Raw genomic sequence first — 72,089 nt, 5'->3', positions numbered from 1 at the left:
CCTGGTGAGAGCTTATGGCTAAATCAGTCTTTCAAATCCACGCACTATCACGTACACGTGTATCTTGTAGTCCGTTTTCTCATCTGTAAAATGGGAGTATCATCAATCTCTGCCGGCTGCTCTTCTTGAGGATGAAATTCATTACGGTGTGAAAACCCTTTGGCCCAGTGCCTGAAAACACTGCTGATACTCTGCAGTATAGTCTACACCATAAACGACCTTGCGGCTCGTTTCTTTTTCTTCGGATCTGCGGTGGTGACACGGAAGGACACTAAAGGATGGGAGGTAGCGAGCGGGACAACTTTTCAAATATTAAAAGCAATTCCTATTTTTTGAGAATTTATAAAGTGCCCCCAGAATGTGTTAATGGCTTAACGTATACTTTTTCCATCTGAACCTTACGATATAACCTACGAAATTGGTATAATAATTAATCCATTTCACTGGTGAGGGAACACGTTTAGGAATTTGCCCAAAGGCAAACGACCTGTAAGCAGCAAAATCTCTTGTCAGACTTTGCTAGAAGTAGTCGGGCTCCATAGTTCTTGAACTTAACCGACGAAGTAGAAAAATTAGCCTGTGGTTGGGAAGCCTATACACAGCCACAGAGGCCCAGAATGTCAGAGATGGAGGTCACCTGAGACCGCCCAACGGAGCAGCGCCCCCGCACAGGTAAGGACACCGAAGCCCGGGGAGGTACAGAAGCCTGCCCAAGGTCGACCCATCCAGGCAGGCAACCCCATCCACAAACAGGGCTCCGCTCCATCATCCGGCAGACCCCCCGCCCTTCTCGGCTGCTCCCTGGGTCCAGGGCCGGAGGGAGCAAGAAAAGAGGGACCCCTCAACCCCCGGTCGTTCCCCTCAGCCCGGCTCACCATTGAGGCCCACGGAAGCGACCAAAGGCCGGGCCGCGGCCTGACCACTCAGCGACTCCCGGCACAGAAAGGACCGCTTCACATCCAGTACTGGCGACTCCGAAGTGGCGGGCACCGCGGCCTGCACCAGGGGCCGCAGCGCGCCCGCCACGCCGCGGGACGTGGCCGACAGGACGGGCGCAAACGGGCCCGAGCGAACGGCAACCGAAAACATGGCGACGGCAGCTCCAAAAGCTAGGCCGGTCACAGGGACGACCAACCTCCCGCGGCGCAGGCGCGAAAGGCGCGGGACCCGTGACGTCAGCGCGCAGGCAGAAGAGGAGCCCCGCCCCCACACAGGGCGGGGCGAGCCTGGAGCGCCGCAGAGTCAGAGGCGATGCGAGACCGGCAGGTAGGAGGCCGTGCGGCCACCTGTGTTAGCCCCGGGTGTCTAGCGGCCTCAGTTCAGGGATCTGCCCCAAGAAAGGGGGCAATGGAGGTCCCCAGGAATGTCCCATGGATCGATTTTGCGTCCGTTAGGGCAAAAGTCTCATTTATGGGAACCTAGGGATAAAAATAATTTATCATAATAGTTTAAATAGGGATAATAATAATTCTTAACATGTCTGCAAATGTTTATATATATACCCAACCATATGTGTAAAATATGGTTGGGTATACATAGAAAACCCAGAGCAGAACTTAATATGTAGTAATTACTCTGTGTTTACTATAATGATTATTATCGTTATCTAACTAAAACCTTAAAAGCATTTTTAAAAGTCCAGAGACTTATGTGCAAAGCTTAATAATGATGATGATGATGGTGGCTTATGTTTATTAAGAGTTTACTATGTATAAGATTTTGTGCTTTACCTTCATTCTTTCATTTATAATCAAGATCCCTATAGCTACTATTTTACCAGTGAGGAAACAGAGGTTTAGAGGAATTATGTGCCCAGGACAGGATAACCCAGTAAGCTCTGAAGTGGGGAAATCTGTCTTCTTAGTCTGTGCTCTTACCTATTGTCACAGTTTCCCTAAGTGAGATTTCAGGGAATGCAGAGACACGTCCCTAAATCAGTTTCTATCACATGGTGAGAATGTTATTCCCTTTTTACTTCTCTTTAAATTCTTGTGATTACACCAATGAGAAAGTCCCAGTTTGGTGTTAGTATATCTTTAATTCTTCTCAAGACTTACTAAATCTCTCCTTTAACAGAATAGGTCTTAAATTCAAAGCCGTTAGGTAGTTGAATCTAGAGAGGATTTAATAGTTTATTTTCGTGGTATACATTTTCTAACCATACTGATTTTCCAAAGACTGTAGTGAGATAAAGTTTTTTTTACATTTATTTAGTCAAAAGTGAGTTAATTTGGGCTTCCCTGGTGGCGCAGTGGTTGAGAGTCTGCCTCCCAATGCAGGGGACGCAGGTTCGTGCCCCGGTCTGGGAAGATCCCACATGCCGCGCGCCTGGGCTCGTGAGCCATGGCCTCTGAGCCTGCACGTCCGGAGCCTGTGCTTCACAACTGGAGAGGCCACAACAGCGAGAGGCCCGCGTACCGCAAAAAAAAAAAAAAAAAAAGTGAGTTAATTTAAATATTAAGTAAATATTAATACAAGCAGTGCACAGATTTGGCACAGTTGTGATGGTGGTGGGTGTATGAACCAATGAAGTTTCTCTGTGTGCTTGCATGGGCTCCGTGACCTAGGCAAGTTTCCTAACCCCTCTATGCCTCAGTTTCCTCACCTAAAATGGAGATGGTGATGATACCGTCTGTGAGGAATAAATGTATTAACATGTATAAAGCACCCAAGGGGCCTTGCACATACTAAGCTCTGGGTGAGGGTTTGCTGGTATTGTTTTTATCTGACATATCATCTACCTACTCTGAGAAGCCTTCATTTGATTCCTGATGACTCAATGATATTCCTCTCTAGGTCCACAGCACACTGGCCACTTCTGCCTGGACCCTCCTCAGGGCCTAGGTCTTGGCCTTGCTTATTGCCCCAGGGACTGTGTTGTACTCTCAAGATTGGAACTGGCCTCCTCAGGGGCCACCCTGGCTCGGCTAGCCACAGGGCGGGCACTGGGTTCACCCCAGCAACAACCCGAATGATAAAAGCAGACCCTTCCAGAGAAGCTAGTACACACCATGCACAGTTGGAGTGCTTTACATAAAATAACACACTTAATATCACAATATCCCTCTGAGGTGTGTAAGAGTAAGTGAAGGATGAATGGTGAAAAAAGGAAGGAGCTTCATAAGGTGAGCAGAGTAGGAATTGTTATCACTAGACTCTCAGGGTTCAATCCCAGTTCTGCTATTCACAAGCTATATCCTAAGATGATTTATATATAACCTCTGTGTATGCCTCAGTTCTTCTATAAAATGAGAATAATAATAGTATCTACCCCCCAAAGGGTTATTTTAAGGATTAGATGGATTAATATATATAAAGTGAGTAGAAACCGTGCCTGGCAAGTGCTATGTAAATGTCCATAATAATAATAAAAATAACTCTTTAAATTTTCTAGATGAAGAAACTGAGATTCAGAGAAGACAAATGACTTACCCAAAGACACATCATATTTTTTTTAGTTTTATTGAGATATGATTGACATATAACATGTGTAAGTTTAAGGAGTACAACTTGATTTGATACACTTATATGTTGCAACATGACTACCACCACTATAGTGAGCTAATATCTAAGTCACCTCACATAATTATTACCATATCTTTTGTGGTAAGAACACTTAAGATCTACTCTCTTAGCAATGTTCAGGTATATAATATGCTATTATTAACTATATCATCATGCTGTACATTAGATCCCCAGAACTGGTTCATCCTATAACTAGAAGTCTGTACTCTTTGACCAACATCTCCCCATTTCCATAAATCCCCAGCCCCTGGTAGCCACCACTCTACTCTGTTTCTATGAGTTCTGTTTTTTTAGATTCCACATAAAGTGAGATCATACAATGTTTGTCTTTCTCTATCTGAATTATTTCACTGAGCATCACACCTTCAAGGCTTATCCAGGTTGTCCCAAATTGTAGGAGTTCCTTTTTTCTCATGGCTGAATAATATTCTATTGTGTATTTGTACCACATCATCTTTATCCATTCACCCATTGACAGAAACTTAGGTTGTTTCCATATTTTGACTAGTGTGAATAACACTGGATGAACATGATACAGTTCATGATCATTCCAGTGTTATACAGAAACTCAAGATACAGTTTTCATTTCTTTTCGATATATACCCGGAAGTGGGATTGCTGGATGATATGGTAGTTCTATTTTTTATTTATTGCCAAATCTCCATACATGTTTTCCATAGTTGCTGCACAAATTTACATTCCCATCAAGAGTGAACAGGTTTCCCTTTTCTCCACATCTTCACCAACACTTACGCCTTATCTTTTTGATGACAGCCATTTTAACTGTGACATCTCATTGTAGCATTGATATGCATTTCCCTATTAGTGATGTCAAACATGTTTTCATGTCCTTGTTGACCATTTGTGTGTCTTCTTTGAAAAAAATGTCTATTCAGAACCTCTGCCCATTTTTAATTGGGTTGTTTATTTTATTACTCTTTAGTTGTATGAGTTCTACATATATTTTGAATATTAATCCCCTATCAGATATATGATTTGCAAATGTCTTCTCCCATTCTGATGGTTGCCTTTTCATTTTGTTGATGGTGTTTTTGCTATGCAAAACCTTTTTAGTTTGGCATAGTCTCACTTGTTAATTTTGCTTTTGTTGCTTTCAGTGTCATAGCTGAAAAATTGTTGCCAAGACCAACGTCAAGGAACTTTTTCCCTATGTTTTCTCCTAGGACTTTTATGGGTTTTGTTTCTATGTTTAAGTCTTTAGCCCATTTTGAGTTAATTTTTGTGAGTGGTCTAAGATAGGAGTCCAATTTCATTTTACTCCCTGTGGTTATCCAGTTTTCCCAACACCATATATTGAAGACACTATCCTTTCCCTCATTTAGTATTCTCAACTCCCTTGTCAAATATTAGTTGACTGTATAGGCAAGGGTTTATTTCTTGGCTCTCAATTCTGTTTCAGTCGTCTTAAATTTCCTAAGACTTGTTTAGTGACCTTTTATATGATCTAAGCTGAAGAATGTTCCATGTGCATTTGAGAAGAATATATATTCTCCTGCTGTTGGATGGAATGTTCTATATATGTCTGTTAGGTTCTTTTGGTCTAAAGTTTTGTTCAAGTCCAACATCTCCTTGTTGTTTTTCTGTCTGTTTTTCAATCTATCCATTGTTGAAAAAGAAGTATTGAATTCCCCTACTATTATTGTATTATTGTCTATCTCTCCCTTTAGATCTGTTAGTTTTGCTTAATATATTTCATTGCTCTGATGCTGACTGCATATATATTTATGATTGTTATATCTTCTTGATGAATTGACCCCTTTATTATTATATAATGACCTTTTTGTCTCTTGTTACCATTTTTGGCTTAAAGTCTATTTTGTCGGTACCTTCTCTCTTTAGGTTCCCATTTTCATGGAATATCTTTTTCCATCCCTTCACCTGAGCCTATGTGTGCCTTTTAGCTGAAGTGAGCCTCTAGTGGGCAGCATATATTTGGACCTTGTTTTTGTTGTTGTTGTTAATCCAGCCAGCCACTCTATGTCTTTTGATTGAGGAATTCAATCCATTTACATTTTGAGTAATTATTGATAGGTAAGAACTTACTAACATCATTTTATTAATTGTTTTCTATCTGTTTCATAGTTGCCTTATTCCTTTCTTCTGTCTTGCTGCCTTCCTTTTTGAACTGATGATTTTCTGTAGTGTTATGTTTTGATTACCTTCTCTTTATCTTGTGTGAATTTGCTGTGGTTTTTGCTTTGTGGTTACCATGGGGCATGCATATATATATATATTTTTTTTTTTAATTTTAATTTTTATTTTTTTGTGGTACGTGGGCCTCTCACCATTGTGGCCTCTCCCATTGCAGAGCACAGGCTCTGGACGTGCAGGATCAGTGGCCATGGCTCACGGGCCTAGCCGCTCTGCGGCATGTGGGATCTTCCCGGACTGGGGCACGAACCCGTGTCCCCTGCATCAGCAGGAGGACTCTCAACCACTGCGCCACCAGGGAAGCCCTATTTATTTATAAAATACAGTCAATTTTATGCTTGTAACAATTTAACTTCAATCGTATACAAAAGCTCTACCCTTTTACTCTTCCCTTTTATGTTTTTGATGCCACAATTTGCATCTTTTTATATTGTGTATCCATTAACAAATTATTGTAGCTATAGCTGGGCTTTTTTTATACTTTTGTTTTTTAACTTTTGTAGAAAGTGGTTAACAAACCACCATATTACAGTTTAGAGTGTTCTTTATTGGGGGGGTTATGTTATTTTTTTTAATTAATTAATTAATTAATTAATTAATTTATTCTTGGCTCTTATGGGTCTTCCTTGCTGCACACAGGCTTTCTCTAGTTGTGGCGAGTGGGGGCTACTATTTGTTGTGGTGCGTGGGCTTCTCATTGTAGTCGCTTCTCTTGTTGCAGAGCACAGGCTCTAGGTGCGCGGGCTTCAGTTGTTGTGGTTCACAGGCTCTAGAGTGCAGGCTCAGTAGTTGTGGTGCATGGGCTTAGTTGCTCTGCAGCATGTGGCATCTTCCCGGACCAGGGATCAAACCCATGTCCCCTACATTGGCAGGCAGGTTCTTAACCGCTGTGCCACTGGGGAAGTCCCAGTTTAGAGTATTCTGAATCTGACTATATTCTGACTATATACTTACCTTTACCAATGTGTTGTATGTTTTCACATTACAAGTTAGCATCCTTTTATTTCAGCTTGAAGAACTCCTTTCAGCATTTCTTGTAGGGCAGGTCTAGTGGGAATAAATTTCTTCATCTTTTGTTTATCAGGGAAAGCCTTTATCTCACCTTCATTTCTGAAGGACAACTTTGCTGAATATATTATTCTTGGTTGGCAGTTTCTTTCAGCACTTTAAATATATCATCCCATTCTCTCCTGGCTGAAAGGTTTCTGCTGAGAAATCCACTAATAGCTTTATGGGAGTTCCCAGGTATGGATAATTTTTTTTCTCTTGCTGCTTTTGGAATTCTGTCTTTGTCTTTGATCTTAAACAATTTTATTATGTGTTTTGGAGAAGATCATTTTGGATTGATTTTGGGGCTGACCTATTAGCTTCATGAATTTGGAAGTCTAAAGCTCTCCCCAGATTTGGGAAGTTCTCAGCCATTATTTCTTTAAGTAAACTTTCTACCCCTTTCTCCCTCTCATCTCCTTTTGGGACTCTAGTGACTCATACATTGTTCCTTTTTATGGTGTCCCATAGTTCTATAGGCTTTCTTCATTCCTTCACCCTTTTTAATTTTTTCTCCTCTGATTGGATAATTTCAGTTGATCTGTCTTCTAGCTCATTGACTCTTCTTTTTGGTCAAGTCTGCTGTTGAAGCTCTCTGTTCAATTCTTCAGTCATTTTATTCTTTAGCGACACAGTTTTTGTTTGGTTCCTTTTTATGTTTTCTATCTCTTTGTTGAACTTCTCATTTTATTCTGGTATTGTTTTCCTGATATCACTAAATTGTTTGTTTATGTTCTCTTGTAGCTCTCTGGGCATCTGTAAGACAATTATATTGAATACTTTGTTGGGCAATTCCTGGATCTCCATTTCTTTGGGGCCAGTTACTGGAGGTTTACTATATTCCTTTGTGGAGTTGTTTCCCTGACTCTTGATCCCTGTTGCCTTGCATAGGTGTCTGCGCATTTGTAGAAGCAGTCCCCTCTTCCAGACTTTATAGTTTGACTTCAGTAAAGGAAGTCTTTTTTATCTGTGGGTGAGGCACACTGGGTCATGCTGTGACCCTGGGTCTAGTGGTGCAGGGCATCAACTGTGGGGGCATGTGATAGCACTGGGTCTGGAGGTGTGTGTTGTCTCTTTGACTCAGGGGTCCAAAAGCATCAACAACTGTGTGGTCCTTGGTGAACACTGTGGGGGGTCACAGTGGCTGCAAAGGCTGTTGGGGTCCTCCTCAGTCTAGTAGCTAGACCTGGATCCTCCAGGTCTAGTAGCTAGGCACCTTGGCAGGCAGTGGTGATGCCCAGAGCCAGTGGTGTGCACACACTGGTCTGCAGTGGCCAGCTTTAGGTGCCTCCATAGTGGCAGGGGTCAGTTGCAGATACACACATAGTGATGGGGCCCAAGTCAGGCAGAAAGGCCAGAGCCAAGTATGGGCTCATTGACAGCTACCAGGGCCCTGGCTGTTAGCACACTCTTCTGTGGCTGCATAGTCTCCCCCTACACATGCACACTGCAGAGAGGCTGATGATGGGCATCAGGCCACTGGTGTGCAGTGCACAGCTGGAGGGGCTTGCCCCAAGCACATGCACAGTGGTAGAGGTCAGCCACTGGGCTGGCATCTTGCACTTGTGAAGCCTCAGAGACCTGAGCTGGCTGCCTGTGCAGTTCCTGGGCTCCAGTGGGGGAGAGGAGACTCAGGCAGCTGGCATCATCAAATGTGAATAGATGTGAGGCAAAAGCTGGTGAAATCTGGTGAAATCTGCAGGGCGTCCATGGCAGCTGTGCTGGCCATTTGTTCCTTCAGTGGTGAAATCTGCTGGGGTTGTCTGCACAGCAGGTCACTATGAACGATGATCACTTCTGCTGCATGGCTGATACTGGTACCCCCTACTTTTCTTCCCTGTTCCTAACCATCTTTGATTTTTCCACTTTGCCAGTCTGAGTGTGGTAAAACTGAAGCAGGACCTTTTTGCAGTGCTCCCAAAAGACTGAGGAAGCTAGTGGTTCACCCTGCCCTTCCTTTCCTAGAAAGAAGAATTCTTTCTAGGTGGGATGTCCCCTCTTGGCACTGAGCAGTGTTGGCTTGAGGGATGGGTTGATGTAGGTAAAATGAAGCTTTCTTTCTTCTTTTCTTGTGAGGTTCTTCTCAGATTTTTGTTCCACTGTCTTGCTAAAGTTTCTCACATGGACTCTGGAGCTCTCCCAGAGCTGTATTAGTTTGCAGATCATGATCTAATTGCTGATCTTTGGTAGGGGGATAGAGACTGAGTCTCCTATGTTGCCATTTTGATGACATCACTTTTCCAAAGGCATTTCAGTGATAAGTAAAAGCCATTTATTTGTTCTGGGTTCCAGTCCAGTGTTGCAGCAGGGTGAAGGGTAACTCTGTGGTTGAATATCTGTCCTCTCCTAGAAGATGGAAGCTAGAATCCAGGAGTGGCAGGCAGGAAGTTGAATCTATGTAGACCAATCTGAATTCTACTTTGGAGTTGTTTTTTCTTTGTTTGTTTGTTTGTTTTTTAACTGAAGAGGCTATTATCTTTCATGCTTCACCTCTCTTTCCTTGAACACTACATCTTGATAGGCTCTGGGGGCACTCAACCTGGTTTACATACCAGCTCTGCCCCCTATTGCTGTGTGACTTTAGGCAACACTAAGCTTTGAATTCCTCAGCTACAGGGATTTCCCTGGTGGTCCAGTGTAAAGAATCCGCCTTGCAATGCAGGGGATGCGGGATTAATCCCTGGCCGAGGAACTAAGATCCCACTTGCCACGGGGCAACTAAGCCCACGCGCCGCAACTACTGAGCCTGTGCGCCTCAACTGGAGAGCCTGCGTGCCGCAAACTACAGAGCCCATGTGTCCTGGAGCATGCGCACCACAACTAGAGAGAAAAAACCTGCACACCACAACTAGAGAGAAGCCCACATGCCACAACTAAGACCCAACACAGCCAAGAATAAAATAAATAAATAAATAAATAAATTTTTAAAAGTTCTTCAGGTATAAAATGGGGATAAAAATGAGATTGCTGTGAGGATTAAAAGAAAATGCACTAAAGTACTTACTATTTGGTACACAGAAGGAACATAATAAATGTTGTTATTTTTGTAAACTGAGAGGGGCAGAGGTGTTATTTTTGTAAACTGAGAGGGGCAGAGGAATAGCCATGGGCTTGGGAACATAAATGTTTGGGAAGCTTCTCAATTCCCAGGAACTCTGAAAAGCAAAGTGTATATAAGAATAAGGCAGGGCTGGAGGAACCAAGATGGCGGAGTAGAAGGACGTGCTCTCACTCCCTCTTGTGAGAACACCAGAATCACAACTAGCTGCTGGACAATCATCGACAGGAAGACACTGGAACTCACCAGAAAAGATACCCCACATCCAAAGACAAAGGAGAAGCCACAATGAGATGGTAGGAGGGGTGCAATCACAGTAAAATCAAATCCCATAACTGCTGGGTGGATGACTCACAGACTGGAGAACACTTATACCACAGAAGTCCACCCACTGGAGTGAAGGTTCTGAGCTCCATGTCAGGCTTCCCAACCTGGGGGTCCGGCAACAGGAGGAGGAATTCCTAGAGAATCAGACTTTTAAGACAAGTGGGAATTGATTGCAGGACTTTGACAAGACTGGGGGAAACAGAGACTCCACTCTTGGAGGGCACACACAAAGTAGTGTGCGCATCGGGACCCAGGGAAAGGAGCAGTTACCCCAGGGGAGACTGAATCAGACCTACCTGCTACTGTTGGAGGGTCTCTTGCAGAGGTGGGGGAGTGGGGCTGTGGCTCACTGTGGGGACAAGGACACTGGCAGCAGAAGTTCTGGGAAGTAATTCTTGGCATGAGCCCTCCCAGAGTCTGTCATTAGCCCCACCAAAGGGCCCAGGTAGGCTCCAGTGTTGGGTTGCCTCAGGCCAAACAACCAACAGGGAGGGAACCCAGCCCCACCTATCAACAGTCAAGTGGATTAAAGTTTTACTGAGCTCTGCCCACCAGAGCAACAGTCAGCTCTACCCACCACCAGTCCCTCCCATCAACCCTCTTAGATAGCCTTATCCACCAGTGGGCAGAGAGCAGAAGCAAGAAGAACTACAATCCTACAGCCTGTGGAACAAAAACCACATTCACAGAAAGATAGACAAGATGAAAAGGCAGAGGGCTATGTACCAGTTGAAGGAACAAGATAGAACCCCAGAAAAACAACTAAATGAAATGGAGATAGGCAACCTTCCAGAAAAAGGATTCAGAATAACGATAGTGAAGATGATCCAGGACCTTGGAAAAACAATGGAGGCAAAGATTGAGAAGATGCAAGAATGTTTAACAAAGACCTAGAAGAATTAAAGAACAAACAAACAGAGATGAACAATACAATAACTGAAATGCAAACTACACTAGAAGGAATCAATAGCCGAATAACTGAGGCAGAAGAATGGATAAGTGACCTGGAAGACAGAATGGTGGAATTCACTGCTGCAGAACAGAATAAAGAAAAAAGAATGAAAAGAAATGAAGACAGCCTAAGAGACCTCTGGGACAACATTAAAAATGCAACAACATTTGCATTATAGGGGTCCCAGAAAGAGAAGAGAGACAGAAAGGACCACAGAAAATATTTGAAGAGATTATAGTCAAAAAATTCCCTAACAGGGGAAAGGAAATAGCCACCCAAGTCCAGGAAGTGCAGCGAGTCCCATACAGGATAAACCCAAGGAGAAACATGCCGAGATACATAGTAACCAAATTGGCAAAATTAAAGACAAAGAAAGATTATTGAAAGCAGCAAGGGAAAAATGACAAATAACATACAAGGGAACTCCCATAAGGTTAACAGCTGATTTCTCAGCAGAAACTCTACAAGCCAGAAGGGAGTGGCATGATATACTTAAAGTGATGAAAGGGAAGAACCTGCAACCAAGATTACTCTACCCGGTAAGAATCTCATTCAGATTTGATGGAGAAATCAGAAGCTTTACAGACAAGCAAAAGCTAAGAGAATTCAGCACCACCAAACCAGCTCTACAAAAAATTCTCAAAGAACTTCTCTAAGTGGGAAACACAAGAGAAGAAAAGGATCTACAAAAACAAACCCAAAACAATTAAGAAAATGGTCATAGGAACATACATATCGATAATTACCTTAAACATGAACGGATTAAATGCTCCAATCAAAAGACACAGGCTTGCTGAATGGACACAAAAACAAGACCCATATATATGCTGTCTACAAGAGACCCCCTTCAGACCTAGGGACACATACAGACTGAAAGTGAAGCGATGGAAAAAGATATTCCATGCAAATGGAAATCAAAAGAAAGCTGGAGTAGCTATACTCATGTCAGATAAAATAGACTTTAAAGAATGTTACAAGAGACAAGGAAGGACACTACATAATGATCAAGGGATCAATCCAAGAAGAAGATATAACAATTGTAAATATTTATGCACCCAACATAGGAGCACCTCAATACATAAGGCAACTGCTAATAGCTATAAAAGAGGAAATTGACAGTAACACAATAATAGTGGGGGACTTTAACACCTCACTTATGCCAATGGACAGATTTATCCAAAATGAAAATAAATAAGGAAACAGAAGCTTTAAATGACACAACAGACCAGATAGATTTAATTGATATTTATAGGACATTCCATCCAAAAACAGCAGATTACACTTTCTTCTCAAGTGCACATGGAACATTCTCCAGGATAGATCACATCTTGGGTCACAAATCAAGCCTCAGTAAATTTAAGAAAATTGAAATCATATCAAGCATCTTTTCTGACCACAACACTATGAGATTAGAAATGAATTACAGGGAAAAAAAACGTAAAAAACACAAACACATGCAGGCTAAACAATATGTTACTAAATAACCAAGAGATCACTGAAGAAATCAAAGAGGAAATCAAAAAATGCCTAGAGACAAATGACAATGAAAACACGATGATCCAAAACCTATGGGATGCAGCAAAAGCAGTCCTAACAGGGAAGTTTATAGCTATAGAAGCCTACCTCAAGAAACAAGAAAAATCTCAAGCAAGCAATCTAACCTTACACCTAAAGGAACTAGAGAAAGAAGAACAAACAAACCCCAAAGTTAGCAGAAGGAAAGAAGTCATAAAGATCAGAGCAGAAGTAAATGAAATAGGAGCAAAGAAAACAATAGCAAAGATCAATAAAACTAAAAGCTGGTTCTTTGAGAAGATAAACAAAAGTGATAAACCATTAGCCAAACTCATCAAGAAAAAGAGGAAGAGGACTCAAATCAATAAAATTAGAAATGAAAAAGGAGAAGTTACAACAGACACTGCAGAAATACATAGCATCCTAAGGGACTACTACAAGCAACTCTATGCCAATAAAATGGACAACCTGGAAGAAATGGACAAATTCTTAAAGAGGTATAACCTTCCAAGACTGAACCAGGAAGAAATAGAAAATATGAAGAGACCAATCACAAGTAATGAAATTGAAACTGTGATTAAAAATCTTCCAACAAAGAAAAGTCCAGGACCAGACGGCTTCACAGATGAATTCTATCAAACATTCAGAGAAGAGCTAACACCCATCCTTCTCAAACTCTTCCCAAAAACTGGGGAGGAAGGAACACTCCCAAACTCATTCTATGAGGCCACCATCACCCTGATACCAAAACCAGACAAAGATACTAAAAAAAAAGAAAATTACAGACCAATATCACTGATGAATATAGTTGCAAAAATCCTCAACAAAATACTAGCAAACAGAATCCAACAACACATTAAAAGGATCATACAACATGATCAAGTGGGATTTATTCCAAGGATGCAAGGATTCTTCAATATACTCAAATCAATCAATGTGATACACCATATTAACAAATTGAAGAATAAAATTCATATGAGCATCTCAATAGATGCAGAAAAAGCTTTTGACAAAATTCAACACCCAATTATGGTAAAAACTCTCCAGAAAGTGGGCATAGAGGGAACCTACCTCAACATAATAAAGGCCATATATGACAAACCCACAGCAAACATCATTCTCAATGGTGAAAAACTGAACGCATTTCCTCTAAGATCAGGAATGAGACAAGGATGTCCACTCTCACCACTATTATTCAACATAGTTTTGGAAGCCCCAGCCATGGTAATCAGAGAAGAAAAAGAAATAAAAGGAATACAAATTGGAAAAGAAGAAGTAAAACTGTCACTGTTTGCAGATGACATGATACTATACATAGAGAATCCTAAAAATGCCACCAGAAAACTACTAGAGCTAATCAATGAATTTGGTAAAGTTGCAGGATACAAAATTAATGCACAGAAATCTCTTGCATTCCTATACACTAATGATGAAACATCTGAAAGAGAAATTAAGGAAACACTCCCATTTACCATTCCAACAAAAAGAATAAAATACCTAGGAATAAACCTACCTAGGGAAACAAAAGACCTGTATGCAGAAAACTATAAGACACTGATGAAAGAAATTAAAGATGATACCAACAGATGGAGAGATATACCATGTTCTTGGATTGGAAGAATCAATATTGTGAAAATGACTGTACTACCTAGAGCAATCTACAGATTCAATGCAATCCCTATCAAATTACCAATGGCATTTTTTATGGAACTAGAACAAATCATCTTAAAATTTGTATGGAAGGCTTCCCTGGTGGCGCAGTGGTTGAGAGTCCGCCTGTCGATGCAGGGGACACGGGTCCATGCCCCGGTCTGGGAAGATCCCACATGCCGCGGAGCAGCTGGGCCTGAGCCATGGCCACTGAGCCTGCACGTCCGGAGCCTGTGCTCCGCAACGGGAGAGGCCACAACAGTGAGAGGCCCGCGTACCGCAAAAAAAAAAGTTTGTATGGAGAAACAAAAGACCCCAAATAGCCAAAGCAGTCTTGAGGGAAAAAACGGAGCTGGAGGAATCAGACTCCCTGACTTCAGACTTTACTACAAAGCTACAGTAATCAAGACAATATGGTACTGGCAAAAAACAGAAACATGGATCAATGGAATAAGATAGAAAGCCGAGAGATAAACCCACACACCTATGGTCAACTAATCTATGACAAAGGAGGCAAAGATATACAATGGAGAAAAGACAGTCCTTCAATAAGTTGTGCTGGGAAAATTGGACAGCTACATGTAAAAGAATGAAATTAGAACACTCCCTAACACCATACACAAAAGTAAACTCAAAATGGATTCGAGACCTAAATGTAAAAGCGGGCACTATAAAATTCTTAAAGGAAAACATAGGAAGAACACTCTTTGACATAAATCACAGCAAGATCTTTTTTGATCCACCTCCTAGAGTAATGGAAATAAAAACAAAAATAAGCAAATGGGACCTACTGAAACTTCAAAGCTTTTGCACAGCAAAGGAAGCCATAAGCAAGACGAAAAGACAACCCTCAGAATGGGAGAAAATATTAGCAAACGAATCAACGGACAAAGGATTAATCTCCAAAATATATAAACAGCTCATGTAGCTCAATATTAAAGAAACAAACAACCCAATCCAAAAATGGCAGAATACCTAAATAGACATTTCTCCAAAGAAGACATAGAGATGGGCAAGAAGCACATGAAAAGCTGCTCAACATCACTAATTATTAGAGAAATTCAAATCAAAACGACAATGAGGTATCACCTCACACCAGTTAGAATGGGCATCATCAGAAAATCTACAAATAACAAATGCTGGAGAGGGTGTGGAGAAAAGGGAACCCTCTTACATTCTTGGTGGGAATGTAAATTGATACAGCCACTATGGAGAACAGTACGGAGGTTGCTTGAAAAACTAAAAATAGAATTACCATATGATCCAGCAATCCCACTACTGGGCATATACCCAGAGAAAACCATAATTCAAAAAGACACATGCGCCCCAATGTTCATTGCAGCACCATTTACAAGAGCCAGGTCATGGAAGCAACCTAAATGCCCATCGACAGACAAATGGATAAAGAAGTTGTGGTACATATATACAATGGAATATTAGCCATAAAAAGGAATGAAATTGAGTCATTTGTTGAGTCGTGGATGGATCTAGAGACTGTCATACAGAGTGAAGTAAGTCAGAAAGAGAAAAACAAATACCGTATATTAACGCATGTATGTGGAACCTAGCAAAATGGTACAGATGAACCAGTTTTGCAGGGCAGAAGTTGAGACACAGATGTAGAAAACAAACGTATGAACACCAAGGGGGGAAAATTGCGGTGGGGTGTGGATGGTGGTGTGCTGAATTGGGCGATTGCGATTGACATGTATATACTGATGTGTATAAAATTGATGACTAATAAGAACCTGCAGTATAAACAAACAAACAAACAACAACAAAAAACTAATACTAAACTTTCTTTGGGTTATTTGTATGGAAATATGTTAATATAAATGTTTCAGACATTACGTGAAATTTCTAAAAATCTTATATGTTCTGGTATAATGTTATAAGTCATAATTCTAGTTATTACTTTAAAATGTATATCTCAGAAATAACTAAATTTCCTTGTCAATTGCATTATTATGAACTTTTATCAAATCTTTAACCGTGGTCATTTTTAAGTCTTTTGTCATTTACAGACAGTTCTGGGTATACTTTGATGCTTTCACAAAAATGTTCCTATAAAAGGGTTTCATCTTCAAGGAATTCATGGAAAAGACTCTGACGAGTACAGGTTTCGGTAACTGACCATACTGCTGACTGAATGAATAAGCATTTTCAGAACTCTAATGGAAAGCTGATGAATTCACAAAAGTGCTAAAAAAAGATGAAGATGAAAAAAAATTAATTACATGGGACTGAGTGAACTGATGAGGATGATTATAATTTTTGTGACTTTCTGTTTTAATAATAATAAAAAAAATCCCACAATGACGCAGAGGCAAAAAATATACAAATCAATTTTCACTGCAAAGTAAAGGAGCTGTTACAGCGGAGGATTCCTGGACTGAATGTCACTATTATGACACAGTATGAGTGTGTTTCGTGTTTGGTAATTGCAATCATTGTTGCTTTTGTTTTGGTCATCCATTTACAATGCTTGGCGTCAGTTTATTTATCTCTTGTAAAAATAAAATACAGTGTGTGTGTATGAGTTGTGAAAAAAAAAAGAAAAAAAAAGTGCCCATAGTTAACAATACTGTATTGTATACTTAAAATTTTGCAGAGTGTAGAACTTTTGTCAAGTGTTTTTACAAAAGTAATAATAATAATAATAAAGATGGGGGAGGAAAGTTTTGAAGGTGATGGATATGTTTATGGCATAGATTGTGGTGATGGTTTCACAGGTATAGTCTCATCTCCAAACTCATTATGTAAAACTTTCTGAAAGCTAAAAAAAAAAAAAAAAAAAAAAGAATAAGGCAGGAGGAGGCATGACACAAAGCCTCCCTTTTAACAAATGGATGGTTTGTTTAAATCAGAGTTCAGAGGTCATAGACTGGAGATACACTCTTTCCTGACTCAGTTCTGCCCAGAGAACTATTGGTATGGCATACTCAGTAATATAAACCTCAAAATTATTTGCTAGCATTTACAAATTGTGAATAGTCCCACATACATAGTGTTGTAGACAGAATAATGGCCCCCTAAAGATGCCTGTGTCCTAATCCCTGGAACCCAGGAACATACCTTATTTGGCAAAGGGACTTTGCAGATGTGATTAAGGATCTTGAGATGGGGAAATTACCTGAATTGTCTGCTTGGGCCCAATGTAGTCTCATGGTTCTTACCAGAGAAAAGCAGGAGATAAGAGAGGGCAGAAGATGTATGCCACTGACTTTGAAGATGCAGGAATGGGGCCTGGAGCCAGGGAATGTGGGCAGTCTCTAGAAGCTGGAAAAGGCAAGGAAACAGATTTTCCCCTAAAGTCTCCAGAAGTAACACAGGTCTACAGACCCACTTTAGACTTTTGACTTCCAGAATCGTAAAAAAATAAATTTGTGTTGTTTTAAGCAGCTGAATTTGTGGTAATTTGCTGCAGCAGCAATAGGAAACTAACACGCACACACACACACACACACACATTTGTCTTTTCTCTAAAAACTGAAACATCTAACCACATTAGGCCTGGATCCTCACGTAGAAAAAGTCTGGGTAAGTCCTCAATTGCTGATCTGGGCTCTTTCCCATCCTGCTCACTTGGTTCAGTTACACTGGGCAGCTTTCTGCTGAGGCCTCTGAGTGTGGGACCTCAGGTTCACACAGTTCCATGAACAAACCTGATCTGTTGCCAATAGTAGTAGTTTGCCAATGAGCAGTGCGGTCTCCCAGTCCCAAGTCTGTGAGATTTATTCTGAAAAACTTGTTCCCTACAGTTTTGATCCTTCCATCTAGGCAATGGGTGTGTGTTTGGAGCCAGAGAGGGGAGTGTGTTCTAAGGAGACTGTGCTAGGATCCTCCAAAGATTGTCCTCAGACACATTCGTAACACAGCAATTCCGTATATGAGCCCGGATAATGTGCAAAGCCAGCGAGATGCCTTTGGCCCTGCCTCAGGGGACATGCCTCCTCAGCCACTTTCATCTCACCTTGTGCCTAATTGCAAGGCAATCAGCCTCCCTGCTTCAGTGCCCCCCCGTCTGTCTCCTGTTTCCACACCATTACTCTGGGAAATGCCTGGCTCCCCATTCCAGCTCCAGTCGCTGTGTCAGTTTCAGCCTCTCCTCTCAGCCCACATCTCTCGCTTGAGCAGTGAGACATGAAGACTGACAGCCACTAGAGAACTGCACAGCCTGTCCCCGATTTAAGCCATTTAAAATGCATTTCTGTTCCGTAAAATCTGTTTCCATAATTTTGTGCCCCTACCCCTCTGAAAGATGGTAACCCTAGGGAGGAGAAGAAATTAGCCAGGGAGGAGAAGTTCCGACATGGTAATATTTTAATCGCTCATTCCTTTAACACATTAGTCACGTTCATTAAATATGATTAATTTTCAGGCTTTGTTGAAAACCATATCAGTTTCCCTATCAGGCACACGTCCATCTCTTGCCAAGCAAGCTGCTGCAGTGGCACCAAATACTCCCCGTTTTTTACACCCTGATTGTATTAGTGCCCCCTGAAAAATTTGTTGGGTTAATTGAACTCACTTGTGTAGAATACTAGCAAAGATTCCGGGCTCCTGAGTCAGACTGCCAAGGTTTGGTCCCAATTCCTCCACTTGCTGCCTGAGTCTCTTGGACAAGTTACTGAACCTCTCTGAGCCCCAGTTTCCTCATCTGAGAATGGAAGTAAGAATACCTATTTCAGAGGTTTGTTGTCAAGATGAAATATGGCTTGCAAACTGCTCAGTAACTTACTATTATTGTAATTAAGGACCCTTGGAGTATTATTCATTCATTCATTCAAAAGATTTTATCCAGTGACTTCTATATGCCAGGCAGTGTTGTGTGCCCATTGCTGGCAATACAGCAGTGAACAAAATAAATAAATGTGTCCTTTAGGACCTTACATTCTACTGGGGAAGATAAACAACAAATAAACATATATAATATGCCAGATGGTTCTATGGAGATAAGAAAGCAGGACTAGGGGAAGGGAGTACCGAAATGGTGGGAGAGCGTCAAAGGGATTGCAGAGATCACTCAGTTCAACCATATTAAGGGAAAGATATACGTCCAGAAAAATATGCTTCATGTATCCACCAAATAAATGCTGAGAACCTAACAGGTGCCAGGCCCTGACCTGGAGGGACCCTGTGGCTTGCAGGGGGAGACAACCATGTTGTGTGCCCAGGTGTGTGACACACTATGAGAAAATGCCAGACCAAGGCCGAGTGGTAAAGGAGCAGAGGCTCCACGGTGAAGCACGATGAAGCAGGAAGACTCAGAGAGTGTTTCCCTGAGAGAGGGGGTGTGAGCCTGGCCACGAAGATGCAAGGGGACAGCAGAAGGTAGAAGAGCAGGTGCAGCAGGTGCTTCTGTGGTCCTGCCTGTATGCCCTTCTCGGACCTTCAGGTGCCAGCCCCTGACTGTCTCAGCCCAAAGGCTCTCCCTTGCCCTCCCTGCAAGCCAGAAGTGCAAGAGAAAAACAAGCCCAGCCCACCCCAGCCCTCCAACAATGACTGACAGCCCCTCACTGCCTTCCTTTGGAGTGGTGCCTCTGAGGGTGTGTTCTACACTGCCCCCTAGTGTTCTCCAGCAGGATTTACCCTCCACCCCCTTAGCCCCACCTCCCAGCTCTCATGGTGTGGTAACTGCATGACCACACCCCCCCTCCTGGATGCCTTCCCTCCTCATCTCACTTCCTCCCTCCTCTGTTGGTGTTCTCTCCACCTCCCAGACAAGCGACTTGTTTTCTGCTTGTTGTCTTGGGCTCTGCTTCTGTGGGAAGGGGGAAGGCAGAGGGCATCTCATGTCCAGAGTGAGGGTGGATTCAAGTGGGCAGAATAGAAACTAGGTGGGAAAGGAGAGGCTTTGGGATGTGGAGATTGGGGCCTTTATTTTTCTTCTACTGTGTAACAAATACCACAAACTTAGCCACTCAAATAATGCCCGTTTATTACCTTTCTGTTTCAATGGGGCAGGAGTCTGGGCGGTGCTCACTTGGGCCCTCTGCTTAGTTTCCCACCAGGTGCAATCAAGGTGTCTGGATCTCACCTGAGGTCCAGAGTCCTCTTCCAGGCTCACAGAGTGTTGGCAGAACCCAGAACCCTGTAGTTGTAGGACTGAGGTCATTAGCAACTGGAGGCCACCGCAGTTTCCTGCCGTGCAGCCCTCTCCGCGGCACAGCAGCAGTTCCTTCAATCCCAAGAGGAGAATTTCCCTCCTCGGATCTCTCTGACTTCTTGTCTCTGACCTCTAGACCTTCTTTGACATGGGCTCCACTGATTAGGTCAGGCCCACCCACACCCAAGGGGAGTGCTCTGTACAGGGAATTTAACACCAGGGGTGGAAATCTTGGGAGCCATCTTAGAACTCTGCCTACCCCAGTGCCTCACCGTGAAGAGCCTTGCACACTGCCTTAAGAAGCTTGGGCTTGCTTTCTCCAGGAATGGGAGCCATGAGAGCCAGTAAGCGGGGAAGCAGCAAGGAGATAGTGCCGTCCCATTGCCCATCTGCTTGTTTTGAGCTCTGCAGTGACTCCAGGGGAACACAGTGTGAAAGTGAGCAAACATGTTCCCACATGGGAGCACTTGACACGTGGTCCACTTTGTCTTCCAAACAACCACCATTTTTCCATCATGCTAGGGTTTCCTCTCTACTCCCTGCAGACTGGAGAGAACCTTGGGAGAGGTGGGCCTAGGATAAGCAGTTTTGATGGAGAATTGCACATTTTCTGGAGGGAAGAGAGTATTCAAAGAGGTGGGGTAAGTCGAAGGGGTGCACCTCTGAAAAACTTTGGGCAGTCTGTGGAGGGCAGAGAGGATGCTCCTGTAGAGAATCTTCCTCCTCCCTTGTCCTCCTCCCTCTGCCCCAGTGGTATCACAGCTCTGTACTTCTGGTCATCTTGTTCCCAAGCATGAAGTTCAACCTACTCAGCTTGGACTCAACTCAAAACCTCTGTGAAGCTTTGCGCATTACTCAGGAGAAGCTGCTGCCTGGATCCCATGTTTGCAGAGAGAGACTCAGCAGAGGCCCCTTCATCCTGGGGAGTACTAGGCTCCTTGAGTCTCCAAGACGTCCCTGGGAATCTCTGAGGGCTTGAATATGAAAACAGGAAGGAGGCTCTGGCCCACCCAGGATCCCTGCAGGATCTGCACACACAATTGGTCTTATTTCCCTTTCATATTGATGCTCAGAAAACATTAAGGGAAGTTAAATCCAATGACCAGTTTGTCCAGCATTGCTACAATAATAAACGTATAGGTTAAATTAAAAAATTTATTTGTACTTATTTCAAAATTGATGGACACAGGGAAGCAGATTATAAACTGCTTGGTACTTAATTTGTATTCCAAGGTAATCATGAAGGCAGCACCCATTTGTAATTCCAAAGGTTCTTTTATCCCTGAATCTTAAAAGCACTTTTCCAAGCATACCAGGAATAAAAATAAGTTATAAAACTTCCACGAAAAAAATTAAGCATGCTCCATGATTTTGGAGCTCCACTTGAGTTTGTCCATTCACCTGCTTTGCAAGAACACTCACCTATTTTTGTTACAATTCTTTTTCACAAAAGAAAGAACTTTCTGTGCCATGTAGAGCCACACAACAGAATGAAATGGCAAACCTCCAGCATCTTAAGAAAAGCCCAAGATGAATTAAACCCACCTTCTCCATCTAGGTGATGGTAATTAAATCAGATATCCCATAATAACATGTGCTGATTAATAGGTTATTTGATTACCAAGTATGAGTGTACCTGCATCAATACAATTGCCTAAAAGATCTAAATTAGAAATTGTGCAATAAAATATAACTGAAAGGTAGTAAGAATTGGTAGTTTTAATTGTAAGGGATGATTAATTGATCATTCACATAGTATTGATCTACAATTATGTAATTCTTGGTAATCTGATTTGTCAAATTTGAGTCCAAATAACTGATAATCAGTGCTAGTAATGGTAGAACTGGAAGGGACAGAATGATGAAGGATGAAAGGCTAGAACCATGGACCCAAAGGCCTGAGCTCCTCTAATCCCCCTGCCTGGACCTCTGTGTATGCTCAAGTGGAGGGCCCTTTGTCCTCCCACTCATTCCTCTCCCTGCACAAGCTCCAAGAGCCGAAGCGCTGGGGGCTCAGGCAGACCTGGGGAGGCGTCCAGCCTCCGCCTCCCATTCCATGTTTATGTCCCCTTGCTGCAGTTTTCTCAAGCAAAATGGGGGTTAGAAAAGTGAGTATATCACAGAAAGAAGGGGAGAGCACTCACCCAGTTCAACCTCTGGCAGTGCTGACTGCGTGCCGATGAGTGTTTTACCACCACTTCTCCTACTCTGGGCTCCTGGGGGAGGTACGGTTGATGCCCTCACCAGGTTCCAAGACACCAGCCTTACATTCTCCTCTGCACTGCCTCCACTTAATAAGCTCCTCAGGGTGCAAATAGAGTCTTGCACTTTTATGGTTCCCCCACAGAAGTATTGCTGTGTCCACAGCTGCAGAAGAATGGCCAGATTCCTTCTATTCAATCTATAATGGCACTTTATGGACACAGATGGAGCCCAAGAAATTTGTGCTGGTTGAAAGGAAGTCGCAAGTGCTTATTTTCTTGAGCTCCAGAGACAGAGGAGTGCAGCCAGTGAATACAATGATTGGAGACAGAACCTGACACCTGGGGGAAGAGGGAGCCCCAAGGTGCCCAAGGGTGGGAGCAACAGGGAAGGGAAGGAGGGCAAGAGAGACCACATGGGAACTCTTATGCGAAGATATGGCAGGTGCTGAGGACAGTGCGTCTAATCGCTGACGGGGTGGAGGAAACATGCCTGGCAGCCAAGCACTGGACAGAGGCGTCTGTCCAGGGAACACTGGTTCCCCTCTCAGCTTCTGAAGCAAGAAGTATTCCTGGTTTGTGCTGGAAGAGACAGGTGCTCTCATAGACCTCTTCCCAGGAGTGGGGTGTGAACATCTGAAGGCTCTGGAGATCAGGTCTTATGTTCCCTCCACCCAGGCCCCAGCTGGGGCTCTCTACCGCCTTTCCCTGTAACATGGTGAGGCCAAATACTCTGCCAGACACTAACCTTTTCCCAGCACTTTTGTGAAAAGAAAACCCAGATCCTAAAAGAACCTGGTCTGACTTGCTGGTGACACCAGAAGACATGGCTGTGGAGCTCTGCCCACTTGGGGAGTGAGGGCAGCTCTGTCGCCTCTCTGGGAGGCCTGTCCCTGGACCCTCAGATCCTCCGTAGGTGGGGCTCTGCAATTGCACTCACAACCTGAAGCCTTTGCCCCACCCACTCCTGTTTGCAGGAATGTGACCCTGCATGTGCATGATATGTAATGGTATTGTTGAGGTGTTGTTTATAGCAATGAAAAAGTATCCCTAGACTTAATGCAGAATTGATTAGACTGGGGTACATTTATAAAGTGGCTTTAAAAGTTACATCATTGGGGCTTCCCTGGTGGTGCAGTGGTTAAGAATCTGCCTGCCAATGCAGGGGACACGGGTTCGAGCCCTGGTCTGGGAAGACCCCACATGTCGCGGAGCAACTAAGCCCGTGTGCCACAACTACTGAGCCTGCTCTCTAGAGCCTGCGAGCCACAACTACTGAGTCCGTGAGCCACAACTACTGAGCCCGCGTGCCACAACTACTGAAGCCCGTGTACCTAGAGCCCATGCTCCACAACAAGGGAAGCCACCGCAATGAGAAGCCCGCACACTGCAACGAAGAGTAGCCCCTGCTCACTGCAACTAGAGAAAGCCCGTGTGTAGCAACGAAGACCCAACGCAGCCAAAAGTAAAAGAAAAAATGAAAAAAAAAGTTACACAATTGATCTATGTTCAATGACATGGTAAATTATATTCAGTGTGTTAAGTGAAAAAAGCAGCATATAAATCAGGATGTACGTAGCCAGGTTTTCGTTAAATGTGTGTGGGTGGGTATGTGTCTGTAAATGTCCATTTCTGTGAACCAAAAATGTCTAGCAAGGTGCACATCAAATGTTAGTTATCACCTTTGGATGGGGGAATTTTTTCATATTTTTATATTATATGTAATATATATAATCATATACTTATATATAATATATTGTGTATTTTATATTATACTTATATATTTTAAACTTTCTCTTATTTTTTCTATACTATCTGATTTGTTTACATTGAGTTTTTATTACTATATTATTATTTTTATAAAAATATAAATAAATAAATCTAACTACCATTGGAAAGTGATAAAAGGTAAATTTCACTTGCTGTTTCAACTGCATGAGGACAAGAGGATAGGAAGGAATCCTATGGACAAAGAGGGAAGTGGCTGAGAAGTCTGGCTCAGCTTCTTCCCCTGCACTTCCAGGCCCCGCTCACCGCTCTGACTTACCTCCTCCTGCTCGTCTGCCCCTGTCCTTGGTGCTCCAGCTTTCCTGGGCACCTTGCTGTCCTCTAACATCCAAACTCACTCCAGCTTCAGGGCCTTTGCTCCAGCTGTCCCTCTGCCTGATACACTTCACTCCTCAAGTCATCACACAGCTAGGCCCTTTTTGTCACATTATTCTCAGGTTAAATGCCACCACCACTTGAAGTCTTCCATCAGTACCCAGTTTAAACTGGTCTTCTCACCCTCCACACCCCTTGTCACACTCAGTCACTCCATCCTTTTTATTTCTTGCTTGTACTCATCACCATCTGAAATGACAATGCTTATTTCTTTGCCTTCGCATTTATAATCTATTTTGTTCACCACTGTGGGCAACTAATGGTGTCTGCGATGGCCAGATTAGGACATTTAAAATAACTGGACATTTAAAAATATGGACTCCTGCCTGCCCTCCTTCATGATCCAAAATAAAAACAATACCACAATTTAATATCAGGGATTCCTTCATGATCCAAAATAAAAACAATACCACAATTTAATATCAGGGATTCCAGTGGTTCCTCAATTTTACCATATCTTCTCTGTTCACCATGGTGTTCCCACAACAATACATGGCTTGTCACACTACGTTCAGTGAATACATATTGAATGAATGAACAGGTAAAAATGAGTGCATGTCTCCTGAGCCTTGGAAAGGAAAGGGAAGGCAGAAGAGGGTTACCTCAGAGAGGAAAGGGTCTCAGACTACCGGGCAGGTAAAAATAATAACAGCTTTGTGGCAGTGAGAAGAAACACCCAGCCTCCAACAGAGTGGGAATCACCCCAAGGTGGACCCCTGGAATAGCCAGGTCAGAGAGCAACCATCCCTGGCAATGGCCTGGCACCACCCACCCCAGGCACTAAAAGCCATTTTCTAAACCTGGGGAAATTTTAATTTATCAACATGTTAAGTAAAACTATTTTTAAACATGGAAGAGAAAAAATAATCCTTTACCACTAGTACCATAACACTAGCACAGCACAGAATAATTTATTTTTTATGACTGAGTTACAAATTGTTGAAAATAAAAGTTTCAAATGGACATGTTGACATAATAATTTTACCTATAGCAACATGAATAACCAACCATAACCATTATTATTTTTTTAATTTTTAAAATTTACTTATTTATTTATTTATGGCTGTGTTGGGTCTTTGTTGCTGCATGCGGACTTTCTTTAGTTGCAGTGAGCGGGGGCTACTCTTCCTTGCGGTGCGCAGGTTTCTCATTGCAGTGGCTTCTCTCGTTGCGGAGCACAGGCTCTAGGCACGTGGGCTCAGTAGATGTGGCTCGCGGGCTGTAGGGCACAGGCTCAGTAGTTGTGGCACACAAGCTTAGTTGCTCCGCAGCATGTGGGATCTTCCCGGACAAGGGCTCGAACCCGTGTCCCCTGCATTGGCAGGCAGATTCTTAACCACTGCGCCACCAGGGAAGTCCCACCATTATTATTTTATCTTCTATTAATGTTTGCTTTTTTGAAAGTTCAACTTGCTCAACGTGTTCATCTTTTAATGTGAGTTAAAAGGTAATTTGCATGAACACAAATAACACAGTATGAATTCAGCGTCATTATGAATTAATTAGCTACAACCCACCATAATGACTTGGGAAAATGCAACTGTGCTTTCCATCTCTTTTATTTATAGCTTATTCTTGCTATGTTATACCTTTCTGGATAATAAGTGCTGAACATGCATGCTTCTTAAAAATGTTAATTATCCAAGACAGGTTTGTGGTACCTTATCTAAAGGCCATATATTCTACTTCTTTGGCATCTTGGATTTATGTATTTGCAAATGTTGTAAAGTTAATCAGTCCAGTTTTCTTCCCTTCCACACCCCAGCAGGGCCCTTCTCCTCTTGTTTCTGTTAGTACTTGGTGGGTCTCTGTTTCTGGTTCTGGTGAAGAAACATCTACAGCTTAGGCCATCCAACTCTCTTTGCCTTGCCTGTGAGTGAGCATGGGACAATCAAGGTGAGCCAGGAAGGCCAAATCCAGCCCCAACCCTGCCAAATCTGGGGCAGATCATGGGCTCTGGGTTTCTTTGGCCCAGAAAGTGTTGAAAAATGGAATTGTTGGCAAATATTTTAAAATTTGGAGATTTTACACACACACACAACCAGGTATCGCTATATCTTGATAAACCAGAAAGTTGAGAAGTATTAGCTGCATTCCTAAGTGGCAACCACAAGGAGCTGTGTGGAGGCCCCTCTTTAGACAGGCCTGAACTCTAGGGCTCCCGCATGGTCCCCACCAGTTCCTGTTGGCCTCCGGCAACAAAGGTTAAGTGCTGGTTGTCATTTGTCACCTTATACTGGACCTATTTGAAATGTTTGTGTTACCTGCCTGTCTCTTATAGCTGCAAGGAACATTTCATGAGAGGACGGAACTGCACCTCCATGGACCGGGGGGTGACCCCAGGCACTGTTAAGTCCAGGGAGGCAGGATTCTGGAGAGTAAACCAATCACCCACAGACAATTCACAAAAGGAAGAGCATTTCAGAGCATGGTAGGTGCTATTGAAAAATAAATAGGGAAATGGGAGGGAGAGCTGGTGGGAGTGAGGTCTGCTCACATTGGATGATCAGCAAGGGTTTCTCTGATGATGGCATGTAAGCAGAGACCAGATGAGGTGGTACAGGAAGAACTAGGGCAGGGGTTCAGAGTATGTTCAAAGGGCTTGAGATGGGAATAATGTTGGCATATTATAGGCTCTACAAGAAGGCCAGGGTGGTGGGCTTTAGCAATCAAGCACAAAATGAGAACAGAAAAGTGGTCAGGCAGGGCATCATCAGCCTAAATTCCCCCAAGAGCAGAGCCTAAACAGACATTTGTGTGCAGGTCCTTGAGTTGAGAATAAGATCCCAGGGATCTAGAATGAGGGAGAAGGGAGTGAAATAAGGAAGGAAGAAAGATACAAAGATGCATTGAGTGGGTCCCTATTGTAGGGATAAGGAGCCTTATCAAATGTGCCTCAGAGTTGTCAACATAGAGGATAAAAGAGGAAAGCATTTATTCATTGGCTTGCATTCCCCATAGATCAAGTGTGGCCCCACAGGCAGTAACTTCTCGGAATGTCTGTCGAGCATATTCCTAGGTATCTAACATCTCAAGATTAGAGGAATCCTGGTGCACGAACAAGAGATACAGCTGGGTGAGGCATTGTTAGATTGTTTCCATGCAATGGTGGTCAGAGCCAGCGTGAAACTCTGCTCTTCATCAACGGCTGAAACAAGGGGTGGGGCTGAGAGGAGGTGAAATGGTATCAAAAGAGGCCCACTATAGTAAAAGCATGATGCAAACCCCCTCATCTTCCCTACAACAAATCCACCAACCTCCTTTTATTTGCACTCATACTCTGCTTTCTCTCCTGCTAATAAAGTTGATATATCTCTGTGCAGTCAAAGGGTCCCATTTCCTCTCACTTCCTCTTTCTGCCTCATCAGTTTCTCCCTCTACCTTTGGCCATACTACCCCCATGCATATATGCTCTAACATGTCATCTTTAAAAATAAAAAAAAGTTCAGGATAACCTAGAAAAAATGGATAAACTCCTAAAAACATACAACCTGTCAAGTCTGAATCATGAAGAAACAGAAAACCTGAATGGACCAATAATGAGTAAAGAGATTGAATACATAATCTAAAACCTCCCAACACAGAAATCCCTGGACAAGATGGTTTCACTGGAGAATTCTACCAAACACTTAAGGAATAATTAATGCCAATTCTTGTCAAACTCTTCCAAAAAACTGAAGAGGAAGGTACACTCTCAAACTCATCTTATGAGGCCAACATTACCCTGATACTAAGGCCAGATAAGCACACTTCAAGAAAAGAAAAATACAGACCCATTATCCCTGATGAATATAGATGCAAAAATTCTCAACAAAATACTAGCAAACCAAATTAAACAGCACACTGAAAGGATCATCACCATGATCAAGTGGGATTTATCCCTGGGATGCAAAGATGGTTCAACACATAGAAATCAATAAACATGATACCCTCATTAATAGAATGAAAAATAAAAATCATATGATCATCACAAAAGAGGCAGAAAAGCCATTTGACAGAATTCAACATCATTTTATGATTAAAAACTCTCAGCAACCTATGTATAGAAGGAACATACCTCAGCATGATAAAGGCCATATATGACTTGCCCACAGTTAACATCCTACTCAACAGTGAAAGGTTGAAAATATTTTTTCTAAGATCAGGAACAAGACAAGTAAGCCCACTCTCACCACTCCTGTTCAACACAGTACTGGAAGTCCTAGACAGAGCAAGAGAAAGAAAGAAAAGGCATCCAAATTGGAAAGGAAGATGTGAAATTTTCTCTGTTTGCAGATAATATGATCTTACATACAGAAATTTCTAAAGACTCCACCAAAAAATGTTAGAACTAATCAACAAATTCAGTAAAGATTCAGGATACAAAATCAACATACGAAAATCAGTTGTATCGCTATACACTAGCAATGAACTATCTGAAAGAGAAATAAAGAAAACAATTCCATTTACCATAGCATCAAAAACAATAAAATACTTAGGAATAAATTTAACCAAGGAAGTGAAAGATCTTTACATTGAAACATACAAGACTTTGATGAAAGAAATTGAAGAAGACACAAATAAATACAAAGATATCCAATGTTCACGGATCAGAAGTGTTAATATTGTTAAAATGTCCATAACTACCTAAAGCCATCTATAGATTCAATGCAATCCCTATCAAAATTCCATTTTTTTCACAGAAATAGAAAAAATAATCCTAAAATTCATATGTAAGCACAGAATACTCCTAATAGCCAAAGAGTCCTGAGTGTGTGTGTGGGGGAAGGTGGTGGCATTACACTTCCTGATTTCAAACTATATTACAAAGCTGTAATAATCAAAACAGTATGGTATTGTCAATTGATTGACTAATGGAACAGAGTCAAGTGCCCAGAAATAAACCAACAATATACTAATATTTCTAATATAACATATAAAAATATATATAATGTACTAATAAACCCACACATAAACTAATATTTCACAAGAGAGCCAAGAATTCTCAATGGGGAAAGGATAGTCTCTTCAAAAAATGGTATTGAGAAAACTGGATATTCACATAGAAAAGAATGAAATTGGACCCTTATCTTATACCACTCACAAAAATGGATTAAAGACTTAAGTGTAAGACCTGAAATCCATAAAACTCTGAGAAGAAAACATAAGAAAAAACCCCTTGATATTGATATTGGCAATGATATTTTAGATATGACACAAAAAGCAAAGGCAACAAAAACAAAAGCGAAATAGACAAGTGGAACCATATCAGACTAAAAGGGTTCTGCACAGGAAAGAAACACTCAATAGAATGAAAAGGGATGGGAGAAGATATTTGCAAAACATTTATCTAATAGGGGATTAATATCCAAAAATATATGGAATTCTTACAACTCAATAACACAGAACCCCAAATAATGGAATTAAAAAATGGGCAGAGGACCTAAACAGATATTTTCCAGTGAAGATATCCAAATGGCCAATAGGTACATGGAAAGGTCCTCAACATTATAATAATCAGAGAAGTGTAAATCAAAATCACAATGAAATATCACCTCATACCTTTTAAGATGGCTATTATCAAAGAGACAAGGGATAACAAATGTTAGCAAGGTTGTGCAGAAAAGGGAACCCTTGTATACTGTTGGTGGATGTGTAGAACCATTATGGAAAACAGTATGGAGGTTCCTCAAAATATGAAAAGAGAAGTACCATAGGACAGCAACTCACTTTTGGGAATATAACTTAAGGAAGCAAAATCAGTAAACTCAGAGATATCTGCTCTCCCATGTTCATTGCCAAGATTTGGAAACAACCTAAGTGTCTTGTCAATGGATGAATGGATAAAGAAGATGTGTTATATATACATATATATAAATATTATTTTATATTTACTTAATATTATTTAGCCATAAAAAAGAAGGAAATCCTGTCATTTGCAGCAACATGGATGAATGTGGAGGGCATTATGCTAAGTGAAATAAGCCAGACAGATAAATACTATATGGTATCATTTACATGTGGAATCTAAAAAATAAAATAAAAAAAAACTGAACTCAGAAACAGTAGTTTGGTAGTTGCCGGGGGCTGGGGTGTGGGGGAAATGGGGAGCTGTTGGTCAAAGGGTACACACTTCCATTTATAAGCTGAATCAGTTCTGAGCTGAGGATCTAACATACATGTTGACTATAGTTAATAATCTGAATTGTATACTTGAAATTTGCTAAGAGAGTAGATCTTAAACATACTCACCAAAAGTATACATGTATCAAATTATCACAATGTATACTTTAACTATATATAATTTTGTTTATCAATTATATCTCAATAAAGCTGTGGGGTTGGGGGGGACACAAACCTCCATTGAGTCCAATCTCTCTCTAGTAATGGCTGCTATTTCTCTACCACTTATTGAAAGAGGTGTCTACAGCCATTCTTTCTACTTCGTCCCACCCTTTCTAAAAGGACTTTGATCAAGGTCCCCCAGTGAAGTCCCCTGAAGCAGAAAGAAATAATCATGAGTAAATAAAGCTGTCCAGAGTTCCATAGCTACTCCAACTACCACCACCACCATTCATATACTCATGAGTGAGCCCGGCTGTCCATGCCCAAAGGGAGCAACTTCGATGAATGGGCATGGCTGGGAAGAATCAATAACTGTGTCAGTTATAATTTAGGTTGGCTCTCCCTCCTTCATCTTTGAATAACTTCATATTTAATATAAATGGGAATTAGCTGTTTTTAGAATTGAAAGACACAGATGACACCAAACTTCAATCTGTCCCTGATCTCCCTGGCCTGGGCTGGGCAGCCCAATCTGCTCTTGACCCCACAGGGTGTGGAGGGTGCTGGTGGAGGTCTGTGGAGAGGCCACAGCCAGTGAAAATGGAGGTGAGGCTTGAGTGACAGGGTGGAGATTTGGGGCTTGGATAAGACAGCATCCTGGTAACCCACCCAGAGACAGTGTGGTATAAGGAAATTCTGTGAGGGGAAGGCAGCAAGATCAGGGGCACTTAGAGCACCCTGCCTGCCATATCACAGACACCCAACCCACTGTGGACAGTTCCTTGCCATTGCCTGCTTCCTGCCCAGAAGATAAGCTCCTTGAAGGAAGACCCTCAACATTGTCAACTTTGTCTTGTTCTCTGCTGTACGTATAGCAGCCTGGCATATAGCAGGTGTTACACAGGTATTTGTCTAATGAACAAGTGAAGGTGAGAACAACAAATTGGGAAGGGCCTCCCTTGGGAGCCTCTGGGGAGTCCACAGCTCTCTGTGCTCTGTGCCTCTGTCAGCTCCCCCTCAGAATGCAAAGCCCTCAGGCCTGGGACAGTCTTATCCTTCTCTAATTCCCAAATCTCAGTGCTGGGCCTGGCCCAGAGCTGGAATATGAATGAATAAATGAATGGTCAATGGGTAGAAGTTTCAGGGGTAAAGATTCTGACTTACCAGAAAGACAAATACCATGATATCACTTACATGTGGAATCTAAAATATGACACAAATGAGAGACTTCCCTGGCAGTCCAGTGGTTGAGACTCCACGCTTCCACTGCAGGGGACACGGGTTCAATCCCTGGTCGGGGAACTAAGATCCTGCATGTCGTGCTGCGTGGCCAAAAAAATAAATAAATAAAATAAAATAAAATAAAATATGACATAAATGAGCTTATATATGAAACAGAAACAGACTCAGAGACATAGAAAATGGACTTGTGGTTGCCAAGGAGGAGGGGGCAGGGGAGGGTTGCATTAGGAGTTTGGGATTAGCAGATGCAAACTATTATATATAGGATGGATAAACAACAAAGTCCTACTGTATAGCACAGGGAACTATATCCAGTATCCTGTAATAAACTATAATGGAAAAGAAAGAAAGACAACCTAATAAATGAGCAAATGATATGAAAAAGAAGATTCTGACTTACCATTATTCATTATTTTAAGACTATCCTGAGCTCCTGTTTGTTCCAAGTCATCACCTGGACTGGGGGCCCACATCAGTGAGAAGCCCGCAGTCAAACAGGAGAGGCTACAGCGACCCTGATTTCCATTGACTGCTTCATGCACCTGCTTGCAGAGGGCTCCGGGCCTCCTGCCTCAGTCTCACTGCTGAGGCCAAGCAGGTCCCTGTGCTGCTTCTCCAGGGCCTGCTGTTATACCGCGGCCAGTTTTCTTCCTGGCTTCTTGCCCTCTGACCAACTCTGCTCTTTGTCAAGACCTCTGAGTTTCAGTTCTGTACCCTGCTGTTATGTGGTTACTGCTGCCCCACACCCACCAAAACCTTCTAGACACTGTCTTCCATTGAGATGTGTCACTGGTCAGTCATTCATGCCTTCACTCTGGAGGTTGGGTGGGGCAGCTGAGGTCAAGGTTGGGAGAACAGAGATAAAGCGAAAGGGGAAAAGAGGACAAGGAAGGGGAAAGAATGGGCCAGCAGGCATACCAACTAGTAGGGAAGTATTTTTCAAACTGTGAGTGATGACCCATCATTAGGTTATAAGATCAATACTGTGGGGATCAACCACCATTTTAAAAAATAAAATAGAAGAGAATAGTAAATAAAATATGAATGCATCACTTGTAGCAATGGTAAATATTGTTTCATAAATACTTTCAGTTTTAGTTATACCTGCACACAAACATACTGGGTCTCAATGTTAAAAGTAGTTTAAGGTCAATAACTTTGGAAAACCCAGTCCAAGTGGCTCAAGTGTTGTCTGCAGTCTCCTTTATCTTGCCGAGGCTCTCAGCTGCCCACCTGAGGAAAGCAGACTAAGTGAAACTGATGTAATGTGATCCCTTAAAAGTCAGGCATATACAATGGAATATTAGCCGTAAAAAGAAATGAAACTGAGCTATTTGTAGTGAAGTGGATGGACCTAGAGTCTGTCATACAGAGTGAAGTAAGTCAGAAAGAGAAAAACAAATACTGTATGCTGACACACACACACACACACACACACACACACACACACACATATATATATGGGAAGAAAATGGTTCTGACGAACCTAGGGGCAGGACAGGAATAAAGACATAGACATAGAGAATGGACTTGAGGACATGGGGTGGGGAGGGGGAAGCTGGGGTGAAGTGAGAGAGTGGCATCAACATATCACACTACTGAATGTAAAATAGATAGCTAGTGGGAAGCAGCAGCATAGCATGGGGAGATCAGGTCAGTGCTTTGCGATGACCTAGAGGGGTGGGATAGGAAGCATGGGAGGGAGGCTCAAGAAGGAGGGGATAGGGGGATATATGTATGCATATGGCTAATTCACTTTGTTGTACAACAGAAACTAACACTGTATTGTGAAGCAATTATAATCCAATAAAGATCTATTAAAAAAAAAAGAAAAGAAAAGTCAGGCAGAGCAGAGGAGAGACCCCTATGTGAATACCGTCAGCAGCAAATGCCAGAATGGCAAAGGCCACTCATGCTCAGCCGAGAAAAGGCAGCCATTCAGGTCTCTCGGAGCAGCTGCCAGAGGAATCTGCCCAGCGTGATAGAAAAGAGCCCACATGTGTGGAGCACTGCTGGATGCCAGGCACTGTGCATCCCTACCTCTCAGTAAGTTGTGCTCCAAGGGGGTACGTCCATGTGTGTGTTGCTCATCACGAATGCCTCAGGGCCCAGCACATAGTAGGTGGTCCAACCATATGAGTTGAGTGTTTCTGGTCCTCATGACAACCCTACATGGGAGATATTGTTATCTTTGCTCACCAAGCCTGGGCTCTCTTCACCATGACACAGCTCTCACTACATCAGAAGTGGGAGAGGTATAAGCCCTGGTTCTGCTTACAGGAAATAACATTTATAGAAGAAATGACAGGTGAAGGATACTGGGGACATAGCTCTGGGTTGGTTTTTCTCCCAAACATCAACTTCATGAGGACAGTCACAGTGCCTGGCTTGTCTCCTGCTGAATCCCTAGCTTCTTTTTTGAATTTTTAAAAATTTTTATTTTTTGGCCATGCTGCAGCATGTGGGATCTTAGTTCCCTGACCAGCGATCGAACCCATGCCCCTTGCAGTGGAAGCACAGAGTCTTAACCACTGGACCACCAGGGAAGTCCCTGAATCCCTAGCTTCTAAGACAGTGCCTGGCACATAGTAACTCAATAAGAATCCATCGGATGGATGCATGCATGCATGGATGAACAGAGACCTATGTTGCAGGCCTAGATCTGCCAATAGCTCATCAGGCAGGTCACATCCCAACTACTGGCCTCAATCCCACACCTGTGGCCTGAAGGCCCAAGTCAGACTGTGCATTCTTGGAGCCAGCTCCTCTCAGGTAGGTTTAACAGCATCCCTAGGTGCCCCTGGGGACTCCAGGGTAATACTATTGGACTGGTTCCTTTCTTCCCTCCATTCCCACCCCCCAGCCCTGGGAAAAAAAAATGCCCAGACTGCCCACTTGTGCCCCTGGGTAGCTCAGTCAGGCATCTCTAGGTATTCAGGTAAATTATGAGTATGTCTGACGTCATGCTGGGTCGTAGCTGCAGCTTTGAATCAACATTTAAAAACAAAGCAAAATACAAAGTCTGAATTGCTTTGGAAAACCTATACTGAGTCCTTTCATTGCAGGCGAAAAGCATAATGGTTAAATGTACAAGCCCTGTAGCCAAACTTCCTGGGTTCATCTCCCTACTGGCAGCAAGACAAGGCCTTCAACACTCTGAGCTTCTGCTTCTCCTCCCTATAATGGGAGCAACACCCACCTCTCCAGGTTGCTACGAGAAGCTTCACCTGAAGGAGTGTCATCACTGGGGCACAGTGATCTACCTGGAACAAGAACTCAACATGAGTCCTTGAGTCTAAGGAGAGGCCAGTAAAAACTGTCCCAGTGGTAGGGGTCCTCAAGTTCAAGCTCAGCACCATCCCACCAAGGATAGGCAGGGGCATCCTTCTCTTGGGTTCACAGTGTCCTGGAGCTTTGTGAAGGGAGTGGGGTATCACATAAGAAAATAATCTGGGACAGATGGAGTCCTGGGACAGGTGTGGGTATCACCCCTGCTGGGTGACCAAAGGGCAAGGTGCTGGATACTGACAACATGAAGTAGTTATCTCTATGCAGTACTGACTTCCAAACCAGAGAACATACACAGTAAATTTGGTGCAGTCTCAGGGCAAGTTCTCAGCTGGGTGGTCTGTGGAGAAATCAGCTGCCTTGCCATTCTCAGGAACTCACATGAGGTCTCTTGCAGATCTGTACCAGATCAGAGAGTCTGGCATTGCCTAGTAAGTGTCCTTCTTAGACAATTTGTGCAGAAGCCTGAACACTCCACTTTCTCCAGTAATACCCCTCCTCTCTCATTATCCATTGTCTTTTTTGTCTTAGCAGAACTTTTCTTCCTCTCTGCTTTCCTGAGAGATACTTTAGTCCTTCTTTCTACCATTGCTTCAAATCCTATTCTCCTTTTTTCTTTCACAATGAACCTTAATGTCTCGTTATCCCTTGAGCCTAATTATTAGCAATGGGAAAGCAAAGGTAGCTTACTTACTATATCCTCCCAGGGGGTGGGAGAACATTTTATATTGCAAACACCTAGTCCAACAAAGAAAGGGAAGAAAATGACACTTGTATGGCATGCACTATTTGTCAAGCACTGACCTGAGAGCTACACTTATATTAACTCATTTACCTGTTTAACAGCTCCTTGAAGTAGTTACTATGATTACTCCTAGGAAACAAGGTACAGAGAGGTTAAATGACTTTTCCAAGGTCATGGTCAGTAACCAGGCTGAAAGGCAAACCCAGACAGTTTCCTGGGACTAGAATCCTCTCTGATTCATCCTGCTACTGCCTTTCAAACCAAACAAAACATGATTCTATGTTAAAACATCACAAACATTCACAACATACTGTGTTTCTGTGGTCTGCAGTGAATGAGTACCTTCAAGGACAGTGACTGTGATTCATTCGTTCCCTCATCCACAGAGTTTGGCTAGATTCTGTCACAGAGCAGAAACTCAGGAAGTGTTGGCTGAGTAAAGAAAGGAATGAGTAGCTATCCAGACTCTTGGTAGTGATGCCACAGTGTCTGCTTTAAGCTAAGACAGAGAATGCACATGACTCCACATACATCTAAGTGAGTCTCAGAGAGCACAGCCTCACCCAAGAAGCTGTCTTATGAAGAAGAAGCAGGGCCGAGAGTATGTCATCTTTAACAGTTTTGAGGACAGCAAAGACTAAGTCCTCAAGACTCCCCTCCTGGGGCAAGGGTGATCCACTGCATCTGATTGAAAACAGGGCTGCCAGTATCCCTGGGCCTAACTGTCCCTAGTTCTAGGAGATCCTTTCAAGCTCTGAGACCCAGGTCTCCAACTTACAAAGGTGCCTTTTGTAATTGAGGGAAACTTTACAAATCCTTTCACCAAAGCTGCCAGCATTCTTTTATTCAAACTCCACTGGTAGAGAAATCTTGACTTAATTCTACAGCATGTGGAACAAGAATAGAGTAAGAATAAAGTCAGTTTTTCACTGAGGCAAAGTGGTACATTGGTTTCTTGGTTTCAAACCTGAATGGACAATAGACTATTCTCAGGAGATTTTTTTTTAAGTCTAGGAACTACTTTGAGTAATGACAAGGGACTGAAATAGTCACATGAGCCCTCCCACAGGAAACAACAACAAAAACTTGATAAAATAATTTAAACAAAACAATATTTAAAGTATGGGAAAGAATCCAAAAGAAGACAGAACTATATTCACTAAAATTTATCTGCAATGTATAGTTTTCATTTAAAACTTAAAAGACATTGGAGAAAAAAAAAAGGAAGAAAAAGCAGGAAATAGAAACTGATGCTGTGAGATAAGATGATAATTAGCTTGACTGTAGTGATCATTTCACTATGTATATGTATATTAAACATCATGTTGTACACCTTAGAGATAAACAATTTTTATTTTAAAACAAAGAAAAAAGAAAGTGACTTCGTGTGAACTCAGATGTTTGACTCAGCAGATAAAGACTTCGAAGCAGCTATTATACATATAAGCAAATAGTTTAAAATATATTAAAAAATTAAAGAGAAATATGGAATAAATGAACAGAAAATTAATCTTAACATATAAATTGAGACAATAAAAAAGGAAATTCTAGAGCTAAAAAACATGATAACTAAAATTAAAAATCCACTGAATAAGGCTTAATAGCAAAATTTAAATGAGAGAAAGTAATCAGTAAACTTGAAGCTAGATAAATAGAAGTTACTCAATCTGAGGTATATAGAAAAAAAGATTGAAGAAAATGAAAAGAACCTCAGAGATGTGTGAGACAATAGTAGTTTGCGGTCCAACATATATGTTATTTGAATCCTAGAATGGTAAGACTAAAATAAAGAAAGAAAGAAAATATTCAAAAAAATAATGGCCCCCAAAATTCTTAATTTTGGTTGAAAGTATTAACATACAGTTCCAAGAACTCAATGAACCCCAAATATAATAGAACTAAAAAAAACTCTCCTAGACATAGTGTATTCAAAGTTATGAAAGCCAAAGAAAGAAAATCTTGAAGGCAGTCAGCAAAACTGATAGGTAACATACTGGGGAAAAACAGTAAGAATAATATCTCATTTCTTATCATAAACAATGGAAGCCAAAGGAAATAGGAACAACATAACTCAAGTACCAAAAGGAGAAAAGAACTGCCAACCAAGGATATTACATCCAGAGGAAAATATTCTTCAAAAGTGAAGGTAAAATAAAGACATTTTTGGAAAACAAAAACTGTGATAAATTGTCACCCACAGACCTGCACTATAAGAAATACTAAAGAAAGTTCCTTAAGCTGAAGAAATAGATATTCTGGAAATAGTAGGTATGTAAGTAAATATAAAAGACCATATTTAAAATTTTCTCCTTTTAAAAATATATTTTAAAAATAAACTATGTTAGGGCTTCTCTGGTGGCGCAGTGGTTGAGAGTCCGCCTGCCGATACAGGGGACACGGGTTCATGCCCCGGTCCGGGAGGATCCCACATGCCGCGGAGCGGCTGGGCCCGTGAGCCATGGCCGCTGAGCCCGCGTGTCCGGAGCCTGTGCTCCGCAACGGGGGAGGCCACAACAGTGAGAGGCCCGCGTACCGCAAAAAAAAAAAAAAAAAAAAAAAAAAAGGGAATGAGTGCTGGACAGGCAGTGACAACAGACGTGTCCACCCTGCAGACACTGGGCTTAAAGATGGTAGTGAGGGAGGTGGGTAGGGGAGTGTAAGGTCCTGAGCGAGATGAAGCTCCAGCAGGGCAGGACTTACCGCACAATCTAGCTCAAGCCCTCCTGGCCTTCCAAGCAGTGGTCACCTCCAGATGGAGGTTTATGAGTGAATGTGTATACAAGAGTACACACACACACACACACCTTCTCTGTGTTTTCCTTTTTTTCACAATGGATATACAAATTATTTCTGTATAAATATTTTCTTTAAAAAGCACAAATATTTAAGACAAAAACATTTAGGGGTTGGACTTTTTTTCTTAGAGTAACATAGTGCAAAAATACTTATCTTTAAGGTCAGAAATGTATACGCCACTGGTGTTCCTGCCACTTGTGAAACATTTAGCAAGTATTTTTTTGCATTTCTTTTTTTAAAATTTATTTTATTGAAGTATAGTTGATTTACAATGTTGTGTTAATTTCTGCTGTACAGCAAAGTGATTCAGTTATATATACATTCTTTTTCATATTTTTTTCCATTTTCGTTTATCACAGGATATTAAATATAGTTCCCGTGCTATACAGTAGGACCTTGTTTTTTATCCATTCTGTATATAATAGTTTGCATCTGCTAATCCCCAAATCCCAATCCTTCCCTCCCCCAATCCTCCTCCTCCTTGGCAACCACAACTCTGTTCTCTATGTCTGTTTGTTTCTGTTTTGTAGATAAGTTCATTTGTGTCATACATATGGTATTGGTCTTTCTCTTTCTGACTTAACTTCACTTAGTATGAGAATCTCTATGTCCATCCATGTTGCTGCAAATGACATTATTTCATTCTTTTTTATGGCTGAGTAGTATTCCATTGTATATATGTACCACATCATCTTTATCCACTCATCTGTTGATGGACATTTAGGTTGTTTCCATCTCTTCGCTATTGTGAATAGTGCTGCTATGAACATAGGGGTGCATGTATCTTTTTGAATTATATTGATAGTTTTGTCTGGATATATAACCAGGAGTGGGATTGCTGGATCATATGGAAACTCTATTTTAGTTTTTTGAGGAACCTCCATACTGTTTTCCATAGTGGCTATACCAATTTACATTCCCACCAACAGTGTAGGAGGGTTCCCTTTTCTCCACACCCTCTCCAGCATTTATTTGTGGATTTTTTAATGATGACTATTCCGACCAGTGTAAGGTGATACCTCATTGTAGTTTTGATTTGCATTTCTCTAATGATCAGTGATGTTGAGCATCTTTTCATGTGCTTGTTGGCCATCTGTATGTCTTCTTTGGAGAAAGAAGGTCTATTTAGGCCTTCCATTTAGCAAGTCTTTTAGCCTTAAAAATGGGAATAATACCTGATTTAGTGAACTTATAAATTGTGGTGGGAAACCTTACCATAATGTGGAGCACTGGAGATAGTACACGTAGACAGGTTTTCTATATTGAAGAATGTTTTACAAATGGGAAAAAATGTTATTTGTATTTCAATTCTGGAAGCCACAGGAAAGTAACTTATGCTTTGTCCCTCCTATTCAAGATGGGTGTGTCTTCACCCTTCTAAGTCACAGCCTTACCTCACCAAAGGGGGAAAACTTTACCTGTGATATCTCTAGGCTTTAACTACTAAACAAATAGAAATAATACATGTAGCTTGGAACAAAACTGAGGGACAGAGGCAATTAAAAATAAATCAGGCGTCTTGGAAAAAGTCATTTGCAGAAACAGTTGTATCCACAGCTTGAAATATTGAGGAAATACATTAAAGCAAAAATTAATTTAATAAACATTCAACATCATTTTTTTTTTTTTTTTTTTTTTTTTTCAGTATGTGGGCCTCTCACTGCTGCAGCCTCTCCCATTGCGGAGCACAGGCTCCGGACGCGCAGGCTCAGCCGCTCCGCAGCATGTGGGATCTTCCCGGACCGGGGCACGAACCCGTGTCCCCGCATCGGCAGGCGGACTCTCAACCACTGCGCCACCAGGGAAGCCCCCCTCATTCTTTTTAAAATACAGAATTCTATAAAATACTTCATTAGGCAAAGTCTCAGTGGGGAAACGTGGACTGTTTTTTAAGAAGAACTTTATAAATTAGAGAGACGAAAGAATAAAGGAAGAGGGGGGGAAAGAACATGGCCCTTTTCTGAGTGTGCAGCCTTAAGAACAGGGCAGTGCAGCTCAAGCGTGAGGAGAGGAAGGAAGTGTTCTTTGCACCCACACTTACCCCTATTCATTTATAGCCCAGTCCATCATGCTAGAACCACACAAAGCCAGTCAGACAATGCCAGTCTCTGTCTGCCCGGAGAGTCCAGACACATAGACCCAAATGTGATTCAAGAACACAGTAATGGCCTAAACTCTGCCTTCTCCCATCCTGTGCTTCAACATTTGCTCTGGGCCGCTGAGCAGAAGTGCCACTGAAGAGGGTGGTTATCTGGTCTCTCCCCAAGTGATCCCAGAGCCTAGCATTGTGCTGGGAGATTGGCTGACCCTTCAGGACACCTGTCAGTTGATGCAGTGAGCATTTGACAGGTGTCATCCCAGAATTCTTTTTCTGTCCACTTGCTAACACTGCAGCTAGTGACCCCACCCACAATTCCAGATTGAGCCTTGAGTGGCTTAAAGAAATACAGACATTTCACTCCCCAGTCCTGGTTGTTAGTTCAGAGGTAGCATGTGAACTAGGCCTATTAATCAAAACAAATCTCAGGGCTCTTCTGGAATGTAGAGACAGAAACATTCTTACCATCAGGACTTGGTGGTATACAGGCAAGAAACCCAGCATCATGGGAACCATTGAGGTAGCACTAACTCAGGGACAAAGCCAACAGAGAAGGGCCCAGAGAGAACTTCAGGGAAATACAGTGTCCTGATCATGCCATTCCTGAAGCCATGCTTTCCTTGGATTCCAGAAAGTTATTCCAGGAGGAAAAAACTCCTGTCTGTTTTATAGGCTGGTTGGAATTTTGCTGTTGTTTGATGTTTGCGTGTTAAGAGTTTTGACATTGAGGCAGGTCAGAGAACGGGAAAGACAAGAGACAAAGGAAAAAGGAAAGGAGAGGGAAGTTAAGAGAAAGAAGAAAGGAGCAAAGAGAAAAGAACAAAAAAAAGAGAAGAATAAGAGAATCATAGAGCAATTTGGGGCTATATGGGCTGGTATGCCCATTTCTCTCATTTAACAGATGAGAAAACTGAGGCCCCAAAACTTGAAGTCACTCTCTCTGGGCAACACCACCAGTGTACACCAGCATGAGAACCCAAGGGTCCTGGCACTGAGCCACTGTCTTCCTCCGCCAAGTCACAAATATAGAAAAGCAGCTTTTGGAACTAAAGTATTTCTTGCTCATTACAGAAAATTTGGGGGTATGTATATAAGTAGAAAGAAAAAAAAGCCATAATTTTACCATCCAGTACAACCACTATTAACATTTTACCAATTTTCCTGTCCATTTTTTTCTATATTTAAGGATAAATTTTAGTTATAAACACTTTTTTATGTAATTTTATTCCCCAATTTTTTTCTCTTAACATTATTTCATAAGCATTCCCCTATCTGTATATTCTTCAGAAACATTTTTATACCATGTTTAATCAAGTAGATATATCCTAATTTACTTAATCATTTTCCTACTATTGCGTGTACTGTTTGTTCCTAATTTTTCAACATTTATTTTCAAAAAATTCCAAGGAAACCTTCCTTGCATAATACTTATCTTATTTAAAATTGTTTACTTAGAATATAGTCCCAGAAGTGAAATTTTAGGGTCAAAGGGTAGGAACTAGAGTTGCCAAATTTAGCAGCTAAAAATGTAGGATGTTCATTTAAATCTTAATTTCATATTATTTGTCATTATCTGAAATTCAGATTTATCTGGGAGTCCTACATTTTATCTGGCAACCCTTGTAGGAATATTTTAAAGGTTTCCAAATATATTTCCAATGCCCTTTCTTCTCTAACATGTTTCCTCAGGTTGGAAAAGAAGAGGAATGAGAGAATAATATCTAATATTTTGTAACCCAGCAGGACACTATGGGGTCCTTCAGAGGACAGATCCCTCCCCCCATATCATCTGTCTACCTCTAGTTTGTAGAACAGCTGTAGTCTCCCAGGCTTCCCCTGAGTCACAAAAGCCTGGCTCAAGAATTAATGACTGAAAGAATGTGAACATGTAGTTATAACTGAGCAGGATCCTACAGGTCCTTCTTGGGACAGACCCCTCCTCCATATCCCCTGCTTTAGCCCCTCTCTTAAGTAAGTACCTAGATAATAGTGTCTGATGCTTATTTCCTGAGATTTCAGATGCTAAAAACCAACCACCAAATGGGAGAAATTAACTACTAGCCCCTAAGGATTCATCACTATCAACCAGTCAGAGAACTGGGCACGAGCTGATCACTTACCCTGGGACACGCCTCCTCACCTGGCCTTTAAAAATGCTTGGTGTTGGGCTTCCCTGGTGGCGCAGTGGTTGAGAGTCTGCCTGCATCCAGGGGACACGGGTTCGTGCCCCAGTCCGGGAAGATCCCACATGCCGTGGAGCGGCTAGGCCCATGAGCCATGGCCGCTGGGCCTGCGCGTCCGGAGCCTGTGCTCCGCAACGGGAGAGGCCACAACAGTGAGAGGCCCGCGTACCTAAAAAAAAAAAATGCTTTGTGAAACCCTTTGTGTAGTTTGGGGGTTTTGGGAGGATGAGTCCTTCCCCCTGCCCCCGTTCTCCTTGCTCAGCCCTGCAATAAACTCGGACATTTCAGTTTGTTTGGCCTCACTGTGAGACAAAAATAGCAGCTGTGAAACCGTGCAACTCAGATTGGGACTTGAACCCACAGTCTTTTAACTGAGATCACACACCTGGTCTCAGGACTTAATGAAGCTCAGATTCTTTTTTTTTTTTAACATCTTTATTGGAGTATAATTGCTTTACAATGTTGTGTTAGTTTCTGCTGTATAACAAAGTGAATCAGTTATACGTATACATATATCCTCATATCCCCTCCCTCTTGTGCCTCCCCCCCACCCTCCCTATCCCACCCCTCTAGGTGGTCACAAAGCACCGAAGCTCAGATTCTTGATGTCTCATTGCTGAAAGAATTCAGTGGGAGAAAAAGTGGTAGGTAAGAAGTGGATTTATTTAGAGAGCAGCACACTCCACAGATAGAGTGTAGGCCATCTCAGAAGGTGAGAGGCCCCAAAATATGGGGTGGTTAGTTTTTATGGACTGGGTAGTTTCATAGGCTAATGAATGGGAAGATTATTCCAACTATTTCAGGGGGGAAGGGGCAGGGATTTCCAGGAATTGGGCCACTGCCAACTTTTGGTCTTTTATGGTTAGCCTTAGAACTGTCATAGTGCTGGTGGGTGTGTCATTTAGCATGCTAATATATTACATTGAGCATAAAATGAGGCTCAAGGTCGACTGGAAGTCAAAATCTTCCACCATCTTGGACCTAGTTGGTTCTAACCAGTTTTTGTCATGTCCTATGGCTATGTCTTTCTTTTAAATCTTGTGCCCTGACCCCTTCCCTCCTGTTTCATTCCCCCTTCAGAGATTTTACTCCCATATTCTTTTTTTTTTTTTTGGCGGTACGCGGGCTTCTCACTGTCGTGGCCTCTCCCGTTGTGGAGCACAGGCTCGGGACGCGCAGGCTCAGCGGCCATGGCTCACGGGCCCAGCCGCTCCACGGCATGTGGGATCTTCCTGGACCAGGGCACGAATCCGTGTCCCCTGCGATGGCAGGTGGACTCTCAACCACTGCGCCACCAGGGAAGCCCAACTCCCATATTCTTATGGGAAGCAGAGAGGTGATGGTCCGTCTTCTGTAACTGCTTCAGGCTGAGTAGGGCATTAACACTGCCTGTCAGGGAGTAAAAATCTCTGGATACCTGTACTAGGGACCCCAGGGGCAGGACAGCTCCTTGTTTTAAGTTGGTATGGGCTGGAGTCCTCGCATAACCATCATCTTGACGTGGAATTGTTGTAACAGATTCCATAGCCTTTGTATGAATCTCCTTGTTACTTTTGGCAACAGCATCAGAGTACAGAAATTTCTATAAACGACAAAAGCCTTAAAAGATATGGTTAAACATCTGATTACATTTAACTTAACATACGAAATAATCCTAGTTAAATGTTTCTCCTTGAGATACCTCAGGGACCCTCTAAAGTATCCCAAAGTTAGCTGGAAGTCAAAAGAACTTTAATTAAAATTTGTTATTTGGGAAGTTTGTCAAAAGGTTTTAAAGCACTTGGTCAAATAAGATCACCTATTTCAGTTGGGCCAGGAGAACTGTAACAATTCAAACAGTAGATCAGCCAGATGGCAGTCACAGAATCTTTAGCTCCTCCCTGAAATACACAGATAACAGTGTCTGATGCACATTCCTGAGTTGTTTTACAGACACTAAAACCCCCACCAAATGGAAGAAGTTAACTACTTGTTGACCAAGAGTGCAAAGTCCTCAAACCAGCTGGAGGCTGAGGATTGGTAAGGTTAACACTGTGACACTTCCCCGTTACCTCACCATCAACCAATCAACCAATTGTGCACAAGCGGATCACATACCCTGCGACTCCCCTCCCTCAGCTGGCCTTTAAAACTGCTTCCTGAGACCCATACGGGAGCTCAGGTCTTTAGAGCCTGAGCTGCCTCCTTCTTCTTGCTCGGCCCTGCAATAAACTTTCCTCTGCTCCAAACTCTGATGTTTTGGCTTGTTTGGCCTCACTGTGCATCCAGCACACACACTTGGATTTGACAACAATTTTATTTTGAGCCATGTGCTGTTTACACACTTTTTAAGCTTCATGCTGACCTCGAAGTTAAGGAATACTTTTTAGATAAAAATGCTGAGGTAGGTAATATTAAGTAAAATGTCCAAAACTGCTCAGCTAGAATGTGGGGAACTGGAATTTAGCCCAGGCAGCCGAGTGCTACATGGCCCCAGGGGCTGAAGGGATTTTCAGACTGTGCCTCCTGAGAAGGGCAGGCTTCAGTGTGGCATCCTGCCTGAGTCCACGTCAAAGTCAAACTCAACCACCTGAACAGACTTCCCCACCTCCACAGACCCCAAATCTTCACCACACATCACCAGGACTTTTTGCAGGAAGACAAGGGAGAGAGTTTACATTACACGTAATAGGAACAATTTCATAAAATTAATTTTGAAATTAGTTGATTCTTTCTCAAGTCCGTCTCTAGCGGCTAGCCCGGGCCTCCTCCCCTTTAACAATCTCTTCATGCTCTGGCCCCATTCTCTTCCCACTTTGGACCTCCTTCTTCTCCCCAACACCCCTGTACCACACCATGCCTCATTCCCCTCTCAGGTGGAGAAAATTTGGAGGCCTTCATCTTCTTTATTTGCCTCTTATACCCATCACTCCATAGGCAAACAGAACTCCTCCCCCACCAAGTCCACCCTCCCTGGAAAGGAGAGGTTATACTTAATAAATATTTCCCTATCTAAATATCTCTAATTTTAAAATATCAAACAGTAGGGGATTTTATTCCTTCTTTCTTCCCTCTCTCCCATGCTCTCTCTCCCTCCCTCCCTTCCTTCCTTCCTCTCCCAATGTGACACTTACCAAACAAAGGGTAGGAGTGGACCCTTGGTCAATCTGTCTGCTGAATACAAGGAATTCTTTGGCTTAGGGCAGTGAGGGTCCAGAGGAGGAACAGCAGTCCCCCTGGGTATCCTGGGAAGGCTTCATGGCTGAGGTGCCACTTAGTTTGACATTGAAGGACTGGTGGACTTTGCCCACGTGGAGATGGGGTGTGTTAGGCTGCACCCCACAGGCCTGCAAGGCCTGTACTTGCTCAGCTTCAAGAAAGAGCCCAGAGTCGGCGACAGAGACATCAGTGGTTTAATGAATAGGGGGATACATGTCTGAATTGAGGTCCTGGATCAACACCCCACCATACGTGGCAGACAGCAGGCAGGACATGGCGTCAGTCTTCGCTCCCGGGGGCAGGGGGAGGTTACAAGTTATAGGGGGAATTGACATCAGGTTGGCTCATCAACCTGATGTCAGGTTGGTTTACTAGGGAAACCAGCAGAGGGGCACGCCCCTCACCACCCCTTTCATAAGCATAGTAGAGAGTTTTGTTCTAAACCTAGAACAGGGACTTCCCTGGTGGTCCAGTGATTAAGAATCTGCTCTTCCACTACACAGGGCACAGGTTCCATCCCTGGTCAGGGAACTAAGGTCCTGCATGCCGTGTGGCGCGGCCAAAAAATAAAATAAAATAAAACTAGAACAATCATTAGCTGGGGCCTGGGGCAAGTGTGTAGGAAGGTCAGTCATGTGAGTAGGGTGTAGGTAAAGCAGGCACTGGTTGAGCAGGGGATGTACAGAGAGTAAGAGAACAGCCATCTTAGGTGGCCTGACCATACAGGTTGGAATTGGGAAAGTCTGCCCCTCCCCAGTGAGGACATTTTGAAGACACAATCCAGGGAAAGAGGGCTGGGCTTGAGTCTGAAGCATTTTAAGTGTTCTGTAACCTCTTCCCTATATTCACCAGGAACTCCTTTTGGTTGACAACAGAAGGATCATGGGAGAAGCTGGCTCTGACCTTTGCCAGTCTGCATTTGGGAAGCATCCCCACACAGTGACACCCCCTCTCCAACCCCATCATTGCTGGGACTGTTCACAAATGGTTCACGAAATGCAGCTAACATGTTAAAGCTGCTCATGAAAATGGATCAGTCAGCACAAGGCTGAAATAATTATTAGTTCCCTTTGCTAGGAAAAAATAGTGCTCCTTAATTATTGTACTGATTGTATGAGAGGGTTTTTTTTTTTTAAGACAACAAACAGGCCTCTGAAGGCTCTGTCCTTCTACCTGCCGATAGAGGAAAGCGTCTAATTAAAATAAAGTATTAATTTTTAATGGGGTGATTTTCCTCACATCCTTTTTACCTCTTAGCTTAACCCAGTGACAGCTCCAAAAATTCCCCCGAAAAGAACAAACAAATTCCCATGATCTTGATGCTTCAGAGCACAGTTTTAATAAACAGCTCTGGCAGCAAGCTGTGGGAGCTTCAGAGTGGATGCCAAACCGCCTTCCTTAAATCAGTATGTCCTCCTGCTTTTACTTGCCTCCAAAGGATGCCCCAGCCTCATGCCTCAAACATTTCAGGCCCCAGAGCTGCAGCTTCCTGTGGTCGGTCCAATTCTGTCCCTTTGTTGTGAGCCAAACACAAGAGCGATACCTGCTAGTAGTCGGGGGATCCAAAGAGATGACGTAAATGAACACTTGCCCGAGTGCTTGGCACAGAGTAAGCACTTAGCAAATGTGACTGAATAGTCTTGTTACTACAACAGACTGGGAGACCAAGGTCCAATGTTTGGGGAGGGTGATTTTTCAGAAGTCACCCAACAAGTTGATAGCAGAGCCAGGGTGTGAAGGACATTCACACCCTGGCTCTGCCCTTCTCATTTTCCTCGTGGTATTCTGACTTGCCTCCATGCATTGGCCTCCAGTGCTGGCCATATCCTCTACCACTGGTAGAATGGCCCTCACTGCCTGGACTGCTGTGGTTATCACCTATGGCTGGACAAGAGCCTTTGGCCCCCCTTGGACCCAGCTCTATCCTATTCTTGAATAGATATGTGTTCTTCTATATCCACTAGATAACTTTTGATTCCAAGATACAGACAGTATAAAAACAAACTGACTTAAACAAGAAAGGGATTTTTATCACTGAAATGTCCAGGGTTAGGACTTCAGGCATAGCTGGATCCGGGGGCTGGACCAATGTCATCAGAACTTGGCTTTTTCTTCTGGGCTCCTCTCTCATGAAGCCTCAACTCTCAGATAAGATGCCCTCTAGGGGTTGCAAGATAGTTACTAAATGAATGAATGAACACAGTTTGAACAACAATCTGAGCAGTCTGAACTTCTGTTTATCAGTAGATAAAGACCGCTATTTGCAAAGCCCAATAGAATTCATTTAAAAATTTAACTGGGGTACAAGAATAGCAAAAGGAACACAGGGAAAGTGGGCATTATATTACAGTTTATTTAATTCACTCCTGCTGGCACTAATTTAATTCATCTCCACAACTAAAGGAAAGACCGAGCTGAAATATTAACCTCAAAGGCAGCACTGGAACAGATAATGGAGCTCTGCTCCAAAGCACAGAATGGAAAGATAAAAGAGAAAGGAACTCTGCTTCCAGGGGAAAATTAAAGGGTGTGTGTGTGGGGTAATAGAAGCCCTTTTCTAATGGTTAATTTTCTTTCTCTGTAGTCAAAGTGATAAGAGCAAATAAGTTTGTGTTTGGAATCACAGACATAGTACAAGGCCATTATATAAAGATATTATCTTCGCTGAAACGTCATCAGAAGTTCTTAATGTCGAAAGCATGCAAAGTGGATTTAAAATATCACAGGCAAGCAGCAGCGATTGTCAAAATGAGAGAATATTATTAAATCTGTATATTTATCGCTTAATTTTCATCTCCACACAAGACCCCAGCATGGTGCTGCTTCTGCACAAAGACGTTGACCACGCAGCCAACTAAATGGTGGGAGGGAAACCCACTTGCGCAGAGCCCAAAATGCCTTCCCAGCTCCCTGGCTGGCCTCTTGCTTGAAAAGTGTACAATTTCAGAGTCTAAATAAACAGAGAAATGTGCCCCATCTGCCTGGATGACATTTAGCTGGCATTCTATCCTCAGGTGCCACAAAGATCCTGAGGGGCTGGTGGGTGGTGATGGTAGGACACTCCCCAGAGAGAAGGGGCCAGGAGGCAGGGCCAGCTGCAGGATTTACAAAAGGGCGAGGCAGCTTCTGTCTTGGGGAGGTGGGGGAGAAGGGCAGCAGGGCCCCCCTTGACCTGCTTTCTCTCTGGGTGTGTGCTAGCAGCTACCTGCTATGAGGAGTCCTCTGTGCCTGGCTCTGTACCTGAGTTTTAGACACATTCAATTAATCCTCACAAAGAGCCGTGAGGAGGGGGCTATTGTCCTCTTAGTTTTACAGATGAGGACACTGAGAATCAGAGGCCAAGCAACTCGCCCCAGTCCTGCGGATGGCTTATGATGGTACCAGGGCTGGAGCACAGCTCTGCCCGACTCCAGAGCAAAGCATTCCTCTTGCATGCCCTGTGCAGGCAACTCCAGGGGTAAGAAGGACAGAGTCGATGTGGACACACTGGATGGAACTCTCTTCAAGACAAATATCAAGGGGACAAGCAGGGTGCAAAGCAGTTGTTCCAGGTGTGTAAGGGAACTCGTTTGCATACAGCACTCCAGAAAGCTGCATAGGTGGTGACAGTGGTTGCTTCTGGGGTGGGAGCTGGGGCTGGAGACAGGGAGTGGAAGGAGGCCTATATTTCACTGACCCTTTTGTGCTGTTTGAAGTTATCATCATGTGAGGATAAATTAAATATATATATATATATATATATATATATATATATATATATATATGAACGATGTGAAAAGTAGCTTAGATGTGAAAAATATCCTTAGCCAGAAGGACAAAAAGCAAGTTGTATGCATTCTGGAGGCTCCCTAGGGTCACCACCTCACACAGACCACTCCCTGGCGTGCACACACCTTCCTTCCATCTGGCTGGTTGGTATACTCCAGGTCCCCTGCCTCATTCCTGAGCCAGGACCTCCACAGGGCTCTTTCCCGGTCCACTCAATGCCTGTTCCCCTCTTCCTCTCTCTCTTCCAGTGCAAGTCCTGCTCCCCTTCAGCCTCACCTTCAACTCTGCCTCCTTCAGGCAGCCTCCCCTGACAACTCCAAGCCCTCTGTGAAGGTTTCGAACAAAGAGAACTTCCCTTCCATAGCCCAGACCTAGAGCCTTGCTGGCATCCATCTTCAGGTCAGATCCTGAGTGCAGGCCAGTTCCACACGCCTTTCCTCCCCCTTCAGTGTGGTGGGAAGCAGAGGCTGGATGTTCAGGAGAAGTGTCTGTAATAAGCCACACTGGACACCTGCCACCCACACCCACTCAAACAGGCTGAGCTCAGTGTGGAGCCAGGAGCTGGAGCAGGGAGTGGGGCCTGCAGGCAGGCAGGGAGAAGGGAATGTGGCTCCCAGTGAGCGCTCACTCTCCATTTACTGAGAGTGAACCAGTAGAGTCAGGGCAGAGGAATCCAGTTCTGTGAGGCATGAACTTAAAACAATTTGGGGGTCCACTTTAAGAAAAAGACTATAAAATTACAAATACAAAATTTTGTGTGAAAATGAATATCTAATCAGAATGAAAAAATGCATCAAGGCAAATACTAGGGGCTTAGAAATTCAAGTATCTTTTCAGATTTCTTTAGGCAAGTTGCCAGAAATGCTAACATAGACACATTTTCTGATAGCACCCTGGTCCCTCCCCACCCAGAGCACTCCTCAAGCCCCAGAGACTCCCAGCAGATGAGTGGCCTACATTTTCATGGGCTTCCCAAACAATTCACCTCTTTGGAGAAGACCCACAATGCTCAGCCACCTGTGCGAAGAATGAAGGTGACAAATCAACAAAAACCAGCTGCCAACCACATGGCTCTGCCTGTGCATCTATCAAACACTTAAGGAAGATATAATGCTGTGTTCCACCTCTACGCTCACTCTTCTAGAAAACAGAAGATAAGGGAACATCCCAGCTAGGTTTTATGAAACCAGCAATATCTGACACCAAAGCCAGGCAAAAACCAAGATTACTCATGAAATAATTGATGTATACATACCAGAATGGCTAAAATTTAAAATAGCAACTGTGGCAAGAGTGTGGAGCAATGGCACGCTTATACACTTCTGGTGGGAGTATAAAATGGTACAATCACTTTGGAAAACAGTTTGACAGTTTCTAAAAAGGTTAAAAATACACTTGTCATGTAACCAATATTTCCATTCTTGAATATTAATCCAATAGAAATAAAAACTATATATGCACACAATACTTGCATATGAATGCTTGTAGCAGCTTTATCCCTAGGAGCCCCAAACTGGAAACAGTGCAAGCATCCATCAACAGGTGAATAGATAAATTGTGGCATATCCAAACAATGGAATGCTATTCAACAATATAAAGGTAAATTCTGGCAACAGTATAGAAGAATTTCAAAACCATTGTGTTGAGTGACAAAAGCCAGACACAGAGAGTATGGACTACTTGATTTCATTTACTTGAAATTCTAGCTTGGGCAAAACTAATCTATAGTGACACAAAAGATATCAGTGGTTGCTTGGGGACACGAGTAGATGGTGGATCAACAAAGAGACAGCAGGGAAACTTTTGGGGTTATGAAAATATACTATATCTTGTTTTGGGGGAATGTATGCATTTGTATTTGCATGTATTTGCCAAAACTTATCAAAATGTATAATAAGGTTTATTTTAAATTAGAAAATAATAAATAAAAATACTGAATTTTAGACTCTTCTTCCAAATACTTTAATGTTTAATGCTTGGGTGGGGCCCAGGCGTTGGTATTTTTTATAACACTCACTTACTTCCCAGGTAAGACTTGGGAAAGGGATGGACTTAACTTCTGAAAAGGTTAATCAGGTCCCATCACTGCCCCCTCAAATCCTGTGTGAACCCATCCTTTTCTGAGGCAGGAGGTTGATGGGCTCCAGGCTAGGCCTTTACCACTAGCCTCCTGTTTGCATTTCCTGAGGCAGGAGGCAGGTGGGCTCTAGGCTAGATATTTACAACAGCCTCCTGTTTGCACTTTGAGACGGAAATAGCAACAGGAACAGGGTAAATAGCTGGACTTTGCCTTCTGTGGTGGACACTTTAAGATAACTGATGGCAGGGGCTAAACCCTGCTTGAGTAAAAGATCAGGGAGTCACATATTTCCCATCCTTGGAGCAAGGGAGACACTGCACAAGCACAGAAAGGCTCCTTGGGGGGCAAAAAGCAGGGGCACCATCCTAGAATAGGTGAAGCCAAGCTTATGAGCTAGAATCCATCTCGGAAAAAAGTTGCGCACGCATGCTGGGGAGGGTCCTAGTGCAGGGCAGGTGTGGAAAAAGGAAACAGATAATTGGCCAAAGGTAAACAAAGACCTGGAAGAACTGCCCTATAAGTGATTTAACTGCCTCTTTACTGCACTCTTCCTCATTAGGGGGGATGCCCACACCCTTTCTCTCTAGGTGTGTATCTCTGCCTTGCTTCTGTCTTAAACAGACAAACTGTTTCTCTGTGTGCTCTCCCACTTGTTGCGCTATGTCTCTAATAATAAACTTTGTACCTGTTTTTACAGTTTTTGCCTCCTTGAGAAATGCATTTTTCAGTGGGGGCAAGAGCCAGGGGAACTCTGCTTCTAGCCTCTAGCCCCTGGTGGACTAGTGGCTAGGATTCCTAGTTTTCACCCAGGCTGCCCAGGTCCGATTCCTGGGCAGAGAACTAAAATCTCATTTCAAGCCACCACTCACTGCTGTCTCTCCAAGATCATTTCCACCTTCCCGGCTTCATCTCAGAATCTGTGCCTCTCCCTGTTCTGTGGCCACACAGCATCGTGCCTGTCCCCTCATGCCCTCAGCAGCCCTGCTGGCTGAGGCCCACGCTGCTTCCTGCCTGCGATGCTCTTCCCTCCACTCCGCAGGGCCAGCTGATTTCTGTCGGGGCACAGGGCACATACATGTACCTCCTCAGCAAGTCCTCCTCTGACCATCCCTCTGAAGTCCCCCTCCACCACCAGGCTCCTCTCCCTGTTCCTCTTCTTCACAGTATGTACACTTTGTGAATGATCTCAGCAGCTTCATTATGTGTTGATTACTCCACTGCTTGGTGTCTAAGCTCCCTGAGAGCAGGAACTTTGTCTATCTTGTTCACTGTAGTATGCTGTCATTCAGAATGGCACCTAGTACATAGTAAGTGTTCAATAGAATTGGACTGAATAAACAGCTTGACAGAGTTGCTATGAGCTAGTGAAACTCAAGGCATTGAGCTTAAGATTCACCATCAACCACTGAAGAAAAATTGCAGAAAAGGTCCAGTAAGTTCTAAAATGATACTACAGGCAGTGGAAGAAACCAAATGCTTCATTTTCTTCCTTGTTTTCTGCTATTTTCATAAGTCTTTGTAAAGAGCAAAACTTGTCATGCTCTCCTTTGGGTGTATCTGTCCAGTCAATGAGCTTCCACCCCCTTTCTCCAGGAACTATCTTACAGATCCATAGGGATGAGCCCTAAGTAACCCTTCTATACTCTCACGGCCCTGCCTTCCTGGGCACAGCTGATTGGAACAGTGATGGACATGTGACCCTAAGTGGACCAATCAGATTCTCTGCAGGTGGCTAGACCACTAGTGGAGGAAGGAGGGGTTGAGGGAGCTGGGTGTTATATGTTAGTGGGACAAGCAGAGCTGGTCCACAGGACGTTCTTGTTCCAGCATCTTAGGGTCAACCACATTCTCACCCTAGAATTCCAGGAGACCCTCTGGACCTGTTCTTAGGAACCATCCATTCTGTTTAGCTTTGTTTGTTTTCTTTTTTGCTCTGGCAAGTTTGAATGTTTCTATTATCTGGTGCAAGAAGGAACATAACTAATCAAGCATGTATTACTGTAATGATAAGAAAAATAGTGCTATAACAATTTAATTTACATACAAACATTTTCAACATGAGTACATATTTACAACCAGAATATAAAGAGAGGTCCACTTGTAGTTTCTATTCAGCCATCCTGGACTTTCAAGATCTCTCCCTTGTTCTCTCCCCATTGCACATCCATGCCCATCCCACCTCTACTTCTTCATTGGGCTTCCTGATCCAAAGGTCCTCAGGAATTTCTGATTTCCTAACCAAGCCAGAATTAAGATCGGGGATACTGATGGTGACTGTATCCTGGGTCATCTCAGCCATGCATCTGGGGACACCAGTGCCTCATGCTTGTTCAGCACTAATTTGAGCTGTGACACCGTTTTCCAAGCTGTTGCCATCTCAAGTCAAAAGGGAACCTCTCTGGGGGAGGAGGGATGGTTGGCATTCAATTTCCCTCCTGCACTTCTCAAAAGCCAAGTTCAAAGACATCTATCATGGTGAGTGATGGATGGAATTTCAGACCAGGTTGGCAGCAGGAAGGAATTAGATTCAGAAACAGCCATCTGGCTTTTGCAGCTGTGTGCCCTTTACCCTGCTCAGCATCAAGCCAGCTGTCATCCAAGCCATCCAAGTGGCCACAGCAGCAGAACCAGCCCTCGTGTCCAGTCCAGACAGGCCTCCTCTGAGGCCTGCAGAAGGCAGTCAGAAAGCCAATGGGGACTCCTTCAGGCTGATCACAGAGGGAGTTGGGACTGAACACAGAGACCTTTTTGAGAGCTTACTATGTCCTGGGCACTGGAAAACAGACTGAAACAAACCAAATACCTACCACCCCCTGCCCCCGCCAAGGACACTCATTCATTCATTTTAAAATCACCTATTTTTTGATGTCTACTAAACGTGAACACTGGGCAGGCTTACTTCCCCTTGCAAAATGGGAAGCTCTTGATCTCCAGAATCTGGGGTCAGATCCCAGCTCCGTCACTTACTAGGTGTGTAGTGTGAGCTCACCAGTGTGTGCCCTTACATCAGCACCTTCCCTCTCCAAGGATCCATCTTCTCATCTGTAAATTTGGGATAATAATAATACTCATAGAACAGTGGTGACTGAAATGTCTTCAAGGTGCCTGTGAGTAGTAAATGCTCACTGATGTTAATGTCACTGTTCTTTTATTTACTTAATTTTTATTTTTTTTTGACTGTTACTGTTTTTACTGTGTCCATGAAATCTTTATTCAGATGCATGTCTCTGGCCATTTAAAAAATCTGATCAAATGGTGTGATATCCTACACCATCCATTTTAGTTGCCCTAATAATCACTGATTTTGATACAACAGCTCACACTAATATGGATTATTCTTATTTGTGTGTGATTTCCCCTGGACCCCAGGAGTTGGGGCTCCTGAGTCATTCAGAGCCTCACAAATGCAGCAGCCCAGCGCCATCTGTGTGGCAGAAGCCTGACTCTCAGGCTGCATTTTTCCATTTTATGAGCAGTTTGGGAGGCAGCCAGTGTCAGCACAGTTTTTAGGACACCTGGGGAGAGATTGTGTCTTCTTACTGCTTAGCACAGAGCAGAAGAGGTAGCCAATCAATGAGCACAAGGCAATAACAGCACTTGCCGCTGACAAGCAATGTCACTCTCAATTGTGCTTTCAGAAACACCTTCCGGTGGCAAGGCTTTAGAATACATCGAGTTATGTCTGCTCAACAGAAGCTTAGAGGAGCAAAGAATGTTTAGAGGATATGATTTGGCCATTCATTGCAAAGAATCCTAAAAGGAGAAAAACTGAGAAAAAACAACTTGCGAGGATCCTTACCCTCAAGGGACTCTCATCTAAGTGATCAAAGAATTAAATCATTTGAGAAAAATACATAAAAACTTTAACTCTTTGTGTGTGTGTGACTGTGTGTGTGTGTGTGTGTGTGTGTGTGTGCACGTGCACGCATGCGCTAAACAGACAAGAATAGAGAATGAGACAAGAGCCAATGCTGGGCCCCGCACTGAATGTGTAACTACTAATCACATTAGCTCACATTTATGGAGTGTCGATTGTGTGTCAGACACTGTACTAAGAACTTCCGTGAATGTCACTTCATTTAATTACCGCAACGTGACAATGCATTTAACTATGCCCAGTACCTGGAAGGGGCTCCACGGGAGACCCTGCCTCTATTGTTCTGCTGTTGTTGTTTCTATCATGGTCCCCTGTTTCCAGATGAGGGAATTGAGAGATGTCAAATGACCCGCCCTTGCTTTTTTTGTGTGTGTGTGATACGCGGGCCTCTCACTGTTGTGGCCTCTCCCATTGCAGAGCACAGGCTCCGGACGCGCAGGCTCAGCGGCCATGGCTCACGCGCCTAGCCGCTCCGCGGCATGTGGAATCTTCCCGGACTGGGGCACGAACCCGTGTCCCCTGCATCGGCAGGCGGACTCTCAACCACTGCGCCACCAGGGAAGCCCCCACCCTTGTTTTTTAACTGCAAAAACGGGTCTCAAACATGATGTATATGTGTGTGTGTGTGTGTGTGTGTGTGTGTGTTTTCCAATCTAAAAATAAAAACAATGGAAAATGTCAGTTTTTCCAATGCCCCCCCAGTGCCAGATACTGTAGTGGGCACTGTCACGTGTTCACTCACTAAATCCTGTTTCTTTCTCTTAGCTTACAGATCATGTCACAGGTACATGGAGGCCTAAAATAGCTTTCCCAGGGTCACACAGCAAGGAAGGTGCAGAGGTGAATCCTTCAACTGACCAGTGGGCATGATTCCAAAGCCCTCCTCCTTCAGAGAGTTCTTTCCCTGGACTTGTAGAGTGGTAACAGCGTGGTTCAGAGCCATCAAGAAGCCCGAAGAAGCTACGCATATGGAAGTGCTTTGGCAGGAACAGAGTGCCTTGCAGCTGTCAGAGGTCCTGCCCGGGAAAGGCTGAGTCTGACATCTGGACAGTCACAAGGTTCCAGTCCACTGCCCTGTGCCTTGGAGGATGTCTAGGTCGCAAAGTCACCCAGGAAAATGGCTTTCATTCCAGAACCAGAGAGAAACGGGTGGCTTCCTAGGTAAAAGTGAGGAAGTTTGGAGGTTGATTTTCTGCTCTAGACACTCATCCTCCATGCCATGTGTAACTCTGTCTCCAGGTACCTCCCTGGCAGCTGACATTCTCATGCCAACTGGGATATAGTCCAGGCAGGTAGGGATGATTGGCCCCTGGGATCTCTTCTGCTTCTATGGTCAAGGTTGCAGCTGTCAGTAGACAAACCATACCTCTCCCTTCCTTCTGACAATGACTGAGGCCTAGCCCCTCTATACTTCACTGCTCACTCCTGCTGCCAGTGACCACACTAGAAGCCACAGCAGCGTCCCAAGCCCCCAGGATGAAGGAAGGGGCAGCTATCACCTTTAATGTCAACCCCAGTTTCTTGTGAGCTAGAGAAGCAGGTTTGAGAAAATGCCCTTTAAGGACCCTTGGTTAGGAAAGTCCTGCCAGCTGAAAGTGGAACTCCAGTCCCTTGTCCCGCTGCACCTTGTGTGAGGACTGAGCAGTCCTCACTATCTCCATTTTCCCGATGAGGCAACAGAGGTTACGAATTTATCCAAAGCAGACCACTAGTCAGTGACTGAGCCCAGGCTGCCCTGCTCCAGGTGGCCCATTCTTTCTGCAGAACTGCCAAGCTATCTAGATGTTTCACAACACAACTCCCCAACTCTCCCCTTCCATGCCTTTTATTTCAGTAAATACAATATTTGTATTCCCCTGGAAATTTCACTCTGGAGGGAGAATCTTTTGGTGGAGGCATTCTGCCTACCCAAGACACCACTTTCTTTCTTCCAGCTGGCGATGCGCTCGGGCGTTATCTCACTGATACACGGCAGAAGGTCAGCTCCTGCTAGCCTTCCACAAAGGAATTCCCTATGGTGGCTGCACTCCTAGACTTCTGAGCAGGGAGATTTCTGCCTTTGTGTCTATGGGTGTATTAATTAATCATTCCTTTAATGCCAGCTGTGTCTACACACATTACTGTAACAGTCAATTCCATTCTTAAAAGTAAGCTAATTTAAACCAAGGATATGATGGATTTTTAAAACTAAATTAGCTTAGTCTTTGTTTTAAAAAAGAATCAATCTGAATAACAGAGTTCTGGTCAAACCCGCAACGAGGCCAAATTCTTGAAATCAAAGTATCATTCATTCATTCACCCTTTTAACAGATGTGAGAGGGGCTGAGCTGGTACTCTGGGGAGTGGAACACGGATAACAGACAGCAAAGGCCCCTGAGTCTAATGCAGGGAAGAAGGCAAAAACAAACCCACCACAGAACAGCACCGAGGAGCACACCACACAGGCAAAAGGGTGCCTGCTCCTCGTTCCCACCTTAATCCCAGGCAGTAGGAAAAACAAACACGCGCCCATTCTACAGGGCATAAAGGAGAGGCCTGTTCAATTGGCAAACCTAGAGAACCCTGGCAGGAGAGACAGAACTCAGCCTTGAGTTTACCATCAGGTGCTGAGGTTATTAAAACAACAGGGAGCGCTCTAGGGAGTGGACCACGGTCAACACCAGGGACACGAAATGGTGGGTTTCTTTCTTGCAGTGAGTGAGCAGGTTTTAACTGTAATCCCCCTAAATCCAGAGTGTGTGATCATATGGACAATGCATGCCAGTATGTGGCTTTTCACTATCTATAAAGAAAGGACTTTTAAAATAGTTCTCTCCTGTCTAAAGCATGTGATAGATAAAACTAGTTAAGAGAATGGGTTATTTTCAAGGACTAATTAAATGATGAAGCTATTGATGTGACGATTCGCTCTCAGCTGCCATTAAAGCAGCCCCCGGATGTCTTGTGGGAGGCCGAGCCCCATCCATCTGCAGGCTGCTGAGTGGCCCTGTGCACACCCCTGGCAGCCAGACCGCCAGTGCTCATACCTAGGCTCTTCTCCTCACAGGCTGTGCATTTATGGTCATGTTTCCTAACATCCCCAGCCTCAGTGTTCTCTTCTTTAAAATGGGGCTAGATACCATCTTCTAAGAGTAAGGTCAAGCATGTGAAGCCATGGTAAGAGCTTAGTAAATGCTACCATCACCATTATTCAAAAATCAACCGCACAGGCCTGGGATGGATGTGATTTGCCTGTGTGGCAGTCAAGTGCAGTGATTCTGCTACTTTCTGGACTCTGCTGGAAGAGGCACAGAACCCCATGGGAGGGAAGATGTCTCAGGCCTCTGGGGGACCCAGCACATCTTGCAGGCTGTCCTCTGAATGTGCCCACACTTTTAAAAGATACCTGTCATGGGGGCCTCTGGAGGATGGAAGATCCCAGCTCTGTCTGCCCCTCCTCCCTCTTTATCTCTCTCTTCATGTTGGTGGGAATATGGTCTTCCTCTCTCCTGGAGTCCACATCTCCTAAGGGGCTTCCTTCTTCCTGGAGCCCGGAAGGACAGACTGGGCAGGGGTTGCTCCCACTTTTGAGCAAGTTCTACATTTTAGCTCCCACATTTTCGTGGCCTATGTGCAAAGGACAGCACCCCTCTCGTCTTGATGTTCTACCTCCTTGATGAGCTTTGGGCTCTCTGAATTCTTATATGGCTCTGTCCCCGGCAGCTTATACTGCAGGGTAGCTTGTCAGCTAGGGGCCTGACTTAGCATCCCCTTCCCGATTGTGCACTCCTTGGGGCAAGGCCCTCCATGCCTCCCCTCCATGCCCCTAGCAGGTCTAGTTCACGGTAAGCCCACAGTCGGTGCTGAAAGCAAGTATTAAATCAATAGACACATAAAGAGTCTGAGACTCTTCACATAAAGTTCCCAGGGACCTGCCTCCAATGTCAGAAATCACCCATCCTCTTTAAAAAGAGGCTCCCCAAAGTCAAACACTCCATCTCCACAGGGTCCAGTTCCACTGTCCTGCTCGCTAGCACAGCGGTGATTAATGAACACCCCACTGGCTGTGCAGCTCCAGGCTGGGAGCACGCAGAGTCCTGGAAACAACCCCTAGTGGAGAATTTGTCACTGTCATCCTGGCCACTGGTCCTCCCACCCTGTGCCCCTGCTCGGCAAGGCCTGCACCAGTCAGCAGAACTTCCTCCTCCACTGCCATCGTCATCCCCCAGGACCCAAGCTCCGCCCAGATCCGCTTTTGGGAAGCCTGCCTACACTGAGTGAATTCCCAGGGAACAACTCTGGCTCGTGTTTTAGTGTGAAAATGCTCCCAGCCCTGTGTTTAGGGCAGCATCCTGTTTACACCTGTGGTATCTCACCTGGGGATTGAATGTCCACAGAGCAGAGCTGGCAGTTCTGGAATCCAGGGCTGGCTCTTATCTGTGTTCTGTGTGACCCTGGGCAAAACCTTTGCCCACTCTGATCCTTGGAGCTGTGTTTCATTCCTCAGAGTTATTGGGAGGGCACATGGGCTGTGGGTTCATGTCAAACACTTTTCTTGGTTAGGGCATGCAGGAGTCAGCAGACAGACACTAAGGCACCAAAACACTGGCAGCCAAATAATAAACCAGAACATTTTGGATGGTGATAAGGGCTATGAAGCACATCTAGAGTGGCTGGGGTGCTCAGGGTAGCCATCCTGAAGAGGAGGCATGCATCCAAACTTCACCAAAACAGTGAGAACAAGTCAGCCAAGGGAAAGTTTGAACAATTGTTTTCCAAGCAGAAGGAACAGCAAGTGCAAAGGCCCTGAGGCAGGAATGAGCTCAGCACAGTCTGGAGACAGAGCTGAGGGCCAAAGCCCTGTGGACAAGGGGGAAGAGGGTGGAAGAAGCCAGAAGATAGAGGACCTATAAACCATGGAAGGAATTTCAGGTTTAGGCTGAGTGTGCATAGCAGAGGGATACAGTCTGATATAGGATGTAAAAGATCTCTCAGCTATCCAGTGGGAAGTGAGAAATAGGACCTGATGAAGTTTGTACAAAGATCTCTCCATTACAATTGATGGTCTTGAGGATGGCAGGTGTGGAAGCAGAGAGATCATTCAAGAAATTGTTGCAAGAAAGTAGTGGAGGCTTGGATTGCAGGCGGTGACTGTGGAGGGAGGTGGGCCTCTCCAGAGAGTGTGGCTTATGGGAGAGGTGGATGGGGGACAGAGAGAGGGAGGCAAGGAGGAATCGAGGGGACCTGGAGGTGTCCAGAGTGAGTGAATAGGCAAGCAAGGGAGCTTTTCTCACCTGGGCTCGACCTGCAGGGCCGTGCCTCTCACCACACTGTCACGCCATCCACTCCCCTCTGGACACAGCCTAGAGGAAAGGCCTCCCCAGTGTGGACCATCCCAGGTGGGACAAGCAGCGAGGAGAAATGGTGCCCACTCCACTTCTCCGGCAGCCAGCTTTTCTCTGCTTTTAGAAAATAGAATTGCCTTCTCTCCTTTCCCTTTCTGCCTGAAGGGAAGCACCCCTGTGCGGCCCCAAATGCATGGGGTTATGAAGTGCTCCAGCTCTCAATGCGTTGCTGGAATGCTGAATAGTCTTTATGAACAGAATTGATGGTCTTGTCAGCAGCGACAATATTTACAGAATATACTGTTACATTCTAGGAGAAAAAGAAAATGGTGACACGACAGCTCTGAGCAAACTGTGGGACATGCGAGGGCCTGGAGACTGGTGGAGACAGCTCTCCCTCTGCCAGGCCCTGCCCATACTCCCCAGGCCTGCTGGGGCAGGACTCACAGTACAAAGAGCCTGTTGGATTTTGTGTTCTGTGGGAAATGGGGAGGAAAGACATTCCAGTGCCATGCTGATACTGCAAAGACATTTTCCTAAACCATGAGAGAGGAAACCGAAGGCCCCAGGGAGCCCCAGAACCTGACCTTCTGGGGAGCAGTTGAGCCATCCTGGGAGCAGATTCACAGCCTCTCCGGACTCAGCATATGTGAGAATTAGGAAAGAGCTGCTTGCACTGGAAGCTGGATGCTCCAGGGATGCTTATGCAATGCACTTGGAGTTGCAGCCTTCCTTGGACAGCTACTCATTAGGCATCCCCTTGTGTCAGCCTGGGCTAAGAACTGGGGATGCAGGGTAACAAGAGTCTCTGCCCTCAATCATGGGAGAGAGAGAAAATAAGAAAAATTTAAATCATCTGAAGAACCAATAGAGGGTGTTGTGAGAGAGGCTGTGGGGCGAGGCGTGGGCATTCCATAGCAGGGAGCTGAGGCCCCCTGGTGGAGAGCGGCAGCCCTGGGAAGGCCTGGAGCAAACGCACTCCTGGCAGGGGCAGCTGTCGTAAAGGCCTGAGATGGCACATTTGGCCATGATTTCCAAAGTCCCACGGTCAATGAGGACATGATGCTGAGATGACGTCTGGGCAGCAGGAGCAGCAGGTTGGGTTTGGGACGAGGGGGCTGGTCAGCTCTTCCTGAGGTCATTTCCCAGAGCTGGAGTGTGGCTGGGGCAATGTCCTGACCATGCTTGTGGAGGCCAAGGAAAGCCTAACCCCATCATTTTGTCCTGTGGGAGAGGGTGAGCTCCTTCCTCTCTAAATCCAAAGGAGGAGGTGTGGTCTCATCTGGGGGCCCGTGGCCTGGAAGGAACCTCTCCAGGTGGGATCTCAGTCAGGTCCATGAGGGTGGGGAGTGTGGGAGTGAAGCTGTAGCAGCTGACAGCCAAGAGGCCAGCAGAGCATGCACGGGGGACTTACACTGTCAGTGAGTCAGTAGCCCCAGCATCTCCATGTCTGCCTGATGGGAGGGTGGCTTTGTCCCTCACCTCCTCTCTGCTGTCACTGCCAGTTCTCACACTGCCCATATGCTGGATTCTTATTTTAGATACTGTGACAATTCTCAGTATAGACACCAAAGAGAAAAGGTGAGCCCTGCCCAAAGGTACTGAAGCCTCAGCACCCCTGCTATAGGGACCCCACTGTGTTTCCCTCACACTTGTAATGTGAGAAGAGTTTTCAGGTTGAAAGACTAAAAACTGTTCCAGGATTTCATGAAGACCCTGCATGCAAGCACACTGGCAGAAAGTGCCCCAAACAACTATCACAAAGCAGAATCTTTTTACATACCCTAAAATGACAGAGAATGGACGGAGTTTAACAATTTTGTCAGGAGGAAAACTGTTAGATCAGCAGCTGACATGGAAAATGTTTGGAATGACAGGAGTCAAATCGTTCCCTACAAGATCATGTTTGTGATGAGAGTGCCCAGGAATGGAGGCCACAGGGCACGCCCAGGGACTTTAAAACTGTTAAAACATAGGTTGGGTTTGAGTCAACAGAAATCTCTTGCTCTCACTAGGCACCAGCAGCTCTCTCTCTCCAGGAATGAGAGGCATTAGAATTTCTTGGCCACATGTGCATCATCAGGACCCTGGTCAGGAATCCACTGGCTCTGGCGACCCATCCACATCTACATATGGACAGATTGTGACACTGGCCTATACTCACCCACAGGGGCTTTCCTCCTGACTGAGGATCAGGGCAGATACTAGGCATTAAACCAAACCAGGACTACACCTCAGCTGCTGACCCAGAAAGATGGTAATGGAGACACAATTTCCCCAGAGCCCAAGGGTGTTATTCAAGGATGTTTTATTAGTTGTCTATTGCTTTTCAACAAATCATCAAGAACTTAGCAGCTGAAAACAACACCTACTTATCATCTCACAGGATGGGTCAGGAATCAGGGCACAGCTTAGCTCAGTCCTCTGCTCAGGGTCTCCCAGGCTAAAATCAAGGCTCTAGTCAGGTTGTGATCTCCTCTAGAACTTGTCCTCCTCAAGCTCATTCAATCTGTTATCAGAATTAAGTTCCCTGAGGCTGTAGGACTGAGGTCCCCATTTTCTTGCTTGTTGTCAGCCAGGACCACTCTTAGCTCCTAGGATCACCCTCAATTCCTGGCTGCAGGACCCCCATAGTTCCCAGTTTTGATGTCTGTCTTCTTCCAGCCCAGCAGGAATGTGTCTCATGCTTCAGATCTCTCTGAATTCGCTGTCTGTGACCTCTGGACCCAGACTCGTGTAATTAGGTCAAGCCCACTTGAATAATCTCCCTTTTGTTAATCAAGACAACTGATTAGTAACCTTAATCACATCTGCAAAACCCCTTTAGTCATGCAACATAACAATCACAGGAATGATACCCCATCATATCATAGGGTCTGCCATACTCAAGGGGAGAAAAGGCGTGTATACCGGGGATAAGAATATTGGGGGCCATCCTGGGATTCTGCTACCACAAGCCCCGCCTTCAGGATCACAGTCACAATATATATATCAGGCTCCTTGGCACCCTCAAACCAGCAAGGCGGCCATTGACAGGATCCCAGAGACACAGGGCTAGAAGAATTTTCCTCTGGTCATCTCAGCAGTGACAGAAATCAGGAGAAAAGCTATTTTCCCTACAATTAACTGGCTTTTCTTCAAAAAACTGAAAACCTAAGTTCTTCCAAGGAGGATCACTGAGCCCCTGAGCCCTTTTCATCATTGGGGTAAGAGTACAGGTACCAAAGTCAGCTGGGGCACCCACCAGCTGTGCAGTCCTGGACACATTGTTAGCTTATCTGAGCCCTAGGTTTTTTTTTTATTATAAAATAGGGACAAGGGCTTCCCTGGTGGCGCAGTGGTTGAGAGTCCACCTGCCGATGCAGGGGACATGGGTTCGTGCTCCGGTCCGGGAAGATCCCACATGCCACGGAGTAGCTGGGCCCGTGAGCCATGGCCGCTGAGCCTGCGCGTCCGGAGCCTGTGCTCTGCAACGGGAGAGGCCACAACAGTGAGAGGCCCGTGTATGGCAAAAAAAAAAAAAAAAAGGGACAAGATTGGCCTTACTTCATAGAATCATTTTGAAGATTGGCTGTGCTAATCCATTCCAAACACTTAGTACAATGCCTGACACACAGCAAGCCACTGATACATGTGATGTAGTGGTGTTATCCATCAAGTTTCTAGAGAAATGTGTGTGTGTGTGTGTGTGTGTGCATGTGCACGTAGATGGAAGAACACAAGGCTCAGACTAAGGAGGTTTGGTCCCAGACTCAGGTCATTCATCAAGAAAGTGCCTGGTAAATGTTTTCTCCCATTCCGTATGTGGCAACCACCATTCTACTGTCTGCTGCAGTAAGTTTGACTATATTAGCCCACATATTAGTGGGATCATGCAGTATTTTCCAAAAGAGGAATCAGGGAGATATTGGTCAAAGGGTACATAATTTCAGTTATGCAAGAAAATAAGCACCGGAGATCTAATGTATAGCAACATGACTATAGTTAACAATACTGTATTATATACTTGAAATTTGCTAACACGGCAGATCTTAAGTGCTCCCAACACACACACACACACACACACACACAGAAGGCACCTGGGTACTTGGCAAGGTCAAGGCCCTTCCACTCTCTGGATCTCAGTTCCTCCATCTGTGAAATGTAGATTGTTTCTAAAAGCAGATGCATTTCTAAAGCTACCCATCCCATGTAGAGAGCTTCCAGAACTTTGACTCTTGTTGGATTTGATCATTTGTTCACATACTTTGTACATATATACTGTATTAGTCACGGTTCTCCAGAGTAACTGAACCAATAGGATGTGTATATTAAACATGTATATATAGAGAGAGAGACAGAGAGATTAAGGAATTGGTTCACGATGATAGAGACTGAAAAGTCCAGACCCAGAAGAGCCAGTGATTTAGTTCCTGCCCAAGTCTGAAGACAGGAGAAGACCAATGTTCCAGCTTGAAGACAGTCAGGCAGAGGGCAAGAATTCTTTCTTACTCAGCCCTTTGTTCTATTCAGGCTGTCAGTGGATTGGATGAGTCCCACCCACACTGGGGAGGGCAATCTGCTTTACTCAGTTTACCTATTCAGATGTTAATCTCATCCAGAAACACCCTCACAGACACATCCAGAATAATGTTTAACCAAATGTCTGGGCTCTCCATGGCCCAGTCAAGGTGACACATAAAATTAACCACCACACATACTTTATGTACATATGGATTCATAAGAAGCACAACTTTTTGAAGATTAAAAAAATAGGAAAATGCCCTTGGTCACACCCATGGAGCCTGCACTTGACAAGAGGATAATCCTTAACGTGAAAAGGCGCTGTTACAGCCTTTCTATCACTCTTTGGAGACCTTGCCTCTATTCTCTAGAATCGCACAGTCCTCTAGTCTTCTGACCTGAAACAGTCCTCCTCAGTGAGGCGATCAGGTGTGATCCCAGCCTGTAATGCATTGTAGCTTTTAACTATTCAGCCAGAGTTTCTGATTCAGCACATTTTAATCAATTTTATTTGCTAAAATCAAGGAGATGTCATCTGTAGCAATCCCAGCTGACCTCCCAAAGTCAGACTGATAAAAATATTAATGTCAGTTCCCTGCTGCCTGGCAGAGACAACACCCAGCTTGACAAGCAAACAAATGTCTGCTGGAGGCTAGTGAACCCATATTAATGAATAGCTTCATCAGTGAAAGCTACACTCAAGGCAGAGCTGCCACAGGCTGAACCCTCACTAGAGGCTCAGATGGCTTTCTGGTGAGATCCTCTTGTCCATCAACATCAGTTAGATGTGTCTGCCTAGACGATCTCCATCCTCAATAATGTGCTCCAGGTTGGGTGCTAGGATCACCCACACAGCTCTTAACTTTTTCTATTCTCCCGGCCAATGTATCCTCCTCTTACTATCTGTCACTTACTTCCAGCTGTGACAGTTCCCCCTGAGGACACAAAGCAATTCCAAATAGGAGTAAAGGGTTATTTCTAGGGGTCACAGTCTTATGATCCCTGGCTTCATTCAGCCCAAGAGTGTGTTTTTTGGGTCACATTGTTTGGCTTCTGCAGTTCTTACAAAACAATTACCAGGTGGAGATTGTGTGGCTCACAAAACAAGCAGTTCAGCACCTTCCATCTAACTCATGTCCCTCTATGAGTATTTATGCTTCTTATCTGGCCACTGCAGGCTCTGAGTTTGTAGCTCCTGTTTTAACTGGAGCCATGATGGAGTGAATCATGTATTAAGATCCTAATGTCACAGACACACGTCTTTTATCCAGGGCAGTGCTGGGCAGCTGCACAGCCAGCCTCTGGACTCCTACTTCAGTGCTCATTGCTTAGCCCCCTCCAATTCCATCTTTCCACCCTTAGTCTTTTTTTTTTTAATTGAGGTATAATTGACATACAACATTATGTTTGTTTCAGGTGTACAACATAATAATTCGATATTTGTATATATTGCGAAATGATCACCACAATAAGTCTAGTTAACAACCGTCACCATACAGAATTTTTTTCTTGTGATGAGAATTTTTAAGATCTATTCTTTAATCATTCTTTAATTCTTCATCCATCAATAGACACTTAGGTTTCTTCTGTCTTGGCTATTGTGAATAGTGTTGCAATGAACATGAGGTGTATATATCTTTTCAAATTAATGTTTTCATTTTGGAGGAGGATAAATACCCCAAAGTTGAATTGTTAGATCATATGGTAATTCTATTTTTAATAGTTTGAGAAGCCTCCATACTGTTTTCCATAGTGGTTGCACAGATTTATATTCGCACACACAGTAGACAAGGTTTTCTTTTCTCCACATCCTCACCAACACTTGTAATTTATTGTCTTTTTGATAATAGCCATTCTGGCAGGTGTGAAGTGATATCTCATTGTGGTTTTGAGTTGGATTTTCCTGATAATTAATGATGTTGAGCACCTTTTCATGTATCTGTTGGCCATCTGTAGATCTTTGGAAAAATGTCTATTCACATCTCTACCCATTGTTTATTTTTTTGCTATTGAGTTGTATGAGTTTTTTATATTTTTTGGATATTAATTCCTTAACAGATACATGATTTGCAAATATTTTCTCCCATTTGGTAGTTTGCCTTTGCATTTTGTTGATGGTTTCTTTTGTTGTGCAGAAGTTTTTTAGTTTGATGAAGTCCCATTTTTTTGTTTATTTTTGCTTTTGTTTCCTATGCTTTTGGTGTCATATACAAAAAAAAATCATCACCAGGACCAACGTCAAGAAATTTACTGCCTATGTTTTCTTCTAGGAGTTTTATGGTTTCAGGTCTTACGTCCAAGTCTTTAATAGATTTTCAGTTCATTTTTATGTATGGTGTAAAATAGTAGTCCAATTTCATTCTTTTGCATGTAGCTGTCCAGTTTTTCCAACACCATTTATTAAAGAGACTGTTGTTTCCCAACTGCATATTCTTGGCTCCTTTGTCAAAAATTAATTAATTAATGTATTAGTTTATTCTGGGTTTTCTACTCTGTTCCATTGATCTATGTGTCTGTTTTTATGCCAGTATCACACTATTTTGATTACTAGAGCTTTGTAATATAGTTTGGAAACAGGCAGCATGATATCTCCAGCTTTGTTCTTGTTTCTCAAGATTGCTTTAGCTATTTGGGGTCTTTTGTAGTTCTGTACAAATTTTAGGATTGTTTGTACTATTTCTGTGAAAAATGCCATTTGAATTTTGATAGAGATTGCATTGAATCTTTAGATCACTTTGGGTAGTATGGACATTTTAACAATATTAATTCTTCAAATCCATTAGCACAAAATATCTTCCCATTTATTTTTATCTTCTTCAGTTTCTTTCATCAATGTCTTATAGTTTTCAGTGTACAGGTTTTTCATCTCCTTGGTTAAATTTATTTCTAGGTATTTTATTCTTTTTGGTGCAATTGTAAATGAGATTGTTTTCTTAATTTCTCTTTCTGATAGCTTGTTAATAGTATATAAAAATGTAACAGATTTCTGTGTATTGATTTTGTATCCTGCAAATTTACTGAATTCATGTATTAGGTCTGACAGTTTTTTGGTGGAGATTTTAGGGTCTTCTGTATATAATACCATGTAATCTGCAAATAGTGTTTTACTTCTTTCCAATTTGGATGCCTTTTATTTCTTTTTTTATTAATTTTTATTAGAGTAGAGTTGCTTTACAATGTTGTGTTAGTTTCTGCTGTACAGCAAGATGAATCAGTTATACATATACATATATACTCTTTTTTAGATTCCCTTCCCATTTAGGTCACCACAGAGAATTGAGTAGAGTTCCCTGTGGTATACAGTAGGTTCTCATTAGTTTTCCATTTCATATAAGGTAGTGTATATATATATTAATCCTAATTTCCCATTACATCCCACCCCCACTTCCCCCCCTTGGTAACCATACGTTTGTTTTCTACATCTGTGATCCTATTTCTGCTTTGCAAATAAGTTCATCTGAACCATTTTTCTAGATTCCACATATAAGTGATATTATACAATATTTGTCTTTCTCCTTCTGACTTACTTCACTCTGTATGTCAGATTCTAGGTCCATCCACATCTCTACAAATGACCCAGTTTCGTTCCTTTTTATGTCTGAGCAATATTCAATGGTATACATGTACCACTTCTTTATCCATTCCTCTGTAGATGGGCATTTAGGTTGCTTCCATGTTCTGGCAACTGTAAATAGTGCTGCAATGAACAACCAGGTGCATGCATCCTTTCGAATTATAGTTTTCTCTATGGATATTCCCAGAAGCGGAATTGCTGGATCATATGGTAGTGCTATCTTTAGTTTTTTTTTGTTTTTTTTTTTTGTGGTACACGGGCCTCTCACTGTTGTGGCCTCTCCCGTTGCGGAGCACAGGCTCTGGACGCACAGGCTCAGCGGCCATGGCTCACGGGCCCAGCTGCTCCACGGCATGTGGGATCTTCCTGGACCGGGGCACGAACCCGTGTCCCCTGCATCGGCAGGCGGACTCTCAACCACTGCGCCACCAGGGAAGCCCTATCTTTAGTTTTTGAAGGAATCTCCATACTGTTCTCCATAGTGTTTGTACCAATTTACATTCCCACCAGCAGTGTAGGAGGGTTTCCTTTTTGCCACACCCTCTCCAGCATTTATTGTTCGTAGATTTTTTGATGATGGCCATTCTGACCCTGGTGTGATGTGATACCTCATTGTAGTTTTGATTTGCATTTCTCTAATAATTAGTGATGTTGAGCATCTTTTCATGTGTTTTTGTCCATCTGCCTGTGTTCCTTGGAGAAATGTCTGTTTAGAACTTCTGCCCATTTTTTTGATTGGGTTGTTGTTGTTGTTTTAATATTGAGCTGTATGAGTTGTTTGTATATTTTGGAGATTAATCCCTTGTCAGTTGCTTCATTTCCAAATATTTTCTTCCATTCTGAGGGTTGTCTTTTCATTTTGTTTATGGTTTCCTTTGCAGTGCAAAAGCTTTTAAGCTTCATTAGGTCCCATTTGTTTGTTTTGTTTTTATTTTCATTACTCTAGGAGGTGGATCCAAAAAGATCTTGCTGCAATTCATGTCAAAGGGTGTTCTGCCTATGTTTTCCTCTGAGGTTTTATAGTATCCAGCCTTACATTTCGGTCTTTAACCCATTTTGAATTTATTTTTCTGTATGGTGTTAGAGAATGTTCTAATTTCATTCTTTTACATGTAGCTGTCCAGTATCCCCAGCACCACTTATTGAAGATATTGTCTTCTCCATTGCATATTCTTGGCTCCTTTGTTACAGATAAGGTGACCATAGGTGCATGGGCTTATCTCTGGGCTTTCTATCCTGGTCCATTGAGCTATATTTCTATTTTTGTGCCAGTACCATACTGTTTTGATGACTGTAGCTTTGTAGTATAGTCTGAAATCAGGGAGTATAATTCCTCCAGCTCATTTTTCTTTCTCAAGATTGCTTTGGCCATTCGGGGTTTTTGTGTTTCTGTACAAATAACAACATTTTTGTTCTAATTCTGTGAAAAATGCCATTGGTAAGTAGGTATGGGTTGCGTTGAATGTGTAGATTGCTTTGGGTAGTATAGTCATTTTCAAAATATTAAGTCTTCCAATCCAAGAACACAGTATATCTCTCTATCTGTTTGTATCATCTTTAATTTCTTTCATCAGTGTCTTATAGTTTTCTGCATACAGATATTTTGCCTCCTTAGGTAGGTTTATTCCTAGCTATTTTATTCTTTTTGCTGCAATGGTGAATGGGATTGTTTCCTTAATTTCTCTTTCTGATCTTTCATTGTTAGTATATAGGAATGCAAGTGATTTCTGTGTATTAATTTTGTATCCTGCAACTTTACCAAATTCATTGATGAGCTCTAGTAGTTTTCTGGTAGCATCTTTAGGATGCTCTATGTATAGTATAATGTCATCTGCAAACAGTGACAGTTTTACTTCTTCTTTTCCAATTTGGATTCCTTTTATTTCTTTTACTTCTTTGGTAGCTGCGGCTAGGACTTCCAAAACTATGTTGAATAAAAGTGGTGAGAGTGGACATCCTTGTCTTGTTCCTGATCTTAGAGGAAATGCTTTCAGCTTTTCACCATTGAATATGATGTTAGCTCTAGGTTTGTCATATATGGCCTTTATTACGTTGAAGTAGTTTCTCTCTAAGCCCATTTTCTGAAGAGTTTTTATCATAAGTGAGTGTAGAATTTTGTAAAAATGTTTTTCTGCATCTACTGAGATGATCGTATGGTTTGTACTCTTCAATTTGTTGATGCAGTGTATCACACTGATCGATTGGCATACATTGATGAATCCTTGCATCCCTGGAATAAATCTCACTTGATCAGGGTGTATGATTCTTTTAATGTGTTGTTGGATTCGGTTTGGAAGTATTTTCTTGAGGATTTCTGTGTCTATGTTCATCAGTGATATTGGCAGGTAATTTTCTTTTTTTGTGATATCTTTGTCTGGTTTTGTTATTAGGGCAATGGTGGCCTCATAGAATGAGTTTGGGAGTATTCAT

General features: G+C 43.3%; 1 protein-coding gene across 1 annotated transcript in view; it reads right to left on the bottom strand.

Moving 5' to 3' along the window:
• Positions 1-1,149, bottom strand: part of UQCRFS1 (ubiquinol-cytochrome c reductase, Rieske iron-sulfur polypeptide 1) — a 6,220-nt gene extending 5,071 nt beyond the window's left edge. The window contains exon 1 of the mRNA XM_022585895.3: positions 876-1,149. Coding sequence (XP_022441603.1) covers positions 876-1,089 — 214 coding nt within the window. The 5' untranslated portion in view covers positions 1,090-1,149. The remainder of the gene's footprint in view (positions 1-875) is intronic.
• Positions 1,150-72,089: the final 70,940 nt, after the last annotated feature.

The sequence above is a fragment of the Delphinapterus leucas genome, chromosome 20 (genome assembly GCF_059928025.1).
Source record: "Delphinapterus leucas isolate spDelLeu-1000000601 "Yukka" chromosome 20, BTC_Dleu_Yukka2, whole genome shotgun sequence".
Lineage (NCBI taxonomy): Eukaryota > Metazoa > Chordata > Mammalia > Artiodactyla > Monodontidae > Delphinapterus > Delphinapterus leucas.
This window is presented reverse-complemented; position numbering and strand designations above follow the sequence as displayed.